General features: G+C 39.8%; 3 protein-coding genes across 4 annotated transcripts; 2 read left to right on the top strand and 1 right to left on the bottom strand.

Moving 5' to 3' along the window:
- The first annotated feature begins 890 nt into the window (after positions 1-890).
- On the top strand, positions 891-5,994 carry LOC139465948 (ileal sodium/bile acid cotransporter-like). 2 transcript variants are annotated; one of them, XM_071247971.1, is made up of 5 exons: positions 891-980; positions 2,236-2,369; positions 2,955-3,225; positions 3,774-3,978; positions 4,895-5,994. In XM_071247971.1, exons 2-5 carry the CDS (start codon positions 2,273-2,275, stop codon positions 5,339-5,341), a joined length of 1,020 nt encoding a protein of 339 aa, XP_071104072.1. In that variant the 5' UTR covers positions 891-980; positions 2,236-2,272; the 3' UTR covers positions 5,342-5,994. The 2 variants fall into 2 exon arrangements, with proteins under 2 accessions (XP_071104072.1, XP_071104064.1); XM_071247963.1 differs by lacking the exon at positions 891-980 and having other exon boundaries at positions 2,154-2,369.
- Positions 5,995-9,868: 3,874 nt separating this feature from the next.
- On the bottom strand, positions 9,869-14,189 carry LOC139479845 (cytochrome c oxidase subunit 5A, mitochondrial-like). The gene is made up of 5 exons (XM_071262745.1): positions 14,042-14,189; positions 12,578-12,708; positions 11,528-11,632; positions 10,468-10,622; positions 9,869-10,021 (listed from the first exon to the last, which is right to left on the bottom strand). The coding sequence occupies exons 1-4, from the start codon at positions 14,115-14,117 to the stop codon at positions 10,476-10,478; spliced, it is 459 nt and encodes a 152-aa protein (XP_071118846.1). The 5' UTR covers positions 14,118-14,189; the 3' UTR covers positions 9,869-10,021; positions 10,468-10,475.
- Positions 14,190-15,510: 1,321 nt separating this feature from the next.
- LOC139465941 (uncharacterized) lies at positions 15,511-23,036 on the top strand. Its single transcript, XM_071247950.1, has 5 exons — positions 15,511-15,862; positions 17,568-17,647; positions 18,194-18,270; positions 19,709-19,788; positions 22,823-23,036. The coding sequence occupies exons 1-5, from the start codon at positions 15,774-15,776 to the stop codon at positions 22,983-22,985; spliced, it is 489 nt and encodes a 162-aa protein (XP_071104051.1). The 5' UTR covers positions 15,511-15,773; the 3' UTR covers positions 22,986-23,036.
- Positions 23,037-60,948: the final 37,912 nt, after the last annotated feature.

Genomic DNA, 60,948 nt, shown 5'->3' with positions numbered 1-60,948 from the left:
ATGGCAGTTTTTATCCTTATTCCAAGAGGGGGAAGAAAAGAAGATTTATTTTGGTACAGTTCCTCATAAAGGAAATGAAAAACGCAATCGTATGCGTATAATAATAAATTATAATCATTAAGTATATGTATATGCAACAGTGTTTAGCTACCACAAACTACTTTACTTGGCAATAATCTAGTTATATGACGGCGGTCGGTAAATAATCGAGTCTGGTCCAGCGATCCAGTGATTGACATCATGAACTTGGGGTCACTATGACATGCAATCAGCCAAGTAACCGATCCTGACCACCCGATACGTTTACGACCAGCATAGGTTCCCGTGGGCCTCTTCCAGCCTGGAACATCCACCGGACATATCACCTTTTTGGAAATGTTTGGAATCATATATGGTGTCATGAATAACAGGGGGCATAGGTGGCCCAGTCGTCTTCGGCGCCGCGATTCGCTGTGCAGAGTTGCGTCCCTTGGGCACGCCAGAAACCTATGATTGTGGGTTCGAATCCCGGTTCGCCCCAATTATATTTCTAGGTTTGTCAGCACCATACCCGTGCTCGTGGGTTTCACCAAAGTGGTAAACGTCTGAGACCTGCATCACTTCGGGCTTCCTCCCACATTAAGCCGTGATATAACTGGAAAAATGTTAAAGGTGGCGTTAAACCCAACTCACTCACTCACTCATGAATAACATTCTTCCACTGCATCAAACTGGTGGGTCAGATATATATAGACAACGGGGCATTGCACACTTGGTTGTTATTTCACACCGACCTAGAATGTAAATATCAATAGCAGGAGAAATGTCACAATAAGTGGGCAATTATGTCTCCCATGCCTTGATGCGGAAAGGGCAGTCAAACCTCGAATGACGAGTCCATCCTTCACATGCCTATTGTGGTACAGAGGCTGCAGGTCATTATCCACGACTTGACAGGGATATTCTGCTACTTCCGAGTCCCCCATTTAACAGGAAACAAGGTCTGTACGTCAATAGTTCACCGTTATAAAACGCTTTAATAATTTTGTTTATTGCCGTCAATTTCTACAAATTCTATTCATATATGAATGAGTGTAAGAAACAGTTTAAATGCAATATATTAATCGATAATATGTGTAAAATGTAACCAATGCGCGTATATCGAACTAGGTGTAAGTCCCGAAAGACTGTATCAGTGCTTTAAACCATTGGTGGGAACAGTTTCGGTTTCACGCTCACATTGTCTCTACCTTGTCTGACGACATATCCTGTCCATATATTCTTTCCTTTCTTTTGTGGGGGGGCACGGGTGGCCCAGTCGTCTAAGGCGCCGCGATTCACTGTGCAGAGTTGCGTCCCTTGGACACGCCAGGAACCTATGATTGTGGGTTCGAATCCCGGTTCGCCCCGATTATGTTTCTAGGTTTGTCAGCACCATACCCGTGCTTGTGGGTTTCACCGAAGTGGTAAACGTCTGAGACCTGCATCTCTTCGGGCTTTCCTCCCACATTAAGCTGACACGCCGTGATATAACTGGAATACTGTTAAAAGCGGCGTTAAACCCAACTCACTCACACCTTTCTTTTGTTGAGATAAATGCAATTTTATTGGAGTTTTTATGTTTCAATCATATTACTGTAAACTGTAAACATTGGTCAACAATGATACCTGCAACGAGTAAATAACTGAACCGAGAGTATGACTGGCCAATTGGACACTTACAACATGGGGGGCGGCGGTCGGGTAGCCTAGTGGTTAGAGCGTTGGCAGGCCACGCCGGAGACCCGGGTTCGATTCCCGACATGGGTACAATGTGTGAAGCCCATTTCTGTTGTCCCCCGCCGTGATATTGCTGGAATATTGCTAAAAGCGGCGTTAAACCATACTCACTCACTACAACATGGGAATAAATGCACAGTACTTTGATAATTATGAAACAAATTGTAAAACCTGCAGACTGAACAGACTGACCAACGTGTCAACGGAGAAACATACGTGGGATAATTGACACCTGCAAGGGCAGAGTGAGTATTATCTAGACTCTAGCACCAACATAGCCGGAGCGATATATGTGGACCCTGCTTATCTTGAATGACACTGACAGGATCTTTGTTGTGTGGATCATACTGGTCACTTCACTCAGTAGTAGCGTTGTGCGTGAGAATTAGGTAAATGTTCACTCTTATTTAGACATGTTCAGGACAAGTGTCAAATGAACTATGGATACCTGTGTGTCAGTCTAGTGCCTGGTTTCAGTGGATGTCCTTGTGAAGGTGTGAACAGAATTATCAGGATGACGAATGACGGCAGTAGAGAGCCATGGAATACGACTGACATGGTGAACGTGACTTCCACTGGGGAGACCAGTCCGCTGAAAGTGGCGACAACAGGTATGGGAAATATGGACACTGCTTTGACACATACATGCTCCTCCTTAACTTAAAGTTATATGTTTTACTCATTACCAAGGCTTAAACGTCATAAACACGACATGACATGTCATGGAGTACTAAGTCTCATTGAAATGAGATCATTCACTCTGATCAATGCCAAACCCATCTGCGTCAAGATTTGACCACACCTCCATAAATGGTCGCGTCGGCTGAACCCTAGGCGAATGTTTACCACCCAATCTAACTAGAGTATGCGTGGGTTCTTGTATTTAGAATTCATCGGATATCAGGGCTTAATATATGTGTTCAATCAGAGTAAAAGGACTTGATTTTAAGGAAATTATGAATAACCTACCATCTATGTTTTCTACAGATTCAACAGGTGAGCCATTTCTCGTACCACTGAGATACTAGGATTGCATTCAAAACAGATTGTACAATAATATGATCATTATTCATGTTTTGGCAAAATTATGCGGGATTCCTCCTTAATGCTACTGTTAAAAGGGGTGGGTGAGGGTACATTTACCATGTGTGCCAGTTTAATATATACAATGATATATTTCATACACATCAATCTAGTGGTACTGACGACAAGCCTTATCATCATAATGTTGGGCGTCGGAGCCTGCATCCAGCTCAAAGAATTATGGGCTCATCTGAGACGGCCATACGGCATCCTCATCGGGGCGGCGTCACAATTCATCGTGCTGCCTCTGACGGCGTTCGGTCTGGGCCATGCTCTGCAGCTGCCTCCACGGCAGGCGATAGGGATGCTGATCATGAGCTGTTGCCCGGGTGGATCCACCTCTAACATGTTCACTTTGTGGGTGGATGGAGACGTGCCCCTCAGGTCAGTGGGAGTCGGAACTAGAGGGTACTAAATCTATAGGGTTGGATGGACAGTGTGTGAATGGGAGGGTAGTTTTACGCACTTTTCAGCAATATATAATATTGATTCGCTTCAATCCTCTTTGGTTTCTTCAAAACTTCACTGACATCTGGTTGTATGGATTGCCATGGAGGCATGGCGGATACTTCATATTTGGCAATCGCAGAAAGGTTTAAATTGGCATCTTTGATATGTGCTTGCATACGAATGCCAATTGGTAGAATAAGTTGTTTTTTAATATGAACTCTGGTATGGAGGATATATCTGCAATATTGCTAAGAACGGTGTAAAATCAAGCTCACTCACTGGTAGAACTTGGTGATTAAAATCATATTTGAACCATAGAAATACACAAAAGGCCAATAAGTATCTCTCGTTTCGGTGTACCAGACGGTAATAATTATTAATTATTGTTTAATGTGCCAGCAATCACTCATTTTGGCCGATATAAGGTATGAAGGTATTTCTAAACGTGTGTAAATTTCACCTTATTTTCCATATTGTTACAGCCTGACAATGACCACAGTGAACACGGTTTTGTCATCCGGATTTCTGCCCCTCAATCTTCTTATCTATAGCCGTTCTTGGACAGACAAGAAAGCAGTTATCCCTTATGGCAATCTAGCACAGGCGTTTGCCATGATGCTGATACCGGCAGTCATAGGTATGGCAGTGCGTCACTGGAGACCAAAGGTTGCCGTGTACATGATAAAGGTGAGTACAGTGTCAGTGCATCTTCCCGAGGCAAGAGAGTTAACTGACTATAAAAGTCCAGTTTCCAGCCTTGCCGAACTAGGCTGGTATTATGGAGTTAGAATTTGGCTGGACTAACGAGTCTATGCATAGTCCAATCAACGAAATCGAAATCCGGTTCGTAAAATGTCGTGCAGATTTCTGTCGGTTGCAGGATTTGCAAAGCATACTCGTTGTCAACAGATTCTTTTCAAGTCTTTTCATGTTTTTAATCAAGGTACTCACGTGATTTGATGCACTTCGCTTTGTGAGACCCGTTTTATCCCAATATAGATCTTGATTGTCGATCAGATCGTTTTGACTGGGCGCCGCCATTTGAAGCAAATGCAAGTGATACGAGAGGTGGAATCTGATTGGTCCATATGAGAGGCTTAGAAGGGACATAACTCGTAGTAACCACTGGTGGCGCTACGGTCGAGCCAAGGAATTCCAACCTGGTTCGGCAAGGGTGGAAAATGGACTTTTAAAGTCAGTTAACTCCCTTGCCTCGGGAAGATGGTGTCAGTGCTGCTTTATGTCTACAAAATCTATCAATCAGCAAATACACGGACCTGGCACATGGCACTCGTTAATGTGAGCAGTTGAGTTGATACGGTTGGTCATCCCTGGTGGCATGAACTCATTTTTTTGGAACAGAGGCAGCATTGTGATAAAAAATGAACCATTTCTATAGTCAACTTCGGATGAGGTGTGGGTTACAATAAATCCTTGTATTTCCCTGACATGCGGAATAACTGATCAATTATGAATAAATTTATTTTTAACTGATTACCATCTCATTACCTTGAAGTACCTAATTGAGAAATAATTGTAACTGTTAATTTTGAGAGAGGTACATATTAATTTGTTAATCTTCAAAGTATTTTATGTTTTGCAGATAGGCAGCGCAGCTGGGGCAGTGTCAGTTGTAGCGGCCATGACACTCATCAGCCTGCTCTACCCTTTCATGTACAACTCCTCCTGGAGGATATACTTTGCAGTTGTCATCCTACCATTCATCAGTTTTGGGTTCGGGTACGTCACCGCCTTCATCTTCAGGATGCCACATCATCGCTGTAGAACTGTTGCCATGGAGACTGGAATACAAAATTTCCCGTTTTGCATGACCCTACTGACCTTGACATTCAACAAGTCAGAAATGGGTGAATTGTCCTTGTATCCTCTGTTATTTGGTGTGTTTATTCTAGTGGACTCAGTAATCGTGACTTCAATATATAGGGCTGGCGTCCTCATACACAGCATTGTGTCAAAGCAGGAGGAGTTTACCCCTGTGTCCACAGACAGCATTAGACACCAGCCAGATGACTTAAAACAGTCTTGTTAACATTTGAGATGTAAATATTGGCTCAACATCCATTTTGTTTGATACAACAAAACTGCTCTCTACATTATTTCAGTAGCGACTAGTGCATTTAGGTAAGATCAATTTCATACAGTTTTCGATAGGGCTGAAAATACACTTTGTTAAGACAGGATACATATATATCATATATTAAGATTGCGATATGATAAAAGAAACGATACATACAAAAGTCCCACATATTGATCAACATTGCCTTTATAAAAGGAAATGAATAGCAGCTCAAATAAAACATATTTTGTAGATTTGAGTTAAATGATACAACTGTGGACATAGATCTACAAGCAGAAAGTAATATTATGCGGTACGTGTTCATACTGTTTTTAGTATTACCCTATGCTTATTAATACCAGTACCACTCTGTTCCAATATATGATTTGATTGGTTTGCTGTTTAACGCCGCACTCAGCAATATTCCAGCTATATGACGGCGGTCTGTAAATAATCGAGTCTCGACCAGACAATCCAGTGATTAATACCATGACCATCGACCAACACAATTGGGATTGATGACATGCATTAACCAAGTCAGCGAGCCTGACCACCCGTTCCCGTTAATGCCTCTTACGACAAGCATAGACACTTTTTACCAGTATATGAGTGAGCGAGTGAGTATGGTTTTACGCCGCTTTTAGCAATATTCCAGCAATATCACGGCGGGGGACAACAAATGGGCTTCACACATTGTACCCATGTCGGGAATCGAACCCGGGTCTTCGGCGTGACGAGCGAACGACTAGGCTACCCGACCGCCCCTTACCAGTATATGATCTGCTGATGAGCACGGTGTATAACTATGCACTGAGCATTCAGTAAATTGTTACACTCTGCCTCGTCAAGAAGCCGTTTGGTTATCTGTTTCCTAAACACATAAGTGCTAACACATATAATTGCACAATGTTTGGTATTTTTACACTTAATAAAGAAAAATTATGAACTTTTGGGCAGGCTAACCTCTTTATAAGAGGTTTACATTTATAAGAGGTTTACAATGACCAGTGATTGGAGACTGCATTTCGTATATTATTATTTGAAAGTTAAACATAGGCAATTCCTTAAAATTTGTATGATTTTGTAGTAATTCTAATTTAATCAAAATGGTGTTGTTGGACAATTAAAACTGAATATAAAAATTCGTTTTACTTTCTGATTGTTGATTATGCATGGGTCAATTAAATATGTAAACAATAAAAACATTGTTGCTTAGTGTTTCAAAGTTGTTTTATTCAGTATGGCTGTCAAAGCCAAATTAGGAAATACTGTATCCCACAAATCACATTATTCTCAAAGCAATATTCATAAACAGGGGTAGCACAAAAAGGGAGCATGTAGGCAAAAGAAATTGACGGTTGGTGACAGAAGGCGACTTGGTATATTGGCGTCGAAAAACAGACGCATGTACATTTGCATGCAATAGTTTGGCATAATTGACGAGGAAATCCATCACCCCTCCTAAAACCTGAACAGCTGGGACGAAGTTTGAACTGGAATTTGGAGCATAGAAATTTCAATTGGGACAATGTTATGTTCTCAGATGAAAGTTCAGCGTGGCTATATCCAAACTGCATAGAAATGTGGACCAAAGGTACAGACAAACCAATTTACCAGCGTTCGATGTACATGCCAACATTCCATGTTTGGGATTGGGTGTCTGTGTTGCTGCCACACCATAATGTGTATTTAAAGGTCACACGACTAGTGCTGTGTACACTGATATTCAACTGGGACATCTCCTTCCAACAGCACATGCTTTGTTTGGTGACGGATAGGAATCCCGGCAAGACAATGATCCAACACATGGATCCAAGTATCTCAGGAATGTCTTAACTAGCAAAATGTTCCACTCTTGGGACTTGAGTCTGGACCTGAACCAAATTGAATATACTTGTGGAATCATGAAGGACAATATCAATAAAAAATTCTAAAAAACAACAAGAGTCATCAGAAAGATGACATATCCCCCCGGCAGTTGTCTGTAAAGTAACCACTAGTAAATGTGCAATTATGTATGTAATGAGTCAACAGTTGAATGTTCTTTAAGAAGCATACATTGTTTACCCACTGAATGGTTTTCGAATTCTGGGACGGAAACGAATCCGTTTCCCAATGGAGTCCAGGTCCAACTTCATTCCATAAAAAAATTTAAAAAAATAAAAATTAGAAAAATCCCAAAATATCAAAAGGCACCACTTCAGTATGTGCCTGATAGCTTTGCCAAGTTTCGATCAAATACACTAAATGGTTTTCGAATTCTGCCCCGGAAACGAACCCAATCCCTAATTGAGTCTATGTCCAACTTATTTCCATAAAAAAAAATAAAAATAAAAATTTGAAAAAAATCCCAAAATATCGAAAGGCACCACTTCAGTATGTGCCTGATAGATTTGCCAAGTTTCGATCAAATACACTGAATGGTTTTGGAATTCTGCCCCGGAAAAGGAAATGATTACGGACGGGCAGACGGACGGACAGACAGACTGGCTCATCGCCTGCATTATATGCCGGGGGGGGGGGGGGGGGGGGGGGGGGGATAAAAATGAAATGTCTTATATAAAAGCAGAGGTGGTGAGATATTGGGACAGTCTTTCTCGTGATCTAACTTCCTTGAGGGGCACTATGCCTCGCCGCATTGAAGCATGTATTGGGAAAGGAGGTGGTCTGACGGAGTATTGAACAGTTTTCTGTTATTTAGCTTCAGGTAAGCAGTGTTTGTTGTACTCACTTATCTTTTGGTCTTATATAATTTACATTCTCAAAAAGTCTTGGTTAAGCTGTAAGTGTGTGAGCTACTGCCATTTCCAAAAATAATTCTGAAATATCACAACATATTGTGGCTGGTCTTACATGGCCAAAGTAGTGAAGCCGAGCACAGGTGTGGTGCAGAAAAACTAAGGATAAAATTTTAGGGATGAAACCCTGATCATCAGATACATGACAAAACAAATGCTGGACAGGTAAATTGCAGTACATTGGACAATCGGCAACCCGTGCCTGACAAGTTAAACTAGAACCTAAAGACCAAAACGTTCATCCATCTACAGAAAACCATCAGGTATCACATGTATAGTAAGGTATGTAATGATATGAAATTAGGGGAATATGACTGTTGTTATCATGGTTATAGTGAGTTTGGTCCGTCGCTCCTTTGAACAGTATTTTAGTCAGGATCAGACGAATGACTTGGTCACTTGTCTGATACAAGTGAAAACAGAGTCACTGGTTTCCTCCCAAAATCTACTTATTTTACACTGAGGGAAAGTCCAAAGTGAGCTGTGAACTAGTTGGATATGACTAGTGGTGGCTACACCTCCAGTTATATCATGGCATGCCAGCTTGAGTTTGAGCTGGAGCTGGGAGGAGTGAGTGAGTATGGTTTTACGCCGCTTTTAGCAATATTCCAGCAATATCACAGCGGGGGACACCAGAAATGGGCTTCACACATTGTACCCATGTCGAGAATCGAACCCGGGTCTTCGGCGTGACGAGCGAACGCTTTAACCACTAGGCTACCCGACCGCCCCCGGAGCTGGGAGGAAAGGATTATTGTTTTATAGATAACTTTTACCAAGGCCATGTCAATCATGCTTGTGCCAGTGCAAATATTTCAAGGCAACACACAGACTTGTCAAACTTGTGTTGGCTGAAGCTATATTGACCTACTGTTCATTGTATTGTTCCTCCCACTAAACGTGAAGACTATTATATGGTTTAACATTATAAAGACCAATACTTTCTATAGAAAAAAACATTCAAGAAACATTTGTATCTCTCCATAACTGTCCTCAATGACTTAAGGTAAAACAAGTCTGTGTGTGCATGCATATGTCCCTTTTTTTAGTGCTAGCCCAATCTGGAGGTTGAACCCCTGACCTTCACGCAGATGTTCTATCCTCTAGACCAGGGTAGAAAATAGGTCTTCAGCAACCAAAGCTTTTTGTTAGAGGTGACTAATTGGATTGGGTGGTCAGACTGCAAAGTTGGTTTATCCATGTCATCATATCTAAATTGCGTAAATCGATGCGCATGATGTTACTCAATTACTTACAGACCGCTGATATAGCTGGAATATTGCCTAGTGCGGCGGTAAACAACAAACAAACCTTGACAACATAGGTGGTCCTATTTGTCCTGAAAGACACATGATTCCAGTTTCATGGACATACAGCAGAACAACAGATAGTTATTGAGTTACTATGTATACTTGTTTATGGTATGACTTTGACACATGATTTTAGGTCTAAAACAGGTTTTGTTCTGATTAATCTTAATTTCAAAACAGTTTTTCACAAGTTTTTTTCATAATTCTGTAATGTATTGCTGTGGTTGGTAATCTGTTATATATTTTCATGTTGTCACACACCCTAGAACTGTCTTGAATAAGTGTGAAAACAAATTTACTAGGGTTTTAAAACCTGAGACGTCACAACACCTCTGAGCAAAACCTCAAATTATCTCCACATATTGTAGCTGAATAAACAAGATATGACAAAATTATGGCTAATATATGATTTTATTCATTTTTTTAAATAGCATACATTCACACAAAACAGTCACCATCATGTCCGTTGATGGTTAGTATCCTTGCAGTGGAATTTCTTCAAGTTCTGTTCAACATAACAAAGAGACCAGGATCATACTTTCACCCTGCAACAAAACAAAAGACCCATGTACGACGACATTACACAAGATAAGCACAGCAATGCAATGGAGCAAGAGATCCGTTCTATGCAGCTTGAATTGTATCTCATTTACATCATAGCATGTTTGCTAATGTAGGCGGAAAGCCAAAAGTGTCACAAGTCATAGATAGTAATAACTTTCAAAACCTGTTATCATGTGGTATGGTGCTAACAAACCCAGAAACATAATCAGGGCGAACCAGGATCTCAACCCACAATCATAGGTTTCTTCTGACACGCATGGGCTGCTGAAGATCAGTTCTAACCGGGATCTTCACAGGTGGGGATATATATAAATGGCTTCGCACACTGTACCAATGAGGGGAAAATTGACACAAAAAGGATGTCTGATGACATGAAAAGTCAAAAAAGTCTATCAGCTATTACATGTTTCAGAACATGTCCACTGACCTAAATATCTACATATCGTATACATCCTTCAGAGCTAGTTCTGGTTTGTTATAGCCCATTTCTTCAGGTGTGAGGATACCAAGATCCTTGAGGGTGGGGTCGATCTGTTGGGAGATGTAGGGCCAGATTTCCTTCACTTTGTTGCCACATTTGTCCTGTAAAAAAAGGTTTGTAGTTGTACTGTTACAATCAGAAATGACAGCTGAAAAATGGTTTGTTGTCAATTCATAATCATAATACACACCAACACTGTGCAAGGATAGAAATGTAAAAGAGACAAGACAAAAAGTGAGCTGGGCTCACCTTGTATTCGTATAGAAACTGTACCCCCCAATGGGAAAAGAATCCATGAAGTATTTTTCAGTCATAGGTCACACAAATGTTGAAGTAAAATAATAATAATAATAAATAAAATAAGTTAACATTAAACACATTATATTTTCAGATAATACACATATCAAAATCAGGCTTTGCACAGCTTTGCTCTTCTATTAGTATGGACACAGTTCCCTTAATTGAAAAGAATCCATGAAGTAGTTTTCAAGTTATAGGTCAAACGTTTAATTAAAAAAAGAAATAACAAAATGTAAACTAAAGCTGAATAGAAAATCCAAATACTGAAATCAAACTTTGCAATGCACCTCTCCTATAGGTATAAAAAGTGTTGACCAAGTTAAAACAAATTGTCCTCAGAAGGACGAAGAGACAGAATTCCTTTGTGCCATTTGACAGGAACCGGACTTGGAGTTATAACAAGATAATCGTTATTATTTCTGACAATTGTAAAATATCTAGCAAACATGGTGACACCCCAGGAAAAAAATAATTTGAGACTGCTGACTGCGATTTGAACATTACAAATGGGTCGCTATTATGCGACATGGGTGTTTCAGGAACAAATCAAAGTTGGGATGTTCCTGTGGAATACTTCAAAAGTTCAAGGGGCCTATGGCAACTAACTGATCATCCAAACAATGTTATAGAACTCTTTCACCATGTTACTTGGGACAAATTCTACTCAGGAACTCCCATGTGAGAACACAATGGATATTTGTCTCACCTGGATAGCCTCAAGATACCTGACAGCCAAGGCGTAATCATTTACTCTGCGACAAGCTTTCATTGCAGCAATGATGATCCTCGGCTCAGGGATCAAGTCGTAACCCTGAAATATAATACAAATTTAGTAACTGCCTGTCAAACCTGTCCAGTAGGCCTTGCAATCATAAATCAGGGTTAGAAATTAACACTAGCCTGCTAGCCCGGGCTAGTACAAATTCCTGCGGGCTAGTATAAATTTCCCCAGTTTTAACATTTTAAGTGCATTTTATCTTAACCAGGTTAGTAAAGCTTTTCAGCTTAGTTCAAACGCTGTAAATGGAGCAAAAGAAATATCCCTTCATGTTTGTCACACCCTATTCAATAAAATGATATCATCTAGTGTTCTGCTAAGAGAATGTCACCGTGGTACTGGCATGGATCGTCATGACATGTTGCAAAACGACATCCCACATGGCTAATCCCATACAATACATAATGCTAATACAAATACCAAATACACAGGCTGTAATCAACATGATCATGATGATCAAGGAACTAATTTCAAGATAAATTTCCTAAACACTACCATCAATCTGTATGTTCAAAGAATAAAAGCGCTGTTTTCCTAACTTTATACTGAAAAGTGAAAATGATGGTCTTACCTATCTCTCGATATTGGTTATGATGCGATTTATATCTTAGTAATTATGATAATCAAATCACTGTCCATGTTCCACTGACGGAGTGATTTGTGTGTTCAAAGCTAGCTGCTTCCTAACATGTTTGTGTTATGTACATAAGCGATTAGATGATTCTATTGCAAATATTTCTAATTATTTAGTAAGCATAAGGGGGACAGAGAACCCAGGCATTTTATCTGGGCATAACCATGATGATCATGTCATTGATGGGAACATTTCAAAGAATTGTCCAGCACACATACATGGCAACCTATCAGTGCGGGACATCAGTGGTTTGCTTGCTTCTTGTTTAATGCCGCAGTCAGTAATATCAGCAATAATTATATGTATCCAATTGTGTAGGAACATGGAGAATTATTCATATATACCTGTAAATCATTCATGGCCTTGCGAACTTCCCAGCCATCAATATCTGGTCTGCTGAAGTAGGCTTCATACCGTGCATCAAACTCCTCATCACTCTCCTGTACTCCATGTGAGTGGCGAACACCAACTGAAGCTAAGTTATGATATACATTTATCAATGGCATGCACGACAAAGGAATAGATCAAACTTGGAACCATTGGTTAAATATATTTCTAAACCAATGGCGAACCTCTCTTTGAACATGTTGAACTGAAACAATGTAAAGTTCATCACACAATAGTGACTGAGTCACGATAAGCTGTGGTCAATGAATCGCTTCATTCAGTAATTTTGTATTATCCATAGTTGTATACCATGTATGTTCTCACTGGGTGCTACAGAGTACTGGAGACCTAGTCAGTAGTCCAACCTGGCCTGAAGCAGAGTTTAACGTGACACACAAATGTGCGCCCAGTATGCACAAATGATGAGTGTGGATGCGCAAAAAAATATACTGTGTCCCGAGGGAAGACACAATAATATTCATTGTACCGAAAGCACATCAAGGGCAGTTAAGGGCTTCTGTCATTCAATCATGACAACTGTCCATATGAACATTGTTTCATTCCAGGCTCTAAAGTAATTAACACTACATTTCACCATTTCATTACTTTACCGGACTCTTGTATTGTCCGCAAGGACCATAAAAATTAATTATTGCGGGTCCTCTGGACCCCAATTTTAGTAAGTCAAGGTAAAACCCTGCTGAAGTCCCATAGGCCCTGTGTTACCATAGTTACATTGCTATGCCAATCCAACAACAAGCTTGTTCATAATCATGATCATTTGAGTGACAATTAGCTTACTGCTTAGCATGACAAGTATATACATGATAAACAGGGATTATGTATCTCCGTAGTGGAGTAGTGATACCATACAATAACTGATCATCAACACTTGATGGTATGATCAACTCTGCCTAAAAACTTTCTTTCAAAATATGTTCAGTCTGAATTAATGACCTTGACAATTATATTGACTCCAGTGATTATGAATTCTGATGGAATCAAAACAATATATTTTATGCCCACTAATTGCATATGGGCATTAAAGTATAGTAGCATCACGAAAAATGTTCTCGACACCTGGTGATAATGACCACAAAGGTTAGGAACCAAAGAGAAAACATGAGGGCAAGGACAAGGGGAGTAACTCTAGAATGCTCAGGATATAGAAACTGTTAGTTTGTGGAAAGACGTGTTTATCAACAGTATCAAGAAGGCGATTTTATTGTAGCATGGAAGTGGTGTATACATTGTTCCCTGTCAATCGTCGTACCTGAAACGACGCCGAAAACGTGTTTGGAAAATGAGCGCTATCAGTCAAAATTGAACATGCTTTTCTGACAATTTCTGTCACGTACACGGATCAAAGTAAATTTTGAGAGCCAAATGGTGAAACAAATTACACCGTACGAATTTCATACCGATTGCCGGCCTCCTCAGAGTCTGGACAGCAACACAGTGCAATGATCGACTCGCTCTCTGTACGGCACGGAACATGTTTGGTCTGTGTGAGTATGACCTCCTTGTCCTTCTGCTCTGAAATGGCTGAAACCCCACAATACCTGCCTTTCGCCGCTTCCGTTTCACGTGTTGTATTTTCCTAAAAACTACCTTTTGATCTGTTAGCTTTGATTTGTAAGAGTAATACAGAGTTTGATAAGGGCACCAGTCGAAATGGCACATTCCGGTTAAGTATTGACTTAGCATCATACCATAAACTCATCTGCAGTCATTCAGAGCTATTTACATATTATTGGTGTGTAATGATTAAGACAATACAATACTTTGGAATCAGAGACCATATGGTCTCTGTTTGGGGTATATCTTTTTATAAACACATATATGATTTAAAGTAAAAACTCTGAATCTGTTCAATATTTGCACGAGAGGTGTAACCTCATATTTCCGAAACAATATGGAAGTAATTTTATTGGCAAATGTTGTAGACGTTACCTTTAGAGAAATATTTGGATAATCCATCAATAATGTGAGAATAGGAAACGACGCTTTTCTAGCTTGTTATGATAATGTTCCACACGTTTTTGATCAAATGTTAAGACAATACCTAGATATTTATAGTGGGATACGTTTCATATGTTTACCATCATAAGTCCATTTTTCTGTATTTCTTAGGTATCTATCATTTCTAAAACCAACAATACATGACTTCTCTAGGTTAACTTTTAATTCCCATTTGTTAAGTTTTCTTTGTAGGCCTTTTAACATCATATTACATTCGACATCAAATACGGCCGCAGGTCGTATCACACATTTAAACATCCGATCTTCATTTCTATCTGCTCAACATGGGGTCGTTTCTGCTCCAGATGACCCGCAGGTAGGTCTACGTTTGGAACAATGTCCACCTTGCCACTACTAACGTAACTCACAGGTTGAGCGGGGACATGTTGTTTTACGTCAAAACAATTTTACTAGTTTGGTATCTGGGCAGCTGACAGAACATTATTTGTTTCCAAATATGTATCATCTCTCAGCGTTTTATTAACTTTGCAAATACCCGTACAAAAGATGGATTTTTAGATTTTATGAACAGTAAACTTCCCCGCACTCTCTCTCTATATATAACTATATATATAAAACTCACAGAAAGGTGTGTTTGATTGTAAAATTTCGTGATTATAATCAGAAGTTTGGATTCCTATCATACTATGTAGTATAATGAGTTGGTTAAGCAAGTAAGTATGAAAAATTGCAATTAACCAACATACGAACTGAAATTTACGGCCAACAGGTATAATTTTACCACGAGAGTCATAAAAGGTTGTATTGCAGGCATGTCAATCCACCTGACGGCCTAAACAATAACTTCTACTAACATTTGTTTTTAGGAAAATAACATGTGCAGACACTGACTTCCGCTTCCGTTCCAAACATTACAACTTGGCATAGTGTCTTCAGGAATGTGTAAACATTAAACATTCTTAACAGTAGCGTTGTAGAGAAACGTTTCATGTTATTATATATTGTATACCTATCTTCAGTGGACATACACAGTCTTGTGCTTGTCTAAGGCAGATGAGAATTCGAAAAATGACACTCGTCGAGTTGATCATATTTCATGCATAAGTGACTCCGGTGCTCAAGATGATCAGTATTGTTCGGTATTTCTAGATATTTTCTTGAAGTCTGTTTATGAAATATCGACGGCGGAGTAAACTACTAAGCATGATAGAATTGTGTACAAAGAAACGAATGGTTTTTGCAGTTATTGCACTAATATGGTGAGTTCGCTTTTGTTACATGTGTCCTATATCAAATCTAAATCTTTATGTTTGTAAACATGGTAAATACAGTGATCTGTTAGAATAACTTCATCGGCAACAATGCAGTTAACCGGGCACAGCCCGAGCTCTACCATCCAGTCAATTATCGCTCTATAGTGCTACTGCTGTCTCGCTATACCGTTACTGTGCCTCACACCCATTTTTGGTCTTGGGGAAACTAACATGTCTTTACGATCCAACACCTGTTTTCGGGCTTAGGGAAACTTACACGTCTTTACTATCCAACACCTGTTTTCAGCCTTTAGGGTTAGCTTGCTTTGGGCAAGGGTTAGCCATAATTTCTTATCTTTTCAAGCGTTAATCCAGTTAATCCGATTGTTCGGTCATGTTGACATAAACAGTGGCGGGTATGGTTTTAAGAAAAGATTAATGGGAGAGCGGACAGTGACGTCACAGGCATGCGCAATTCATTGTTTTCTGAATTACGCATGCTTGTTAATGGGGTGCTAATGACCGTTAAACGAGCACTGATTACATGTGATAGAGCTCGTGGTCCAGTGGTAGAGCGTCGGCTAATTAATGCATTAATTAGCCAACCCAGTGAGCAGGCGAAGCGCGTTCGAGCCCCGACAGCCCCCACAGCAACCCCTCTACTCCCACTTCATCAATGCATTTGATCAAAATAATAATTTATATATGTGCACTGACTACAAACCTAAAGAACTCAGTCTTTTCATCTAGCTAACTATCAAATCTTCAAATTTATTCATTAATTCCCTATCACATCCCAAAATATGGCGACTTGAATGTGAAAATTATCGTTCGCTTCACCATTGCACACTTAAATAATGGCATCAATGCAGTTTACCGGGTGCAGCTTGAGCTAACTGACTCAGGCTTCCACTCTTGCTTCACAGACTCCTCATTCCCCAGGCTTAGTTATGTTAGGGTTAGGGTAGGCTACCCCCCCAACTCTATCCTTAGCCCTTGGATCTCCGATCATCCCCTTTACGATCATAAGGGATAGGTACCCCTTTCTGGTCAAACACCCCTTCATGATCTTTAGGGTTGGGCACCACTTGTCAATCAAACACTCCTTTACAATCCTTAGCGTTAGTAGTGAGGTAGGGTATGGGTTAGCTTCTTCTTTTATCAAATTAATCCATTATAATTTGTGGAAATAAGCACAATTTTTTATCAAGTTTCAAGTTTTGAGAAAATGGCAAGTATATAAAGGTAAACAATTGGGCGCTGATGACTTGGGAAATGAACACCAAGCCAAGCTAAGCTTTAAGCTGGCAATGTGAGTGCTAAAAATCAGTGTGATAAAGTACACGACTCCCAAAATAAGTTGTTTATTTTGTGGTCCAGGGGATTCAAAGCCTTCAACTGTCAGATTCCAAAGAAGTATCAGCGCTAGAAGATTGTGAAGCGTTCAACTGTGTATTGTAGCTTTGAGTGGTTACGTAAAAATAATACAGAAAGTATTTTTCAGTGGTGTCAAATTACCCGTATGAAATAGCAGCATTCATTTATAATAATAATAAACATGTATGTAAATTGTCCCAGTGGATGCACTCTGTATTTGTTTTGTGTCTGTTTTCTAGTTAATACTTATAGGATGCAGGGTTTGGTGTCTGCTACATCCCTTGATATTGTAGACCTGTTTGTCCTACTACACAACTAATTTTGTGCTTTACAGTCTGTCTATTGTAACACTCATCCTGGAAAGTAGATGGTCCTACCAACGAAAATTGAATGACGCACGATTCCAAGCAATGGGTTAGTAAAATTTACTTTGAGATAGTAGTGATAATAATAATAATAATAATAATAATAATAATATGATGATGATGATGATGATGTGAGTTAATATTGCACCTTGTCCATGTCCTCTTGTTGCTATTCATTTCATGGACTGACAATTTGAATGTGTCTCATTGTTTTATCAGTTAATGAGTTACCCTGTATATGATAATCATGGAACTTACAAACTAATTTAAATCTTGATTGCCAGCCTAAAGTACATGTGACCGGTTATCCATGACTAAGCATGCTAAGTGAGGAGGGACATTCCTTGAACTTACAAATAAACATCATGTGCTTTGACATGTTTATGAGTCTGAGATAATCTTTACAGCAAAATTATGCAACATGGAAATAGTGCAAATTAGAGCCATTTTTATCTTTTATCATGTTTGTCATTCCATCTTGCTTTTATCTCATGGTTAATACTATAGTACTCCAAGAAGCAATAGCCATGTATTTTTCTAGCAAGGACTGGAAATATTCTTTTTGATTTAATATCATTCCCTATTTTGTTCACAGCAAATGCAAATGAGACATGTAAATCTGGGAAATACACAGCACTTGATGTATGCAAGAGTTGTACAAGAGATGAACTTGTAAGTATATTTCAAACTAAGGTCACGAAACTGAATAGACATACCAGATCTGCGGCTTTTTCATTGCTCTTTATCTTTTCTCCATCTTTGAAAATCATGGAGATGATATGTATGTTTGTTTGTTTTTAAATGCCTAACTCAGCAATATTCCAGATATCTGTTGGCTGCCTGATAATATTCTGCCCCAGACAAAGTCATTGACATGATGATCCTAGGTCAAGAGTGTCGACTAGCCATATCAAATCCTCACTAGCATTGTAGGGAAACATTTCATGTTGTTTTCTATTGTTTACCTATCTTCAGTGAACATGTGCTGGTCTAAGACGGATGAGAATTTGAAAAATGACACTCGTCGAGTCGATAATATTTCATCCCTGACACGCCTCATCCAAGGCAGCGAGCCTGACCACCTGATCCCGCTTGTCGCCTCTTACGACAAGCATAGGATGCTGGTCTTCAGCAACCCATGCTTGTCGTAAGACCGACTAACAGGATCGGGTGGTCAGACTCGCTGACTTGGTTGATGCATGTCATCATATCCCATTTGAGTAGATTGAAGCTCATGGTGTCAATCGCTGGATTGCCTGGTCCAAACTCGATTATTCACAGACCACTGTCATATAGCTGGAATATTGTTGAGTGTGGTGTTAAACAACAAACATCACATCTATATCAAAGCCATGTTTCCACCCTTTCAAGGCTACGTTTCTTGGCTTGATTGTGGTGTCAACCTGTGTAGAACCAGTTGTGACCTTTGTGATTAAAATGCAATGTCCAATCAGACAGTTGTTCTTTTTTTAAATGGTTTCACAAAGATGACTACCATAGCAGATGACCTATGGATCAGATATAATTTTTTTTTGAGATTTCATCCCAGACAGACAACCAAAATGACACATTACCACAGTGGAGATACTTCTCACTGCCACATTTTACTCTTATGATAATAGAGGTATACAGACTTCACAGTATCAAGTAACACTGCACATGCTCAGCAGTGGTCGTCACTGAATCTCGGTCTCAGTGGTAAGCGTTCTGGCATTTGAGTTTGCACTCAAATATATTAAAGTGCTTGGGTGAGTTGATTGAAAATTTTGCACCACTTTGAAAATATATGTCTTTGCTTAATTTTTGCAATACATTTCAGTTCAAATTCGAATTGCTGTGGCCATAGCAGCGACCACATTTTTAGAACCCGAATGTTGATTTTGTAAAACAAACTCTGATTGGACTTTCAATATTTGTGATAGTCCTCTCATTTTAACACAGAAAAGAAGGCTTGAAATGGCAAGGGTGGAAACTAGACTTTGATCTAGGCTAGTGGACGCGCTTGCCTCAGGAAGATGAGATAAACTGTTGACCACATATCCAGGTGAGCTACAGTGCCCTGACACTATTTCTACTTCTTTACAAATGATTTATTCTTTTCATTTTCTAGAGACGAGAAGTACACTACTGTCTAGAAAAAGGATACAAGATGCTCATACAGTGTGAAAACACGAAAATAATGTACACAGGGTGAGTTCTCCAGTCATCAGTTTATTCACACAACAGTTTGTTTGTTGTTAATGCAGCACTCAGCAATATTCAAACTACATGATGATACGCCTGTAAATAACCAATTCCAAACCAGATATCCAGTGATTGATATTGTGACCACCCAATCCATTTAGTTGCCTCTTATGATTAATATAGTTCGTTGGGGAACAGTTCCTACCCAACAGGGTATTCCTACACAGATTCGACTCGTGAAGATCCGGGGTAGAATATGTCTTCAGCAACCCATACTTGCCGTAAAAGGCGACTATGCTTGTCTATGCTTGAGAATTTGAAAAATGACACTTGTCGAGTCGATAATATATCATCCCTGACACGCCTCATCCAAGGCAGCGAGCCTGACCACCTGATCCCGCTTGTCGCCTCTTACGACAAGCATAGGATGCTGGTCTTCAGCAACCCATGCTTGTCGTAAAAGGCGACTGACGGGATCGGGTGGTCAGGCTCGCTGACTTGGTTGATGCATGTCATCGATCCCAATTGCGTGGGTTGATGCGCTTGATGTCAGTCACTGGATTGTCTGGTCCAGACTTGATTATTAACAGACCGCTGTCATATAACTGGAATATTGCTGAGTGCCGCGTAAAACAACAACAAACTAAACCATACAAACAACCAAATGAGATCAGACAACTTTTAATACATGTACATAACATCAGGCTTAAATTCATCGGGTGGTCAGACTCAGTGGCTTTGATGGTGGGTTGATACAGCAAGGGACGATGCTCAGAACATTAACCAGTGCTTTGCTTGGTCCAGACTTGAGTTTTCATTAATACAGGCATTTGTCTAGGCATTCCAAACTAAGTCTTCTTGGCTTTTTAAAAAGTTTTGTATTCTCATTTTTGATAAGCGGTTTAAACATTGTATTCAACATGTTCAGTGCAACAATATAAAACTAAGCATTAAAGCCTCTCCTCTTGTTTGTTTCTGTTATCAGTGAAATACAAGTCACCCCTTGAAGCCAAAACATTTGTAATAACTATTATAACATTTATTTGGAAATGATTAATTCCCATTTGGGAATGTTTCCTGACACTTGCTATAGACGTGGGGTAGAAAATTGGTCTAGATATATCATGACCACTTTGGTCGGAGAGTGGAAGGTCGCTGGTTCGATCCCTGGCTGCATCATACCAGAAGAGGATAAAAGATTATACTTGTTGTTACCCTACTTTGCGCTTGGCATTAAGGGGATTAAACAACGACTGGCTGGCTTGGAGTCAGTATACTGTCCGAGTGGTGTATACATGTTAAACTGTGGCAGGGTTTCTCAGTGGGATAGAACTGTAAAACCAACATTTGTCCAGTCTATTACAAGCAGCACACACACGCACGCACACACACAGGTGCATGCACGTCACTATATGAGTGCAATTATCTTGAACCCAACATTAAACCCCATTTCACCTCACTTCACTCAGATAAAAGTCTGTAATATACTACTCAAAATTTGATAAGGATCGTAGATATTTTTCTTAATCAAAAAACAAAATAACTGCATAACTGGCAATATTGTGTTCAAGTGAAATCAAAAACGTCTCCAACACACTTGCACGTGCATTTCATGCCATGGGAAATGCGTTTCACATCACAGTTCATGCTTTTGCTACCATTGCACGATTTTCAATCAGGCAACGGTGTCTGATTCATTCTGAAACTTTAAACTCAATTGAGTGTTTACACTACGTTTATCTACGCAATGCCCCCTCAACGTGTAAGGCGTCGCCTGACGACAGAACAACTGGGCAGATGTATTGGAATTTTGGTACCGCAGCACACCGACATGGAGGTGGTCGTCAGAGGTCGACAACCCAACGCCAAGATCATTTTGTGGCTCTTCAGGCACGACGTCATCCCTTCTGGACAGCAACCAGCCTACGTAACGACCTCCTGAACGCCTCGGGTGTGAATGTGTCCACTCAGACGATACGGAATTGTCTTCACAATGCAGGTCTCTACTCGAGAAGGGCATGTGTCCGAATCCCCCTGACTGTTCGACACAGGCGGGAGCGATTGGAATGGACTGAAGATCATGTCACTTGGACACGGAACGATTGGGTTCCAGTTCTGTTCACCGATGAGTCCAGGTATTGTTTGGACTTTACAGACAGGAGGCAGCGGGTGTGGCGACGACAACGTGAACGTTTCCATGATGCCAACATCAGTGAACATGACCGTTATGGTGGTGGTTCCATCATGGTCTGGGGTGGAATCAACAGAGATGGAAGGACAGATCTTCATGTCCTGGAGAGAGGAACAATGACGGGGGTGAGCTACCAGGATGAGATCCTCGATGTGTACGTCAGACCCTACGCTGGTGCTGTTGGCCCTGAGTTCATCCTGATGCATGATAACGCCCGTCCTCATCACGCCAGGGTGGTTGAGCAGTACCTTGAGCAGGAGACAATTGTCCGCATGGATTGGCCAGCGCGCTCGCCGGACTTGAACCCGATTGAGCATGTCTGGAACATGCTGCAGGTTGCCCTTTCACGCCGTAGAGCACAACCCACGACTTTGGCAGAGCTCAGACATGCCCTCGTGGAAAAGTGGAACAACCTTCCCATTGGGAACATCCGGATGCTTATTGACAGCATATCTCGACGTTGTCAGGCCGTCATTGATGCAAGGGGAGGTCATACTCGATATTGACACTTCATCGACTAAGTGTAATGATGGACTATCCCTCATAATTCTTTCTCTTGTTTGCTGTTAACATTTTTTAATGAAATGCCTTTTGGCGTTTGCAGATTTCAAACATTCCATATTGATACAAGTTCATGCCGTTCACGAATTTTCATTCATAACATGATTAAACACGTTTCTGAGTCAGAGTCATGTCTTTTGTTATGTTTGTGGTAACTTACACACATATCACCTAGTGATCCTTATCAAATTTTAAGTAGTATATATATATAAGACCCTGTGATAAAGCTTGATTATTGCTGTGAAACAAAATGACTCTACCCCAAAAAATATTACTTTCTCTCTTCAGATGTGGTATAACACCAGATGCAGAACAAAGGCAGTTTTGGATATTTGAGGGAGTGTGCCTGGTGATTGGGATTGTGTCCTACCTCATTGTGCATCAGAGACGAAGCATGCTGGACCAGATCATGATGGACAAAATAAATAAACAAATTGCAGCAGGTATATAGGAACCTAGCTTGTGAGGGGATGTTTGTAAATATTTATTGGTTTTGTAATAAAAGTTGTAAATGTGTTTGAGTTTTATAAGACAACAGACCGCCACAGTGGTCCAGTGGAAGTGTGTGCACCTGGAGTGCGGAAGGTCTCAATCACTTTGACCTCATTCAACTTGACATTGAGTAAGTGTGATTTGGTTTGATCCCCAGCCGTGTCATACCAAAAGACAGACGTTAAAAGATGGTACTTGTTGTTACCCTGTATGGTGCTCGACATTAAGGGGCTAAAACAAGGACTGGTCGGCTCGGGGTCAGTATACTGTGTCTAAGTAGGGTAGTCATGTTAAACTTCGGCATGGTATGTCAGTGAGCTAGCACTATAAATTGGCATCAGTCTGGACTAGAGCACACATGCACACACACACATAAAAATAATTGATTGTTTTATCTTTGTATATCATTGTCCAACATGTCAAAGGAAAGTAAAAAATCCATTCCTTGGCAATATTCCACGTATATGGCTACCTTTAACTAATCAACCCAGGACAAGAGAATCCAGTGACTGATATTATGAGCAATGACCCATGCTGTTAGAGTACACAGTGAACAAAGTCACTGAGCCAGACCACCTGATCCATTATGGTCGCCTCTTATGAAGCGCACTGGTGGATGGGGACCTCTTCTAAACCAGAATCCCCTCAGGGAGACAGACAAAAGACCATATGAACTTTATTGGTGTTGGTGCATAGATGTACATAGATACATGTATGTATGTCTTTGATTGGTGTGGGGGCCTGGATGGCCCAGTCGTTGGCCACTGCACAATTTGCTGTGCAGAGTTGCGTCTCCTGGGTATGCCAGAAACATGTAATTGTAGGCTTGAATCCTGGTTAGCCCTGATTTTGTTTCTAGGTCCGTCAGCACCATACAATGCTCATGGGATTCCCAAAAGTGGTACCTGCATCACGGGGCATTCCTCCCGCTCTAAGTTGACATGCCATGATATCACTGGAAAACTGTAAAAAGTGCTGATAGACCAAACTCACTCACTTTGATTGGTGTGAAATATTTGCGGAAGGGGCATTGGGGTGGCCTGGTGGATGAAGGGTTGTCTTGTCAGAATGAAGCACAGAGTTCTATTTTCAACATGGATACAATGTGTGAAATCATTTTGGTGCTCCCACCTGTGGTATGTCTGGAATACGGATAAAAGTGGGTATAAAACCAAATCACACTTACTGAATCTGTTGGATCAAGTTAAATGAGGTCAAAGTGATTGAGTGAGTCTGTCCTTACACTGTGTTCTGTACAACTTGTAATGTGTTTATCTATAGCCGGATCCCCCTCATGAGTGTATGTAGCTAGATTATCCCTGGTTTCTAGAGTGTAAGTGAATGATGTTAGCACAACTGTCAGCAATATTCAAGCCACCACGTCGTAGTCGAGAACTAGTGACTGAAAACACGATAACCGAGTTACGACAGGGGGCGTGATGACGTCATCAACCACAGAACCACAGAGCCTGACCACCTGATTCTATTTAGTGGCCTTTTTATGACCACAAATGGTGCGCAGTGACCCCAATTCAGGTTAGACTACAGTGCACCTGATACCTTCTGCCAATTTGGGATGGGGAGTGCGCCATTGGCAACGGTTCAACCTCCATTTTCAACCGTCTCGCTAAATTAACAGTGGGCTTGAGGACTTGCCCCCAACACAAGTCCTTGTTTTAAAATACAAGTAAATTTCATTTTCATTAACCAAAGTATGAAAAATACAATGTTGAAAAGTGGCCCCGGTGCGTGCTACTGATGAGGCTGCCGCGCGCCATTAAGGATTTTGTTGTTGATATATTATTTCAGCTATTCTTGGAATGATTGTGCACGAGCTATTTGTTGACAGACAAAAAAACCGTCACACAAAACAACCTTTGCCAATGTTAACCTAACTTTAGAATTAAGGTTACCTTAGTCCGAAATTTTGCCCATTTCACCAAGCAGCCGCAGCTCGATTTATTTCGGTCAGCTGTAACGCTGCACGGCTGTATGTCATAGCGTGCTGAAACCATTACTCTGGATAAACATAAGTTAGAGCAGTTCCGCCTCGACTACCAATAAATGAATCCAGTTGCGGAAAGAATTTTTAAAAAAACTCGGCAGTTTATCTGAATACTAGTATTCATCATTGTCACTAAATATACATTCAGAATGTACTACAGCTATCGATTCAGTGTTACCTTACTTATATTTCCTTATACCCTTCTTTTTTACGTCCATTGTTAATTCTAATCAGATATTAGCAGTGCATTCACTGACGCAAACATTTTTATGCTACAGCCTTGGTTTATGAATTAATAGATACCTATTCATCGGAACAAAAGTTTTCAGCACCAAGGCAAGGTATGTCGCTTCACATGAACATTTAAAAATAAAATATAGTTTAATGCTAAAGTTTCGCTCAAAACGTTTTTTTTTCATGCAACGTGGGCTATTAATGGGCTAGTTTTATCAATACACGTGCCTCTGAAATTATGCTGAGATGAAAAATGAGCGTACTCAGGTATTTCATAATCGATACTGAACACGTTTCTCTGCCCCGTTCTTTAGGGACATGGTAGACTAAACAACTGACATACTCATGCGTTAGAAGGAAAACATTTTCTGCGAAATGACTTATCACGTTAAACAAATGAAGTTACATAACATTCCATACGTCCTCTCCCGACGACATGGGTCACTAGTGTATTAACAAGCCCCTGGTGAATATTTTATCATTCGTAATTACATTGTATGCATCCACACCAGACTATCACCCGAGCCCCCTTTACTCCCCAATATCTCCCCAAGCAAACTACATAATTTTATTACAACAATAAATGCAATATCCCCCTACATTTGGAGAAAGGTAAACTGCATTAACATTGAAGGAGCTAACTAGCTTAGGAATCTCCATTGGGTTGAGGGCCAAATTGTTTGAATGTCGGAGTTTTCTTTAGCCCAAACAAAATGTACAGGAAATCAAGCAAAATATGTTGGGTAGCTGAATTTCAAACCGGGGTGTTATCTTCAAGTTGAGATTGTGAAAGAGAGCCGTTTCGAGAGCAGATTCTCGAAGACGAGGTGAAAAGATTCGTTTTCTAAAGATGGGGTGAAAGAAAGCAGTTTCTTGATGATGAGGTGAAAGAGAGACATCCTTTCGGGGTTGTCAAATATAGCTGTTGTCTGAAGATAAGATACAAGATACGTTGCATGAAGATGAGGTAAAAGAACGTCAACTGTTGAAGGTGGGGTGAGATTTGTTTCTTGAGGAAGAGGTGAAAGAGAGACATCCTTTCGGGGTTGTCAAATATAGCTGTTGTCTGAAGATACGATACAAGATACGTTGTATGGAGATGAGGTAAAAGAACGTCAACTCTTGAAGGTGGGGTGAGATTTGTTTCTTGAGGAAGAGGTGAAAAAAGCCGTTTCCTGAAGATGAGATTGTGAAAAAGAACCGTTTGCTGAAGATGAGGTGAAAAAGATCCAGTTCTTGAAGATGAAGTGAAAGAGAAAATTCTTGAAGATGAGGTTGTGGAAGAGAGCTGTTTCCTGAAGACGACGTGAAAGAAAATCATCTCTTAAAAATGAGGTTGTCAAAGATAGCTGTTACCAGAAGATGAGGTAAGAGAGTCGTTGTCTGAAGATCAGGTGAAAGAACGTATCTGTTGAAGGTGAGGTTGTGAAAGAGAACCGTTGCCCGAAGATGAGGTGAAAGATAGTCATCTGTGACGATGAGGTTGTGACCTGAACTAAGGAAGTAAATAAGAACCGTTTCCTGAAGATGAGGCTGTGAAAGAGAGCAGTTTCTGGAATATGAGGTTGTGACAGAGAGCTGTTCCCTGAAGATGAGGTTGTGAAAGAGAGCTGTTACCTGAAGATGAGGTAAAAGATAATCATCTCTGACGATTAGGTTGTGCCCTGAACTAAGGAAGTAAATAAGAACCGTTTCCTGAAGATGAGGCTGTGAAAGTGAATAGTTTCTGGAAGATGAGGTTGTGAAAGAGAGCATGCAGTTTCCCCAAGATGAGGTTGTAAACTATATAAAAGTTTCCTTAAGATGAGGTTGAAAATGTCTCCTGAAGAGACGTAATTCAAAATCAATATTTGGTTTTTATAAGTTACAACAAAAATAGTTGTGTCACTGACTGTTCTGGTTCATCGGTCACTCCATTTGTCTCATTTGTGTACAGACCGCCGTCGCATGACAGGAGTACTGCTGTGCAGTGTCAGGCAATGCAAACTTACTACTTTATGCAAATTGTGTGAATGGCGGGTGCTACCGGTAGGGCAGGACATAATTTCACTTTTCGCGAACACCTGGTGTCATTGATTTGCAGTGGTCCATTCATATAATGTTCACATATATTTTGTCCTTTACACCAAATGGACGTCGCATGACAGGAGTTCTGCAGTGCAGCGTCAGGCAATATATACATGTACTTACTATTTAATGCAAATTGTGAACATGGCGGGTACTACCGGTAGGGCAGGACATGATTAGCCATTTAGCGAACACCTGGTGTCATCACTGATTTTCAGAAGTCCATTCATATTATTTTCACAGCTATTTTGGAATGTAACCAAATGGAAGCTATTTAATCAAGATAATCAAGACTGACTATTCTCTTGCGTTCAAGATATATATATATATATAAACCGCTTGCTTTCACAGCCTCATCTTCGGTTCTCAACCTTATATTCCAAATATATATAAGGTTGCGAACCGAAGATGAGGCTGTGAAAGCGAGCGGTTTCCTTAAGATGAAGTTGTGGAAGGGAGCTAGGATGAGGTTGTAAAAAAGGGTCGTGTACCGCAAATGAAGATGTGAGAGAGTTATCTACAAAAGAAGAGGTGGTGGAACATTATTTCTTTCTCCAAATATCTCACACATGAAGAAATGTGATTTGTGCATTAACCATTTCCTTTGTATAACGATCTGCATGGGTCGCGGGTGCTTTTAATGAGCCATACGTAATGGTATTTAGACGGTGTAAGTGTAATGTTACATTTACTGAGATCGATGACCGTGATATTTCCAGCCTCGTTGCATTAACCACGCACAGGACGTACACTTAGCCTATCTAAACACATTAACCATTCCAACCTGGCGCCATGCAGAGTAATTATGTTGGTTGTACAATCAAACAGTATCCCAAACCAAGTGGACCTTTCACTTCCCCTACTACATTTTAAAAGATAACTTATAACAAGTTTATTTTCCCGTCATTTATGTTCAGAAATATTTACCCAGCAACATATAAGATGTCAAATTAATAATGAAAACTGTTTAGAAACTAAACATTATGTCTCGTACGTGGGAACAAACATCTCCACACAGATGGAATCCATTGTCGGTTTCCGTTTTAACTATGGGGCCTCTTATCCGATTAATCCTGTGTTAATCTCATCAATATGATGTGCTGTCACGACAATGAAGTTCTTTGTAAAACCACAAAAGGATAACCAAAAATAGAAAAAGCTAAAATTTATTACTGCTGCCGTGCGCGTCATTGTTCACGACAGATATTCTGGAATAGAATCAATAAATGTCTACAGCATTTTGATACCAGGAGGGTGAACTGGTATCTGATTGCGTGATTTCGTTGCGTTAAAGCAATCTCAGTTTGTTTTACCACACGTGCCAGTTGAAGCAGCAACGTTAACGTGAGCAGTGTTGTGATTGGGTGTTTTACATCCTATTATTCAGAAGTACTGACGGTTCCGTTGTGGTATTGCAGGATTGGTTTCTTGTAGTACAATCTTCAACTGGCCGTAAAATACAGAGGCGGTTTATGTATACATCGGACTTACATTACTGGTAAGTAAGGTTCTTGCTTTCTTTGAAGTGAAAAATGTTTGTTTCAAAAATGTTTTTGGTTTAACGCCGCACTTAGCAATATTCCAGGTAAATGGCGGTGGCCACAGATAATCGCCAGACAAACGTGTGATTAATATCATGAGCAGACTCCCATGACCTTGGTGACACGCAAACACCGAGCCTCACCACCCGATTCATGTAATCGCATCTCAAGCCAAACATACTAGGTTGCTGGGGAAGTCTTCTAATCCGGGATCCCTACTTGGTACAAGTACAGCTGGTACAAAATATACATGTGCTGCCTTCTGGTTTTCTGTTTTGTACATTGATTTTTTTTTACACCAAACACCTCTCATCATGTTTATGGCCATTGACATACTGACACATGTACCGTCTTCGTGGTCTATCGTCGTAGAGCGTTAGAAGGTACTTGTTGTTACCCTGTCTGGCGCTAGGCATTAAGGGGCTGAAACAAGGACTGGTCGACTCGGGGTCAGTATACTGTGTCTGAGTGGGTTATTCATGTTAAACTGCGGCATGGTATCACAAACACACAACCCGCACGCACACGTACACACACACATATCGCTATATAAGGGCAATAATCTTGGATGCGACGTTAAACACAATTCATCTCACCTTAGTGTGTAAATGTTGTTTTCTGCTGCAGTCACCAAAACATAAGCTATAAACCGGCGGCATTAAGGAATAAAACATGGGCAGGTAACTTAACCTTCTTTTCACAAAACGACAGCACAGACTGCCCATGACGCCGAGTGAGAGAGTGAGTGAGTGAGTTGGGTTTAACGCTGCTGTGAACAATATAATTAACGGCGTGTCAGCTTAATGTTGGAGGAAAGTTTATGACTCAAACGTTTTCCACATGAGTGAGTGAGTGATTGAGTTGGGTTTAACGCCGCTTTTAACAGTATTCCAGTTATATCGCGGCGTTTCAGCTTAATGTGGGTGGAAAGCCCGAAGTGATGCATGTCTCAGACGTTTACCACTTCGGTGAAACCCACGAGCACGGGTATGGTTCTGACAAACCTAGAAACATAATCGGGGCGAACCGGGATTCGAACCCACAATCATAGGTTTCTGGCGTTCCCAAGGGCCGCAACTCTGCGCAGCGAATCGCGGCCCCTTAGACGACTGGGCCACCCGTGTCCCCCGGTTTCCACATGAGCACGGGTATGGTGAAGACATACATGGAAACATAATCGGGTCGAACCGGAAATCATCCCTACTTTGTAGGTTTCTGGCATGCCCCATGCGGGGCCTTACAGGTTCTACTTCACCAAATCAGAACCAGTTTGGACAGTACGTATTACGTAGGGTGCCTTTAGTGCAGATCAAGAGATATCTGCAGGCTGTGATTGGAGGATATTCTGTAAGATTTGTATGTCTTTCAAATGTACATCCATCCAGTTATTAAAACTGACCATGTTTTTTTGTAGTTAGTACTGTCTTTTTCAACATGATGACTTATGCTGAATGTGACCACAGCTATTTTCAAGTAGGTGACATTTGGTGCGAAACTTGGAGTGGTGTGTTTAGCTTCCTGTACTCGGAAAAAGAGCTGGCTAAGCTTGTCATTTTTTATTTTTTTTATTGCTGCTCTAAGGCCAAACTGTGCACACACGTACAGGTAATAGCTGTTGAATGCTTAGTTTAAAAAAAAAATATATAACGTTACTATAGAAGTCTGTGGGAAAACATTTGGTTGTGTGTAACCTAGACGTTTGGGCCACCCGTGGCGCCGTGTGTGTTGAGAGGGGTGGGGAGTAAATGAGGCTGTTGGACGTGTCAAGAGCTGTTCAGGCATAACTCTATACTGATCATAACTGCCCCTTCCTCCAGAATACGAAGATTGGGTCAGTGTTGCTGAATCATGCAAATGGGTTTGTCGTAAAAAAAACCAAACCGTTTCGTCGGTCATTTTAGTCCAACACTTATCAGTCAGATACTGTCTTAATTTCACGTGGCGTTTCATTTCAATAACCAAACCTAGATTGGAAATAGACTCAGAATCGGTGTTAAGCAAAGCGCTTTAAGTGCTCACATCACGCGTAGACGGACCAGAAGTTGGCATCACGAATAACTACGTATACCCACGTCGCCGTGGATCTGTGACACACAGTCACACAGACAGACAGACAGACAGACAATTCAAGTCTGACTGGTACAAATGATGAAGAGGAGATAATGTTCAACTCTTTATTGGCCGAGTCCTTCGTAACATTGAATAGCTTCTATAAATGAACTAAATGTACTCCTTAGTGATAAAAAAAAAAATCAATTACAGTTCTTGAGATGTATTCAAACATTCATAAAGTTCACCGAAAAATTACCACAATAAAGTTTACATTACATTTGAAACAAGGATTTCTCCCTTAATTTAACTCGCTCGAAAATACACATTTACGGTAAATAAAACATGAGTAATACTTTCAACATATATTTTGAGCACTTGACAAATGCAAAATAAATTATCGATAAAGTTGACATATTTCCAAAAACTTGCGCTTATAACATGATAATATATTAAACAAAAAACAGTATTTTATACCTGAAGATTAATGCTCAGTCTTTAACTCTCTGCAATACACAGACATTCTCACACATTTGACCACCGTGTGTCACTCACGCTCACCGCTGGAGCTCGCACAAAACAACAGGGAGTAATCATTATTTTAGAAACACAATACATAGAACAAAACGGCTTATCTTTGATCAAAACGGAAATATTTCTTTCTTGGCATAAATGAAATTAAACATTAGTTCTTTCACATTCAAATGTCATTTCAACCATCGACCTTGGCATTACATAGACTTGACATATTAGTCTATATACATTAGACATGATTTAAATAATGCGCAAGCTATTCCAAAGAAATTATGAGAGACGAGGGGTTAGAGCCAGAATCACTTATTTTCTTGCCCCAACATTTTTTGAGAAATCGGCACTTTCATGTTTGAGAGACGCTTAAAAATACACACATTCAGTTATTCATGAACTTTTTTGTTTGTGTTATTGCAATATTTTAACTGAATATTTTAACTTGAAATAATTTACGCCAACATAGATTTAGACAGGGAAACAATTATAGTGAACACAACGTATGTGTTCTGGTATGATTCTCTGGCGCATGTGTGGAGTAGATGTGCCGACTAGATAGCATTCGTTAGAAGCATTGTGGTAAAACATGAACTACCCAGTTCAGAATGTCGTTGGCTACCAGCACCGTGGCCACTGTGGTCTGTGTTTGGGGGCAGTTTAGAGCAAAGAGCTAATCTGTCAGATAGCTGATAACACTGCCCCAATAAGCTGGCCTCTCTCCCTGTCGGATGATGGTATCTCAGCTGAGCTGGCAGTTGCCGGCTGATTTTACCGAGGACTTGTGGTTGAAACCGCGTACACAGGGAACACGAACCTTCGTTAAACGATACAATTAATCTTCTCAATACAGCAATGAATTTCAGAAATAATATATGATTTCTTTTCATCTGGATTCTAGTTGAACATTTCTCAATACACTGGCATTTCTTTTCCAAAACAAATGAATATTTGAATATGCATGACATGAAATAAGATAATAAATTTCCAATTTATTTAATTATTATAAAATTATGCATGTAACACTATTCTTGATAGTCGTTAGGAGATGCGTATCTAGAAATATGGATACATAATCAATAGATTATTATAATCCTTCAAAATGTAATAATATTTCAGATATCTATTATAAATAACAATTAAAATATTATTTTTAAAGATTAAAATAGCTTTACCCTTTAGTAACAGTTTTATATACGTGAGTAATGAGTGAGTGAGTGGGTGAATTTGATTTTTACACGCGTTTATCAGTATACCAGCAACATCACGGCGGGGCACACCAGAAATGGGCTTCACACATTGTACCCCTGTGGGGAAACGAAACCGGGTCTTCGTCGCAACGGGCAAACGCTTTATCTACAAGGCTACCCCACGTCTCCCGAAATGATAAAAAAAAAGTGTTGAAAAAGAATTTGGATCATTTTAGATTAGTCATACAACAGTAAAAGTATATGAAGGGTTAGCTGCAGACAATACTTGCACGTATATTGAACTCATGCTATTACACTGCTGGTGAAAATATCAATAAATATAATAGAAATATACTTTTTCGGCCTTTCTTTGAATATTCATATTACTATATATGCAAGCGAATGAACGCCTTGCGTGCTATGGGGCGTTTGAATATGATACTTCTGAAGAAGGGAGGATTATAATTAATTCTGTCGTTCTCATTTATTACTGTAACTGTCCAAATGATTAATCAAATCAACAGTACAAGAGGCGCTGACTGGATCCCACCTTAAAACACATGATCGTAGGTTTTACAATGAATTGTATATTTATAATACTTATCCTATCTCACTCTACGCATTAATTCCTTCTTCTTTCGATCCTTATGTTTGTATGGGTTGGAAACGTGCTTGAATGAAGTTCCCAGCTTCTAAAACACAGTTCACCCGAACACATCCCAGCATCACCATGGTCACCATCCAAACAATAGGGTCTTGCATTGAAGTCCCGTGCGCTGTGACCTACCACAAGCTTACATACTTACCTCTGCCAAATCATTCTCTTTCTTAGAACTAACAGACAAGGTGAGCTGTGATGCGGGGATGGTCGGGATGGCATATAGCCTGTGAGATAAGACAGTTAACATAAATATACAATTCATTGTAAAATTTACAAATTTGTAAATTTATCTATCTCACACTACATGTGTATGTATTTTATCGCATGGTTTGATGGTGGGGCGCAGATACCCTAGCCTGTAGCCTAGACTAGACTACAACCGTGGAACACACAGAGGAAACTGAAACAGCGAAATAAAGACATATAACACTGACCGTACAGTAACTCGTGAGCGGGAAATTACATCACAACAGGTGATATGATCCCTCTACGTTAGTCGGACATGACAGTAGAATTCGGGTAGATGTAGATGTGTTTTGACGTATGACATCGTTACATGAACGACCGCGTAGCTGTAAAAAATAATCGATACAGCGTACGGCTTATTAACGACCCGGAGGGGTCTCCAAACAAGACAAGACACAACACTATCTCCCACAGACAGTAGAATTCTCCTACTCAATCTCATTAAAATCAGATCTTAGTTCTCGCTACCGCTAAACAAAGATCTGAGGACATCCAATTAGGGGTCACGTCAGAACGACCTTTCATCCGACCAATCAGAGCGTCGCTTACCAGATCATGAAAGTCGGAATGTGATTTCTAATCATGCAACCTTGAAAACTTTAACATGGGGTATTCCGAACGATAGTTACGGGTTTAACGACTGAATCCTTACTTTGTAGACCATCTATTAGTCACTCTAGAATGTTTTTTGTTCAGGTTTCAAATTTTTTTATCGAGAACTTGTCAAAATATGTTACGAAGCTTCGTCGCCAATTTGAAATCAATGCTGTAAAGCACGAGAAGCTGCCTTCTGATTGACTTATGTCGACTTCTTGTCAGCCATTTCATTGGTCAGTCAAAGTTCGAGCAAGGTCGGTGTGACATGACCCGTAATGGGATGTCCTCAGATCTTTGTTTAGCGAAATAAGCGAGAAATAAGATCTGATTTTAATGAGATTGTCTCCTGCTCTGCATCTCTTTTAACCCATCGTCGAAGTTATCAATCACGCCCGAGGGATTGAAACATGCTTAAACGAGAAGAGGAAGGATAGACAAAGTCCGCAAAAGGGACCTTCGAACCAATACCTGTCAACACATGCATCAAACACAGGTGAGCGGAATAACGGGTCGTGACACCATTAAAAACGACTGCGTTGATGAATCCACACTCCAACTGGGGACTCAATCTGGGAGTTATTAATTAAATAAATGATAATAAACAAAGAAATTAAAATACCAAGATTTAATTCGGTATATACACAAGGCGTAGGACAACGAACAGTATCGGTGATACACCTCCATTAGAGAGCTGCTGTGCAAGGACCAAGGGACCAACGTCTGTAACGGAGATGTCACGAAGATAGTGGGAAGCGAAGACTGTGTCCGACTTCTAGAAACTGCCTTCCATAATGGGGGCTTGAGAGCAGTTGCTATGTACAGCCATACTAGAGGCGACTGCTCGGGTCTACACGACTGGCGGAGGGCAAGTCAAGAAAAGTGTGAGCCTGGAGGATGATCGACCAGAGCCAGAAGGAGATCGTGGTACGGGAAACTTTGGTTAAAGCTGCAGTTAAGGGGAGGATGAAGAGTCTCTTCCGAGAGCGCCCAAGTGGAATATACTTCCTTTTCTCTGACCTTTCGTGCTGTTGACATCCAGAGCATGGATCTCTCTGACACGATTATCGGTCAAAGTGAAATGACGAATTTGTGTGTGTGTATGTGTGTGTGTGTGTGTGTGTGTGTGTGTGTGTGTGTGTGTGTGTGTGTGTGTGTGTGTGTGTGTGTGTGTGTGTGTGTGTGTGTGTGTGTGTGTTTGTGTGCCTGAATGCAATCGTCGATGTAGGATTAGAATACTGTTCCCCAGATGTGTAGGAACTTCACGATAGGATTGGTGATTAGGGTAAATAGGCACTGCGCGAAGAAATTCCAAACGGGAACTTCTTTCATTGGTAGTGGCACCCTTAAACAATGAACCGGAGGAAATGGCGGTACTCTGATGGATGGGAATGTGCTGGTACGCGTCCTGCAGGTCGAGACTGAACATAAAATCGGCTGGACAAATGATCATATGAGGAAGTTTGATTGACGTCATCCGGAAATGTAGCGGTTCCTCTATGTACATTGCGCTGAACTTTTCATGTTGAAAATATGCTGAAGTTTGAGGCTGCCTTCCTTAAGGACCAGAATAAACGACAAGAATCCCTGGGGTGGTAATCCGGATAAGATGAATCATAAGAGTACCCACACCAAGGAGGGTACGACTCCATATGCGAAGGGAAGCGTTCCAATTCACAATCCTTTGGTTGATGATGGTAATCATGAGAGTGAGGCTGATCCCATTGGTGATAATGGTACAGGTGGATGAGGAGCAGCCCAAAGTCGATGAATGTTCTAATGAAGAAGTATAATATTTGTCTTATGAAGCGTTAGGCAAAGAATCTGAAGTGTCCCTGCATGGACGATGATGCGTGTTCAAGCTTTGGAAGGGAGTTGTTCCGTGGATTCTGCTGGAGCGTCTATCCTGAGTGGAGCATTGATCCTTAGAGGAGCACCGAACCTTAGATGAGCGTCGATCCTGAGAGCGCGGAACTCCCGATTGCCGATCCATGTCCTTAGAACACCGATCCTTGGAGGAGCGTGATCTTTAGAAGAGTGTTGATCCTTGGCTGAGCACCATCCTTCGAACACCGAACGTCTGATTTCCGATCCTTGGGAGTGCGATTCTTTGAATCCCACGATCGCTGATCCTGAAAACGTCCAGATGAGCCTGAGCGTCGATCCTGCGTAGGAAAATCTCCTTGGTCACGATCCTTAGAGCGGCAAACTGGTGATCGAGTCGTAGATTATGAGCGTGAGTGAGCTTCACCTTTTTTGAGTTAATTTTCCCAGATTTGGCACAAACACATTATTAATACATAAAATTGTATGGTAATAAAATGTTAGATATTAATCTACAGGTGTTTATAAAGTGTATTAAAATCATTTATATAAACAAACATCATCGTCTTCTTAACATATTAAAACAAGTTTGGGCGCAATATAAGTTCAATTCAGGTTGAGCACTAGTTATTTATCTGCTTCTGGTAAAACATAGACATTTGGATAAGAATATTCTGCTTCATTAAGGAGAATTCTTCTACGGTCATCATAGATTTGAGAGTTCCGAATAGCATACGACTCGTCTTCAACACGATTGTTATCACACATTGGACAAAGTCTATCATCAACAGGTATATTTTCATATCGTCCAGTTTTGATTCTGATTGGATCTACATGTAGAGGAGGCAGCTGTGTAATTATTCGGTATGTTTCCACTTACGTAATTTTCTGTAACATATTCATTTTTAGAAGTCTTTAGAGTCCTGAGTTTTCCTGTGTTGTTACTAACTCTCAGGTTTCATGAAGCTGCTCAAATAGTTATATCCACAGTCCTAAAGAAATTCCGCAATTCGAAATTCCATTTTTTTGCATCTGGCGGATATATTTTCATCTTTCCATAAGAATATCTTTCTGGTGATCCGATGTCTGCCTATTGTCATCAGTCTCAGCCACTGTCTGACTGAGGCACATTTCTGAAAGATACTCACTTGTACACGTCCCATATCACCTAGCACTGCGTCTGTCGGCGTATATCTACCGAAAATATTTGCATGCACGATTCTGAATGGGATTGACGCATGAATATTTCCTTGAGGCCCCATGCAGCTGCACCATATATAATTACTGGTAACACAAGGCTGTCATTTAACCTTCTAAAAACATTAACATCCATATCCCCGAGGAGTTTACTTTGGGCTATTACAAGACCTAGTGCCCTGCTGGCAGACTGGGTTACTTATACCTTGTCGTTGCAGCAAAGTCAAGGAATTTGCTTACACACAGTCCACAGAGGAAACGGTACATGGAGACAGTTTCTAGAAGTGAATCTCCACATTTGAAGACAAAATGGGACCTTTGTCTTGCAGGATTACGTAAATGTACGAGTTTTGACTTTTCGCTGTTAACACTGATTTTGTTCCCAGAGCACCACATGTTAAGGCACTCAAGCATAAACTGTAGGCCCGCTTCATTCTTTGACATAAGAACGATATCATCGGCATATACTAGGATACACACACATTTTCCCTAACCCTAGGTCTTTAAGAGTAGCTGCCAGGTCATTCATTTACACATTGAAGAGCAGTGGGGTAGCAAACAATCCTCTTTCACACCTCTGCTTACTCTGAGCCAGCTTGTTTTCAGTCCATTCACTCGAACAAAACTATAGACATTTCTATAAAAGGCATATACTGCATGTAACATTCTACCTTGTGGAACTAGGTTTTCTAAATTCTGTCCTTATATGTTCCTGTCAATGGAGTCATATGCTTCATTGAAATCTCAAAAAGTACAAAAGATAGAAAGTTTCTTTTTCTGTCTCATGTCAAGAATGTGAGGGTTAATAAGTGTTCGACTATGCTTCGCCATCTCAGTTATTAATGATTTTTCTTCTCCCATGTTATTATGGGAATAATAACACAATTGTAAGCTTTAAACTTGTATTACGGCTGAAAGGGAGGCTGTCGTTGACGTTCTATATGTACGGTCTTCAATCCAGGCTTGTCCCGTTCCACTGAGAACACACAGCTACTGTCCTTTCTATTTTATAACTATTTGTATATACTCATCCATGTGTTGTTCCGAGTTACATAAAATACCCCAAATGTTCGAACTTTATGTTGTATTAGCAAAACGAAGCATGCCTGTAATAATCTGGTTTGCCTGTTAAAAGCCTACCTGTCTCTTTACCTTTTTCTTAACACATAACGCGACAATACCTTTCCATATCCAAAAGAAATCTATGCAGTCAATAGTACGATTCCGACTATATCATGAGCATGTGTTTATGAGTCACTATCAAATAGTGATGAAACCAGGTGTTCGCGAAAAGGTGGGCGTATCCTGCCCCACCGGTGGCACCCGTCACAAACACACGCAAAGGCAAGTCAACTGTTCCCCTGAAAAAAAACCACATGTTGATAGTTGATGCATGGTTTTGACAGGTTTCTCCTTCGGTTAACATACTGGCCTTATACGTGGCATTATTTTTCCTGTAGGTCAGCCAGACTTCAGATGAAGAGCTTCTGGGACGGAATGCGTTTGTTTGGTCATGACTAATGGTACCAACGGTTTGAAAACACACTAACAACGTGACTGAAGTGCTTGAAACATAAAGACACAAAGCAAAAGCTTTATCCATGCCCATTATCTTGTTGACAACTATAATAAAATACATATAAAGGCACCAGACAACAATGCCACCAGCCATGACACAAGTCCTTATCTTTATAATCGTATATTTACATTCGCTTTTTACATTCGCTGTATACCGAAAAGTAATTTAGTCACCATCACGCTCTGTATGACTATACACATCATTAACGATAATCGTTGAGACTGTTCGCCAAATGAGACAATTTATAAAAATTTACTTTGATCTCTTGCTCAGTGCCAACATTTGATAGTCAATGAGGCAAGGGCGGTAGGCTGTAACAGGCTGTAACTTGAAAACACGCAACTGCGTCGAGGCTATAAGAGATTTGGCACAACGTAGAATCAAACCTACTTTGATCACAGTGTTAGCTACTGCGGCCATCACAAGTGTGCATATGCGCAAAGTGTTGAGTTCATGTGGGCGGCACCAGTGAGTATCACTTGCACTTTTTCACTTCACTTTAATGTATTTCCTGGATTTCCAACACAGTAGGTACGCAGTTAATGTTCTCAATTAAAAATAAACTTGCTGTTATATATTTTTAAAATATTTTTATTTGTCTTTTCAACATGTTAAGTAGATACAAAATGACGATTTAATTCGAGGTCAACAATATTTATTAATCGTCGTGTATCCAGTGTTTATCTTCATTCTTTTATGATAAATATCCTGGACCCATTCGCAACCATAGTTTCTTATTCTTCCCCGCCCTGAAGGCGGGGAAGTATAAGGGTTAGTTTGTTTTTGACTGAAGGAGAGCGCCATTTTGGTTTCTATAAAACTTTGGAGTTTTTAAAAAGAAATGAGAGTAACTTAACCGGACATGCCAATCGCTTGTCTCATTTTCTGATTTAGTCATATTTCGTGATGTAGATAATCCATTTAATTTGTTCATTTTGTTTTTATAAGTAAAGAATAAGAGTTTTTTAGTTTTTAAGAATAATCTATTGCGCAATGAGCGATTATCTCCGTTTAGCTGTAGGCGTAGTATAGAACTTTATCACGCACTGACCTTGCATTGCTGTACATCGTATCTTATTCGAGCTGTATCACCGAGAGTGAGTGGTTATCTCCGTTGTCTTCATAATCACATGTTTGGTGCTTGCTTTGCACAGCTGAGCACAGTATTGAATGTAACCCACGTGTAGCTCGCTTTAAAAGTTAGACAGGAAAGGATAACTCCTGCCGATGACCTGAATAACCTTTCCAAACGTTTTAGAGTTATCTCCCTTTAAGTTGCTTTCAATTGCCAGTAATAATGAATTTTATCTCAAATGCTTTCAATAAAATATCTTGTTTCAAGTAGTTCACTGTATGTAATGCATGATTCATATCATTTCATGCGGCGGTTTACGGTTCTGCATGCTTTATTGCTTTGACAGTTTTTTAAAAACTTCCGACAGAGATTTTACTACCGTATATTTGCTTTGCTTCTGGATACATAGGAAACCAACAGGTTGGACTGTAGTTTGCAATTACGTTCCTTAAACATGATGCGGTTGAATGATATATTCTCGATGTTTATGGGATGAACATAGTAACAGTTTTCTAAACATACTTCAAATCTAAACCGGAAGTTAACCAAAATCTCAACCGGAAGTTAACCGAATGGAACCGTGAAACCCACGTGTACGGTTATAGTGCTGTTCGGGGCGAACCGGGATTCGAACACACTGTCATAGGTTTCTGGCGTGCCGAAGGGACACAACTCTGCATAGTGAATACAGCGCCTGAGGCGATTGGGCCAACCGTGCCCCCGATCACAAATGTAACAAACTATCATACTACAAAGATGTTTTAGATGATATTTGTATTAAGTGAAGAAACAGTGGCAGTATTACACTATCACAAACTTCAAAATACATGCACAATAAGTGCAAAACACACAGGTACATTCAAAATACAAAGGAGGTAGATTATAACAATTTTATTTTAAAACAAGTGTATTATAAGGATATGGACACAATTAAAATTTAGCAAAACTATGGTAATGTTGAACATACAAGGAATTTGTTTATAATTGTAGATATGATAACCGATCTTGGAAATTGTTTCTTGATAACTGTTGGGAAAAAAATATTAAGAATCGTTCCTTTTAACAGAGTGTAACAAATTCTTTATCATGATTGAGGATTATTTGTGATCCTCTTTCTTGGTTGTATTTTATACAAAGCAGTGCATAATGTTGCTTATATTAGACATCACATGTTTCACAGATATATTGTTCAAATGGGGTTGAAGTTGTTGGTTTCAGTTTTTAGTTTGTGATTACTTAAACGAAGTTTCGAGAAATGTGACCTATGAGCTTTGTTTTTTTTACGATATGTAAGATAATTCTCAAATTTTCATAGATGACTTGATCGACCTGTATGTTCCTAACCTACTGTGTGATAAATGGGAATCCCTTAATGAATGCGTGAACATATTTTGACATTTGAACTATTTACAGTGGATTCATTACATTTTTTGTAATATTTTGACCAGAAACACTTGTTTAACGATCTGCTTGGGGCGCAGATGCTTTTAATGATTCATACTTAATTGTATTGAGACGGAAGCGTAATCTTAGATTTACTGGGATTGATTACCGTGAAATTTACAATCTCGATGCATTAACTCACACATAGGACGTTCAAGTAGCCTATCTAAACACATTAACAATTCCAGCCTGGCGTCATGCAGTGTAATTATCTTGGTTCTTTAATCAAGCAGTATCTAAAACCAAAAAGGTTTTTTTAGCTTCATTTTGTAAAGATAACTAAACACTTGAATCTATTTTTTCGTCCTTAATTATTTACCAACATATAAGATATCCCAATAAAAGCATGAACTCAAAGAAACTACAATGTATATATACTGAGTCAAATTAAAAACTTCACATTTTTAAAAGTAATCCCATATATGATATACAACGGACACATGTATCAGAGAAGGTAGTTTTTAATCATTAATGTCCAAAGAAGGATTTTAATTAACGGCGGTAACCATAATTTGTTCCAAGCACCTACGGTATTCGGTAATAACATCAACAGTTTAAATCATAAGTCCCATGCACGAGAATCTGATCCTTCTTTGGACATTAATGATTAAAAACTACCTTCTCTAGATCTGATACATTTGTCCGTTGTATATCATATATGGGAATACTTTTAATTTTTTTAAAGTCTTTAATTTGACTCAGTATATATCACACGTATACTAATATAAGTGTGTGAATGTTGCTTTCCACCGCAGTCATCAATATGCAGGTTAGATAATGGCGGCATTGAGGCCAAGAACAAGGACAGCTAACTCTTACATGCTTGCCGCATGACGCAGGCTGTGTGGGTGAGTGAGTGTATTGAAAGGGTTGGATGAGATTATGAAGTCCACTAGCCTTGTCAAAAGGTTCGACATCTCAGCGTAAAAGGCATTCTATTTCCAAAGACACCGATGGGTTTCCTCCAGAATGTGAAGACTGTACCGTTCGAGTCTGTGTTAGTTCATCATGCAAATAAGTTTGTCGCGTCATTTGAGTCCAAACCAAAAATCCAGAAACACTTTTTGTGTTGGCCCAAAAGACATTAGACTCAGGCAAAAATGTACAATCCTGATAAGATGAGTATCAAACGGGCAGTTAATTATAACACTAATCCGTCACATACTAATCTCACACGGCCATAACTTCAACATCCAGACGTGGATTAGAAATAGACCCAGTAGTTGACATCAAGAACAACTACCCACGTCGCCATTGGATACACAGTCAGAATGAACAAACATTGTAATCACCCCACCCTGTGCTGTTATGTGGCGCTGGGGCCCTACTCCGCCCCTGGGCTCCATCGGTCCTATGCATGTCTGAAACCGTGGACCATGTAAAGTATAAAACACTAATGAAAGTAATACAGTTGCTGCCAACAGAAAATGTTCTATCCCAGTGTTGTAAATTCCCAAGGCAGCTGTAATTGTAATTAAAATGCAGACCGATGCGTTGATATGCCTGGAGCATACCCCTCTCGCACGTGAGCTGTCTATTGTAATAGTTAAAATAGAAACAATAACGACTGTCTGTCTCTTGAAGTGTTTTCTACAAACACAAATTCACACATTGTTTAGATTCCTGATACAATAACATTAGTTCCCTTCGTTCATAAATTATGTCCCTGTTTTGAACATGATGTCATTTGCTTTGTCTATTGAATATTCAATCTTCCAGGAATCGACTGTGACTATTGACACTGAACTCGTTATCTATAGTGTCGGTTCGTTCTATATAACGTTTAATTTGTTGTGAAAGTATGTGTGTTTGGAACTGGTTGCATGGCACTGGTCCTACCTCTAATAGTGCAGTTATGTAGTTATAGTAAATGTAGAATATTAAATGTCCTATTTGAGGTGTAAATGAATTTCAAATACCTGAAATGAACTTAATGTTATCACAGTGCAGAGTGTCCTGTGGAATCCAAAACTGTGCAGTGTTTTATTTAACGTGACGTATGTTAAATTTAGTCAACTTCAAAGTGAGAGCGGAAGAGGAAATAGAGATTATTATACAGGCATGTGTGTCATACTAATTTTACGAAACGAGTGCCATCATCTTGTATTTCCTTTTCGTGAAAATATGATTGGTATTATATAGCAGTGTATGTTATTGTTGAACAATGATTGTATCTGTATTACATTGTTTCTGTTGAGATTCGGTAGAAGCTTATTGCATTGTATTTGGACAATGGTTAGTTGTCTGGAATGTAGTACTATTTAATGTAAGCAGTTGTGAGGAAGTTAACATAATTAGATGCTAGTGTGTGGAGTAAATTTCGGAATACTGTGGACTGTGATAGAGCCTTTTTTTCAAACATGTGAAATATTCCATGTTGTGATGGCACTGTGTGGACATTTTCAGTAAGATTAGACTGTATATAAGACGACAAGATCGTGCCCCTCTCATCTCTCACACATTTCATTAATCAAGACCAGCTTTCTTGTGTAGATCCCTCATCACCCTCTGATTCCCTGCCTAGGCCATCTCGAATTATCGCTGCTGGGTAAATATGCTATCATCACTGATTTTTGCTATCACCACTGTATTTTTGTACACTTCCATCAGTCAAGCTAAACAGTCCTTTATTTAGCCACTTAATGTCAAGCTTGGACAGAGTAATACCAAGTGCCATCTTTCAACATCTTCTGGAAAAAGACGGCCGGAGTTCGAGCCACCGATTTTCCGCTCTCTGGGCAAACGCTTTGTCCCATAGACCACTGGGGTGTCTTATGTTAATAGGTAGGGAATGGTTATCCTATTTACATAGAAACAACCCACTTTGGCACCCGGGTTGTAAGGGTCACTAACACTATATATCGTGTTCAAAGAAGCGACTAAATTGGATCGGGTGTTAACTTCAATTGTTTTGTTTTGCCACAGCTGAAATGAGAATGCTGATTCTTAAGTCACAACACAAGTCAGCAGTAAGTGGTGTACAGTTGTTACCAAGAGGGAAATCAGTTTCTGTTCAGGCGGTTTTGACAGCAAGGGTCAAATAAATGTAAATCCAGACAGTCAAACATTTTCATATATGTGAGCACGCTTAACATACAAGATGCCAATTTATCTATGTAACACGGTATGAAGTGCAAAAGCCCAACATATTTATTTTAACAGTTTTCAATCAGTTTTCTGTTTTCTTAGCAGAATAAATATTTGTGAATGTCTTACAGTTTTGCACATAACTACGAAATCAATGTATTTTTCACGGGTATCTATGTTGACATAACTAAGTACCATCCAGATTCATGATTGTGATATGTTCACATTCACCATTGACCTGACTAATGGTACAAGACAGTCAACACACGAACAAATTCTCAAAATGACTGAAGTGCTTAAAAAATAGAGAAAGAAAATGAAAGCTTTTACCCATTATCCATTTATAATATAGAAAGGACATAGACAGAAATGTCACAAATGTAGTCCCCATCACGCCCTGTATTACTATTCATATACTTAACTGTAATGACTGTATACCAAATGAGAGTGGTGTTTAATATTTACTTTGATATCTGGTTCGCTGATAATACTTTGTAACCAATGAGGCAAGTGCAGTAGGTTGTAACAGGCTGTAACTTGGAAAACATGCAACTACATCGAATCTATAAAAAGAGAGCACAACTACTTGTTATGTATATATATTTGTGTATATATTTACAATCTGCATACATATTTTCATAACTTGTAGGGGGCACGGGTGGCCCAGTCGTCTAAGGCGCCGCGATTCGCTGTGCAAAGTTGCAACCCTTGGGCACACCAGAAACCTATTATTGTGTGTTCGAATCCAGGTTCGCCTCAATTATGTTTCTAGGTTTGTTAGCACCATACCCGTGCTCGAGGGTTTCACCCGAGTGGTAAACGCCTGAGACCTGTATCTCTTCGGGCTTTCCTCCCACATTAAGCTGACACGCCGCGATATAACTGTAATAATATTAAAAGCGGCGTTAAACCCAACTCACTCACTCACTCACTCAGTGTACAGAAATAATCTAAACTTCAGAAATGAACTTTACAACTACGAACAAGAGAAAGAAACCATTCGTGCCTTAAATATACGGATTCTTGTCAAATGACACATCGTCAGCCACATCTATTTACAAACTTTAGTCAGGTTCATTCTGTTCTTTTTCAGTCATTACCGAGCCTGATAATGCCGTGGATGTTCCTCCTGTCGCTGCTAACCTCGGGTTTAGCTACGTGTAAAGCCATATGTTCTTTCGGCATTGCTAACAGTAAGTACACCCTTTTGAACAGAGTTATGTTACCAGTATCTGTCTGTCTGTCAATCTGACATTGGCAATTCGAAATAAGACTTTTTTAGTAAACTATAATGCGGTGTGAAGTATCGTTCACTCACTCAGACACTCTTTACAATATTAGTAATGGTATCGTGGCTCTTGTTTTGGTGTTTCACACTTTACGAAACGTGCCATTGCCTGACCGAGAACCGTGTTCGGAAGCTGAGATAGTCCACTTGATGGCAACACAGATAAGCTGTGATGTCACAACTACTGTGAAGTCGATACACAACGTCATCATAAACGTCTGTATTATGTTCCAAAAGAGTTACTATTACATCAGCAGTGCTGTAGGGCACATGAAAGTCATTTTCACACGTCTCTTTCTACTCAATGTTATTCATGTAATTCAAGATATAACCAACTTAATGAAACAAACCTAAGTTGACGGAATGCAGACTTGCTGACGTGAGATTTAGTGACGTCATAGTCGATAGGGAAGTTCTATCATTGTTGACGTCATGCAGATACTGTCAGTTTTTCTCATTTGAAGACGCTGCGTCTTCTTTACAATTATTCATCGATTATGGATGATAAAGGTATTATTTGATTCAAGTGTCTCAGTATTCTACCTTTGCATCAACACATTCCAAATATATACGACAATGGAAAGGTAAAAGTATTGTATTAACACATCAGCGGTATATATTCAGCCAATAAATCATTTTGCAGCCGCCAGGTACACCTACGACAGCGTTAATCACAGCAGTGATGTAGTCTTCATGGTCCACAATACGGACACTACAGGAGAGGACAACTTCGCTCTCATCAAAAAGGCCTTACAAGATCTAGAAACAAATCTGAAGTCAACGTTACCATTCGCACATGCCATCGGAATAATCACGTACAGTGACATGGCCCGGGTAGAACATCATTTTTATTCTTATCACAAGACCACTGATTTTGAAAGTATAGTTATGGAGAACAGAGGCTCTAATATCACGGACGCGTTGCGGATGATGCGAGAAGATATGTTTGAGGATGAAGATAGGATTAACAACAGACATGGACCTAATCTTGCAGTTCTGATAACAACACAGCCACCTGACAACATGTCATCTGTTATTCAAGAAGCTGAGGAAGTGAGGAGAGCGGCGGTATCTGTTATAGTTGTTGCTCTAGGCGACCTGCGTAAGGAGGATTTCGATGGAATTGCCAGTAACAGAGACTGTATCATCGTTGGGTCATTTGAGAAGTTCAATCAAACACTATCAGATGTTGAAAGGTTGATCCATAGTTGTAAGTTAGTTCATAGTTATAAATATAGGTTATATACTCAAATGCAAAAGAAACTTATCATGTTCTTGTTGACCACCTAGAGACTTTTGAAAAGGGAGGGGGCAATATTAGACAACTGTTCAATTAAAGTTGTAACTGAAATGGAAAGTCAATTTAAGAAGCAGCTGAAATGGAAGGTAAATGTAACATATAGCTTAAATAAAAGGCAATTTATATAAAATATAAATCAGTTTAGACATATAAGACATAGAAAGTCAGATTCAGATGTAACTGAAGTAGAAAGTCAATTTAAGTTGTAACTGAAATAGAAAGTCAGTTTCATATGTGGCTGAAAAAGAAAGTCAGTATAAAATGTAGCTGAAAAAGAAAGTCAGTTTCATATGTAGCTGAAAAAGAAAGTCAGTATAAAATGTAGCTGAAAAAGAAAGTCAGTTTCATATGTAGCTGAAATAAAAAGTCAGTTTAAGATGTAAGTGAAATAGGAAGTCAGTTTAAGATGTAGGTGAAACAGAAAGTCAGTTTAAGATGTAGGTGAAATAGAAAGTCAGTTTAAGATGTAGGTGAAATAGAAAGTCAGTTTAAGATGTAGGTGAAATAGGAAGTCAGTTTAAGATGTAGGTGAAATAGAAAGTCAGTTTAAGATGTAGGTGAAATAGGAAGTCAGTTTAAGATGTAGCTGAAATAGAAAGTCAGTTTAAGATGTAGGTGAAATAGAAAGTCAGTTTAAGATGTAGGTGAAATAGGAAGTCAGTTTAAGATGTAGGTGAAATAGAAAGTCTATTTAAGATGTAGCTGAACTAGAATGTCAGTATAAGATATAACTGGAAAAGAAAGTCAAATTCAGATGTAGCTGTAACAGAAAGAGAATTTAAGATGTAGCTGTAATAGAAAAATTAAAAGTCAATTTAAGATGTAGCACAAATAGAAAGTCAGTTTCTTGTGTAACTGAAATAGAAAGACAATTTTTGAAGTAGCCGAAATAGAAAGTCAGTTTAAGATGTAACTGAAATAGAAAGACAATTTATGAAGTAGCCGAAATAGAAAGTCAGTTTAAGATGTAACTGAAATAGGAAGTCAGTTTAAGATGTACTTTCCTTTTCACTCCACCGCCCTTGTAACGACAACTGTCCCTGCCGGTTCTGACATTTGTAGGGGCGGTCGGGTAGCCTAGTGGTTAAAGCGTTAGCTCGTCACGCCGAAGATCCGGGTTCGATTCCCGACATGGGTACAATGTGTGAAGCCCATTTCTGGTGTCCCCAACCGTAATATTGCTGGAATATTGCTAAAAGCGGCGTAAAACCGTACTCACTCACTCACTCATATATTTGTTTTGTTGTTTGCACAGTACATGATTGAAACTTGTGTGAAATCATTTCTTCTATTTAATCACAATTGTTATTATTGTCACGAATGCAAATGTTTTAGATTTCACATTGTGAACCGTCAAGTTTTATTCGCTCTGTATTTACTACACCATTATATTAATTTTATTTAGCATCCGTTCCACTTCGATTCGACCACTGCAGCCAGATGAACCTCGATGTCGCCATTGTCCTTGACATAGGAGACAAAAATCTTGCCGCCACTACAGCAGCTATACAACTCTATATATCGGGGCTAGATCTCGCGTACACCAGCCTTGCTTTGATGACAGGTGCTAGTGAAATATGGCTGTACCTACAGGACGGTCAATCGTTAGATCAGATACGACAGGCGCTGGGTAGCCTCACGCTTCAAGACGAACGGTCCAGTTTTGGAGACTTCTTGAGGACAGCCAAAGAATATGTATTCACCAGTAAGAAAGGGAACAGGCTTGGAAGACATGACATGATTATTGTGATAACAGACAGGGAAGAGAGACTTGGTGAAGTTGATGTCTTGGCAGCGCAATATCTTCACCAGAGCGGAATACACGTGCAGGTTCTTGGGATTGGATCTGTTCAGGACGACCTCCTGCGCCACATTGCCAGTGACCAGGAAGGATTATTGAAGGTTGAAAATGGGCCAGCTTTATCTCGAGGTCTGCAGTCTCTTCATCACCAACTGTGTCCACGTAAGTTGACGACTGGATTCGTTGGTCGAGTGAGTGAGTGATTGAGTGAATGTTGTCTTACATATATCAACAGAATGATATTTTACAATTACTTTTCATACAAAAGAACATGTATTAATGTATCGTCTTGTATGATCGTGTTGTTTACACACATTGTATCGCAAATCAACGATTCATTTTGGAAAATCGTATTGTATGTCAGCAAAACGAGGTTTGGGAGAATGTTTTGTTGGAGAGATTATCGAAACACCAATAACATCTATCTTCATATTTGCATTATAATGTCGTTTTTTCCAGCAACATGCGACAGGTACAGCGTATACCACAATGGCCTGTGTTACTACTATAACAACCGCCTGAGAAGGACGTGGCTTGAGGCCAGGGACCTATGTTTATCTCGCAGGTACTCATTGGCCTCCATACCATCACAAGCCGAAGATGAGTTCATCAAGGAGCGCTTCGTCAACTCACAGCCTGTGTATATAGGTGAATTGCTGTGCATTGGCAATCCTTTTTTGCGCTAATATGCAGGCCTCAATGCATCGTTGATACTTCACTTCATCGTGCAATTACATCTTGCCAAACAATCGAATACTATTTTTCTGTTAGGTATTCTTTTGAAGGGAAAACGATATAGCACGAAGTGTCCCAACATTCGAGTTGCACGAAGAGAATCCCATTAATCAGGCGACGTGAGGTGCAATGGGGTTTAACTTCGCGTTCAAGATTATTGCACTTATTCAGCGTCGTGCTTGCGCTGGTGAGAGCATCTCTGTATGTGTGTGAGCATCTGTCTCTCTCTCTCTCTCTCTCTCTCTCTCTCTCTCTCTCTCTCTTTCTCTCTCTGTGTGTGTGTGTATGTGTGCGTGCGTGGCTGTTTGCGATAGTCCGGTCTAATGCCGATTTCATAGTGCTAGCCCACTTAGATGCCACGCCGCAGTTATACATGGATACCCGACTCAGACACAAGGTAATAACAAGTAATATCTTTTGACGTCTTTTGTTATGATGCAGCCGGGTAATGTGTTGGAAATTCAACAAATACAATAGAAGTGATAGTGTGTAGGTAATACTCACGAGTGCCGCCCAGTTTGCACATACGTCCCCTCGTGCTGGGTGAAGTAGCAAGCACTGTGAAGTAGGTGTTATTCCATTGTTTCAGATGCCACGTTCGTACGTATTTTTAAGGAAGTAACAACGTCACAGACTGACCATGGGATCGAACATAAGTCTTTATTGTATGTAGATACCAGATGTGTCTGTGTGTGTTTGTGTGTGTGTGTGTTTTTGTGTGTGTGTGTGTGTGTTTGTGTGTGTGTGTGTGTGTGTGTGTGTGTGTGTGTGTGTGTGTGTGTGTGTGTGTGTGTGTGTGTGTGTGTGTGTGTGTGTGTGTGTGTGTGTGTGTGTGTGTGTGTGTGTGTGTGTTTCAATAGGACTCGGCCGGGGGTCGAACCACCGACCTTCCGCCCCCTGGCCAGACGCTCTTTCTGCAAGAAAACGGAGCCGATCGTTAATCGGAACGATACCGTTCAGAGTCAGAGTCCGGAATAACGAATGTGCATGAAGTAATATCGCGTTTGTCATGTCATGACACGGCAATAGAAAGTGTCCGGGAAGTAATCGAGACTGGTTTAGCGTTGACGTTTTATACTTCTGTATCATGCCATCATTTTACTCAGTTGGTTTACTCATTATGGGAAATACATACTCTCCCTTATGTCACTCATGCTACACCCTGGCATCAGCACTGAGCTTGCTGTAGCTATTCGTAATGTTGTAGAACATGTACACTCGTTTGCGAGCCATTAAACACCTTATTTTGAAGGCATGCATATTTCTTCATATTGATGTCAGAAATACTTCAGTCTTTATTGTTTCATTCACGTGGTTGAGGCCAACAAGTCAGAAAAATTGTTATCATAACAACTACATTCATTCCTGTCTACCAACTTCTAAATGTCAATCAAAGACAACCTTGTGTTTCTGTCTTGATTTCATCATTCAGTTAATTATAAAAATGTCCATATCTATTAATGACATACTTGCTTGCACATTGTATGTCGCATTTAGTTTTGCTGTTAACACTGAATATTGGTTTTACAATACATGCGATATATATTGTTTGTAGGCCTTCGGAAGTACTCGTTCGGTCAAACTACTTTCAAGGGACAATTTCTCTGGGAAGATGGCCGACCTCTACTTTATAACAACTGGTAAAAAATAGTGTTTTCTAATTAAAACATGCAGGCGCTCCACACACTTTTGCTGGATCTTGTACATGTACGTCGGTTAATCTTCCAAAAATGTATTTTGACAAGACCTTTACCTCCTATAAATTACCATTACAATTTTTAAAATAAATCATATGATATGGCCTTTATGGATTTACATATTGATCTACTTCGCCCTACCAGGCACTTTTCATGACGGACGAGCGTACCTTATTGCCGTTTTAATTCATATTTGGGTAAAACAAAAGTCGTACCAAAAATTGTTTTTCTCTTCATACCGTGGTATAGGGGGATGACAATAACCATACATTTCACCAAACGTAATGTGTTGTCTGTTTGTGGTTGAACGCCGGACTCAGCAACATTCTAGTTTAAGACAGCAGCCTATAAAATATCAAGAATGGATCTTATTATTGATATTGTGAAACAACGGTCCATGCTGCCGTGGATACGATGACACGCTGTCAACCAAGGCACCGAACCTAGCCACCCGACCCAAGTGATCGCTTCTTACTCCCAGCATAAATGTCTGGGGACCTATTCTAACTTGTATTCCTTAAGGGGATGAACTTTATGTTAATAAGTTTTCCATTGAATTAAATTGTTTGGGTTGTAACAAATCGCAATATGATGCGAACATGATGAGTTTGCCTGTGCGTCTGTCAGGGCTGGTAACACCTCGACTACCACGGAGCCTGACGGCGGGCTGTATGAGTTGTGTACTGTTGTACGCGAAGGTGGCTGGTATGACATGGGCTGTGCCAGCAGTTTACAGGCTGGTGTTCTGTGTGAATCGTCCGCCAGAAATCATTCTCGCTCTTACAAAGGTACGAACATTTGTCTTACTTTAATTTTAGGTAGTAGTAATGCTGTGTTATCTTGTGCCATTCTGGAGCTGAAATATTGAAGTGACAAATTAAATGTCCTTGCTCGTAGATGCAATATCTATACAGCTTACCTCCCATCAACAATATGTACTATTCTTGTTAGAACCTTTTTTTGTAACATCTGTGGGCTGTATCAAAGTTAGTTGCGCCTGATCCTGCAGTGTCCCATCAATATTGAGGTATACCAAGACAAGAGCGAGCCATATCATCACTAGACTACCCTATTGCTATCAATAATGAAAACCGTCAACTCCAGTTATCTAAGTCTTGAAGCTGTATAAAACAATCTTACATATGTAAGTTATCTAAGTCTTAAAGCTGTATTAAACAATCTTACATATGTAAGTTATCTAAGTCTTGAAGCTGTATAAAACAATCTTACATATGTAAGTTATCTGAGTCTAGAAGCTATATAAAACAATCTTACATTTGTAAGTTATCAAACTTTGAAACTGTATAAAACAATATTACATTTGTAAGTTATCTAAGTCTAGAAGCTATATAAAACAATCTTACATTTGTAAGTTATCTAAGTCTTGAATCTGTATAAAACAATGTTACATGTGTAAGTTATCTAAGTCTAGAAGCTGTCTAAAACAATCTTACATTTGTTAAACATCATTTCGCACTGCCATGCCATGTTAGTTCCAGTTCTTCAACTACTGTCTCCTGGTGATTATCTCAACAAGACCGGACAGCTGACGTTTCAGTGCGACAACTGGGAGCTGATATCTGCACATAGTGTCTGCAATGGTCTGTCCGACTGCAAGGATGGCAGTGATGAACACATGTGCAGTAAGGAACATGTTTAAATGGTATTTGTTAACACTGATTCTCAAGTATATCAGTGCACGTGGAAAGGGGTGTGGGTAAGTGAATGAGTGAGACATATTCTAGGTTTCTGACAAATCACAACCACTGGCGGCCATAAACTCAATTTTAGTTACTTCAGGCTATGAACACACGACTTTATACATAAATATGTGAGTCTCATATATATCTTGATAAGATGAAAAAACATACATATTGTATAAAATAATGTGTTCATAGCCAGAAACAACCATGGGCATCATGCACATAGCATAAACATTTTCAAAACCTCTGTAGGATTTCCGGGCTTGAATAGGTCCCAAGTAACCAATATTTGCCCTAAACGAGTAAATGAATCTGATGATCAGACTAAGTCTTGGTGCTTTGGCTGATTGCGTGACATCTATCTGGTTTATTCGGCCCCGACTCGTTCATTTACAGGCCGTCGTCACACAGCTGGAATAACACTGAACACTCTCGCCGTCACCATGTTGCTAATACATTCACTCCTATTTTTGAAGAGCCCGACTGTTCCCAGCACCAGTTTCTGTGTGACAACCGCCGCTGTGTCCCCTCTAGCTTGTATTGTGACTTCAGGGATGACTGCGGGGACAACTCAGACGAGCGATCATGCGGTATGTCGAAACTTCTTAAACTAGAAGTCTTTCTGTCGTTACAAACATGCTACTTTATGATCCCGTTAGAATCCTCATCCGACACTCCACTTGCTCGAACTACAGATAACTCTATATATTTCCGATGGTCTATAAGACTACATTATCTGTAACTGTTTTACTCATTTGTCGTGTTCTAGGATGTAGCGTTATTGTCCCGATAGAATCCATATAGGTTCTTCGTCGTCACGATATGGCTGAAATATTGCCGATGTGACGTAAAGCATTAACTCACTCACTCATATAGGTTCTGCGGTCTATTTCCCAGGCTGGTGTTTGACATTAAGCAGATAAAACAAGGACTACTTAGCTGTATTGGGTGTCTATGTAACCTGCGGCATGGTATCTCAGCGGGCTAGCCTTAGAACATCGTCATTAGTCCACACCAGTCAAGTCAGGTTTATTCAAGTAATTGGGCCAAGTATATATATATATATATATATATATATATATATATATATATATATATATATATATATATATATATATATATATATATATATATATATATATATATATATATATATATATAAACAATAACCATTCAGAGAGAGTGGGAGAGCTCTTTTCGTGAACACCTGGTGTCATCACTGATTGAAAGCGATCCATTCATATTAGTTTCACCGCTATTCAGCATTTTACGACCAGTTACGTGGAACAATCGAGATACTGATTGATTTCTGTCGTTAATGTTTTATATTTATAACACTACTGACACCCCGACAAACACGGATGTCAATGGTGACGTTTCTTGTATCTATTCCCTTGTGTTACACAGTGTTCCCGCCGTGTTCCATTGATGAATTCCGCTGTCAGAACGGGAAGTGCATACCCTCCAAGTATGTGTGTGATCTCTTCAACGACTGTCAGGACTGGTCAGATGAGAGAAGTTGTGAAGGTGAGTTACCGTATTTGACATAATAAGCGCCCAGGGTTCATTGCTCATATTAGAATATTATTTTGGCAAAAAACAACAGAGTTGAAAGATCGTAAATTTCGTGGTTTATGCTGACAGCCTGAAATGTTTATATACGACATATATATTTTTTTCAGAATTTAATTTCCCATAATTAAGGATGCATATAACACACGTATTATACACGAATGAATAAGTCTTGTGCACATTGATTAGTCGGAAGGGGTGCTAATTGGGATTGTTCACTAGCCAATATATTAGCAAATATTGCCGTGGGCGCTTATTAGTGCGGAGCGCTTATTACGTCCAATACGGTAGTTGGTGCAAAGGCAGTTGTCACCAAGCCCACGCCCTTACAACCACAGTTTGATGCACGATATAATTATACACTCAGCTGCTGAGAGATACACTCACGGTGACGTATCATAGAAGGTACAATTAGAAAAAAATACTTAATATGGAGACTGAAGAGGTAAATGGTATGTGCAGTTGCGGACCTGTACTAGTGTATGCTGTATTTAATCCAAATACCAACTTTTGAAATATGAGTCGTTGACAAGGTAACCACTCTCCTCATAATAATCATTATTGATCCATTTCACATGCGCCAAATTCCATTACTAAGTGTATGCTCACGGCGCTTCATTAATATTACCCAGGTAAATAGACTGGTGTGCACTCAATGTTCATGTATCTAGATGTAGATAACGTTTGACATGAACTCACTTTTATTCTATCTTTTATTTTATCTAAATATACACTCTAAAAAGGGGATCATGAAATAGAAATGTAAATAGCAAGTATTGGAACAAAGATAAGTGTTCACGACCAACATTCCAAGCAAGATCGTTTATGTCTGTAAAACTTAACATCAAATTCATCCTTTAGTTTGTACGTGTCTCACGCAGCAGCGCCACACACGTGCAAGGGGTGTCATTTCTGATTTTGACAATTTCAAGGAAGGTCGATTTATCTCTGTGGATAATTATTTATATCAGTCTTATTCATTCTGCTTATCATACAGTTATGATTTACTTGATTTCATTCATTGTTTATGTATGAACAAGCCGCGTATGCAACGAGCGTCTACGGGATACTGGTGTGCTGGAAACTGTCAGAAGTCAGCTGGCCAATACGTTCAATGTTTTACAGTCTGTGATTAGAAGACTATGGAACATGTACCAATAAACCTAAAATGTCGGTCGACTCCGTTCAGTGCGTCCCAGGTCAATGACAAGAGTACAGGATCGATTGATTCGAAACCAGGCTCTACCAAATCGAACTCAAACGGAGAATCAACTTGCTGTAAACTTTCATCAGGCTTCTTGAGTACGAAATATGGGTCAGACGATTAGAAATCGTCTACATGCAGCTCATCTCCATGTTCAACGGCCACGTGTTGTGATGCACTTAGAAATCGTCATATTCCTAATCAATGTCGAAACAAGGGTCATCGTCGCTGGTCACGTGTCATGTTTTCAGATGCGTCCTGATTAAGTTTGCACTTCCTTGATAGGCATGGTCGTGTGTGGCGACGTTGAAATGAACGTCAAGCCAACCCGAGACCTCATGACAGATTTGGCTTTGCGTCCGAATCAGTTATGGTGTGAAATGGCATCACTGTGACTGACCGAACCCCTCTCCATATTGTGCAAGTATTGTGGACAGTAATATCGGGACAACATTCTGACACCCTTTGTTGTCCCGCTTGCAAGTCGTGTGGGTGCAGGTTTTGTCTTTCAGGACGACAACGCTCACCTGAAGCAGAACAACATCCATAGAATGCCATGGCTAGCAAGGAGCCCAGACATTTCGCCTATTGTACACGTTCGGTACATGACAAGGAGACGTGTGCGTCAACGTCATAGGCCGCCGATCTCGTGGCCAGCCGCTGAAAGAGGAGTGGGACAGACTCCCTCAAATCGCCATTGGGAGATTCATTACGAGATTCCTAGGCAGTATCCCTCAATTTCCCTCCCTAGGAAGATTATTTTTGGATGTCAACGCCTTTATTATGAGGAACACAACGTTTCGGAGTATATGCTTACTCCCTCATCAGGTGAAGAAATTATGGATGTCAACGCCTTTATTATGAGGAACACAACGTTTCGGAGTATATGCTCACTCCTTCATCAGGTGAATGGGTCACCTGATGAGAGAGTAAGCATATACTCCGAAACGTTGTGTTCCTCATAATAAAGACGTTGACATCCAAAAATTCTCTTCCTCATGTGTATCACTTCTTAATGCCTTTCAAAGACTATATTTATATTGCCCAAATAAACGTATTCAACAGGGTTGTGCCAGCAGTTCCAGTGCTATGATGGCACGTGTCTACCCATGCACTGGGTGAAGGATGGGATGGTGGATTGTCCTGGCGTCAATAAAGAGGATGAGTTGGGAGCAAAGAGGCATCATATCTGCGATTTTAAAAGATCGAGCCCAATATACTGGTGGTGTATGTCATCTTATAACCACAAAATTCGAAATATGATTGTTGTACAATGTTTTCTACCCGGTGTTAAGGGAAGATGCCTCCTTGATATTTTGTTTATTGATTGATAACAGACATCGTTGAACAGGCAAGCATTACATGTAACTTGAAGACTTGTGTTGAATATTGCGATGAACAGAAACACTCGTCTTTTGAGATATCTTGCTTTACAAATTAAAATCATTTAACATGCATAAGTCGTACACGAATACTATTGTGCCATTCCTTTAGTCACCACTGACGACTCCAGGAAATACTGTAAGAGGGTCCCGGATGGTTTCGGCAAATACCTCTCTGCACCACCTACCATAGAGCCATGTGGTAAGTGTACAAATTGTCTGTTGTCTGCCGAAACACTGCAAACTTTAGGATATGATACGTATCAAATACATCACCATCGAATAACCATGTCTTGTCTTGTTCGTATTATATTTAGCCACCGTCAAACATGGGTGTATACTTTCTTTTAATCAGCAGTTAATGAAGTTTCTCCACACATGTGCAATGAATATGGGCTTATCGGCATAGCAGTGGGAATATGTTCATCATCCATAAAGTATAATTGATATCCCCGAACCATTTATGTACTTATATCCCTGTTCTCATCTCCGAACAACTATTCCTATTCTAGCAATACAAGTATACTAGTACGTTCCGTTATTGGTATAATGTTGGTTTCAGATGAACGGGAGTGTCTAGCAGATGAGTTTCAGTGTGGTGATGGAGCATGCATATTTGCTGAGAACGTTTGCGATGGGACAAGAGACTGTAAAGAAGGCGAAGATGAACACGTCTGTGGTATGTGTAAACCATTATCACAACTGACAAATAATGTTTTGTAGTGTATTGACCATAAAAGTGCGTGCGGTTACTAGCAATAAAGAAAAACTAAGTACTAGTTTATTTTAATCTGTCTAATCGATAAACATCTGATGATACCTTTACTGCCAATATCAGGTTACGATATTCTGGAGAAGGTTGTATTGCAAGTACACTTTTTAAAAAAGGATAAAGAAGGTTGTATTGCAAGTACACTTTTTAAAAAGGATAAAGAAGGTTGTATTGCAAGTACACTTTTTAAAAAGGATAAAGAAGGTTGTATTGCAAGTACACTTTTTAAAAAGGATAAAGAAGGTTGTATTGCAAGTACACTTTTTAAAAAGGATAAAGAAGGTTGTATTGCAAGTACACTTTTTAAAAAGGATAAAGAACATTCACAATTGGAAGGCTATGCGTTGCAATACTTGCTAGCCATAACAGCTTAACAAAAGTCACATAAAAAATCGGGTGCCTTTTTAGAGTAGGATACATGTCTTATGTACCGTTTCGGTCTTTTTTCAGATGCATATTCTTGTCCATTCTTCTTCAGATGTAGTCAGTCACAAGTATGTCTCAGTCCAGATAAAATTTGTGATGGCCATTTCCAATGTCCATTAGGTGATGATGAACGTTACTGTCATATGACATGTCCCTCCAGGGCCGAGTGCAAGGGAACATCTGTGAAGTTGAATGACTTCAACATGACTTCGCTTCATTACCACACGCGAGAATTAGATATGACTGGAGTATACATACCACAACTAACTGATTTCCCTACAATGCCTTTTCTCATGAGGCTTTGCTTGTCACAATGTGGCTTGATAGTTATTCCAGACGTATTCAGTACACTAACCAATCTGTTATACCTTGATGTCAGTCATAACATATTGGCATCGCTACCTGGGAAGGTGTTTCGATCGCTTGAGCAACTAATAGAACTTAATATATCCGGCAATACATTTGATAGGATTAATCCTGAAGGTTTCAAAGGACTAGGCCGTCTAGTTTCCCTTGATATTTCGGAATGTAGAATAGCGAAATTGACACACAAGACATTCCAGTACACCAAAGCATTAAGAAAATTATTTTTGAGGAATAATGTCATTGACTTTATCGAAAACAACGCTTTTGATGGCTTAACATATTTAATGGATCTGGATCTTTCTGGTAATCCTGTAGTGCGATTTAGTGAGCGGGTGTTCAGCGGGTTGAACTCATTAACGTACCTTTCTACAGATAACTACCTACTTTGCTGCTCAAAAGTTCGACCTTCAACAATAGAGGATAACAAATGTGAAGCACCTGTTAATTCTCTGTCATCATGTAAGGACCTTATGCATCGAGACATTCTTCGAGCCTTTCTTTGGATTCTAGGAATACTAGCCTTGTTGGGAAATGTCTGCGTCATCGTTTATAGAATTGTTGTAAACAGAAGGTCAACTACCAATGGATGTGATATCTTTGTTGTCAATCTTGGTTTCTCAGATCTACTGATGGGCATGTACATGATGATCATAGCGGGTGCAGATGTTCGGTATCGAGGTGTATACGTATGGAATGACTATGAATGGCGAAACTCTGCACTGTGTAAGGTAGCTGGTGTACTGGCTACACTGTCGTCAGAAGCATCTGTGGTGTTTGTCTGTCTGATAACGCTCGATCGCTTCTTGGTCATTAAGTTCCCCTTTCGCCAGGTTCGCTTGAATAGAAGTTGTATTTGGATTCTAGTAGTCGGTACCTGGGTCTTATCGATCTTCTTGTCTGTTATTCCACTGTTTCCTTCGTTGAGAGGCTGGAACTTCTATGGCAGGAACGGGGCATGTCTTGCCCTACCTCTGAGTAAGGAAAGACTGGCTGGGTGGGAGTATTCTGTATCAATCTTTATTGCGGTCAACTTTGTCATTTTTGTATTAATTGCTATCGGTCAATGGACCGTCTACAGTTCTATCAAAGAGGGGTCTTTCCTGAAGGGAAAGGAAAGGCGGCAGCAAGATTTGAGAATTGCAAAGAAACTGTTCTTTGTTGCAATGACGGACTTCATGTGTTGGTTTCCCGTCTGCATTATGGGTGAGTACATTATACATATGTATCGGTACATTAAGATTTATAGTCAGGACACATACCGACATAACATTGCTGTAGGACTTTCAGGTATCTAGGAACACCAGAAGAATAGTTTCAAGTCCTGCACAACTTCGTAAAGAGTATAATATTCTATAATTTTGAATCAGACATTCGTAATATTGTCAGAGCTGCATTAAAGATACAGGGTCCACTTGTACTAAACGTTCTTAGGACTAAAACTGTTGTAAAGTCTGCTATTCTAATATGACACTTACAATGTTCGCAAGGCTACATGTAAGATCGGTTTGTGCAAGTGGGCCCAGGTAAAAAGATTTCAACCATAAACCTTTTAGAAAGTTTTTCAGCTTCTGTGTCAAGGGCTTATATTTTCATGTCCTATACTGTTAAGATAACCTTACATAGTCTCTCATTCATTTGTTGATGTACGTACATCGCGTATTTGAATGGTGTTTTCAAGGGTACCCGTGTATGGGATCTCAATGTACATCGTTCTGAAACTTCTAGTAATTTGGCACAGTATTAATACTGTTTTGTACCCTCTTGAAGATCCGGAATCGGTCTTCTGGAACCCATGTTTGTCGTAAGAGGCGACTCAACGTACAGGCTCGCTAACTTAGTTGAGGTCATGTCTTCGTATCCCAATTGCATAGATTTGATGCTCATTAAGTTAATCATTTTCAGGTCCAGTCTCGATTATTTACAGACTGCTTTCGTATAGCTGGAATATTGCTGAGTGTTTAAAAAACCCCAACAAAATATATGAGGGGTCCAGGCATTTAACATTCTGTCACTTTACCAAGACATACTTTATCTTGAAAAGCCAAACAGTTTTTGTTTGACCAACAACGCAATTGTTTAGGACACAATGTGAAAAAAATGTTTTTTTTGGTGTAACATCTGATGCAAAGTTTCCAACATTTTTGTAACGGTTTCTTGGTAAATACATCTCAGGCAACTCTTTCTCGCCATGCTAAATATAACAGCAATCGGTCCGTAAGCACGTAATATTATTAACTGTCTATGTGGAAACGAATGTGATATATGTACATCTGTGTATAAAGGAATAGTGGCACTGAGCGGAACCCCCATACAGGGAGAGGTGTATGCATGGACAGCTGTGTTCATTCTTCCAATCAAC

This window comes from Haliotis cracherodii, unplaced genomic scaffold (assembly GCF_022045235.1).
Source record: "Haliotis cracherodii isolate W230 unplaced genomic scaffold, xgHalCrac1.p SCAF_1, whole genome shotgun sequence".
Taxonomy (NCBI): Eukaryota; Metazoa; Mollusca; class Gastropoda; order Lepetellida; family Haliotidae; genus Haliotis; species Haliotis cracherodii.
The sequence above is the reverse complement of the archived record's forward strand: the minus strand, read 5'-3'. Positions and strand labels throughout refer to the sequence as shown.

Bases quoted from the DNA above. Each gene is read 5' to 3' on its own strand.
- LOC139465941 (XM_071247950.1), top strand. From the start codon at position 15,774: ATGAAATATCGACGGCGGAGTAAACTACTAAGCATGATAGAATTGTGT. The intron at 17,648-18,193 runs GTTAGTAAAATT...TTTTGTTCACAG, and splicing joins CGCACGATTCCAAGCAATGG to CAAATGCAAATGAGACATGT. The intron at 19,789-22,822 runs GTGAGTTCTCCA...TTCTCTCTTCAG, and splicing joins ACGAAAATAATGTACACAGG to ATGTGGTATAACACCAGATG.
- LOC139465948 (XM_071247963.1), top strand. From the start codon at position 2,192: ATGAACTATGGATACCTGTGTGTCAGTCTAGTGCCTGGTTTCAGTGGA. The intron at 2,370-2,954 runs GTATGGGAAATA...ACATCAATCTAG, and splicing joins GCTGAAAGTGGCGACAACAG to TGGTACTGACGACAAGCCTT. The intron at 3,226-3,773 runs GTCAGTGGGAGT...ATATTGTTACAG, and splicing joins GATGGAGACGTGCCCCTCAG to CCTGACAATGACCACAGTGA.
- LOC139479845 (XM_071262745.1), bottom strand. From the start codon at position 14,117: ATGTTCCGTGCCGTACAGAGAGCGAGTCGATCATTGCACTGTGTTGCT. The intron at 11,633-12,577 runs GTATATATGAAT...ATTATATTTCAG, and splicing joins AGGCCATGAATGATTTACAG to GGTTACGACTTGATCCCTGA. The intron at 10,623-11,527 runs GTGAGACAAATA...CTTTTTTTACAG, and splicing joins GGTATCTTGAGGCTATCCAG to GACAAATGTGGCAACAAAGT.